Source organism: Vitis riparia, chromosome 7 (genome assembly GCF_004353265.1).
Source record: "Vitis riparia cultivar Riparia Gloire de Montpellier isolate 1030 chromosome 7, EGFV_Vit.rip_1.0, whole genome shotgun sequence".
Classification (NCBI taxonomy): Eukaryota; Viridiplantae; Streptophyta; class Magnoliopsida; order Vitales; family Vitaceae; genus Vitis; species Vitis riparia.
Genome location: NC_048437.1, coordinates 18,325,302 through 18,397,390, shown reverse-complemented (window position 1 = coordinate 18,397,390; position 72,089 = coordinate 18,325,302). Strand labels below are relative to the sequence as shown.

Below are 72,089 nucleotides of genomic sequence, written 5' to 3'. Positions count from 1 at the left end.
TGTGTTTTATTTTCCTTACTTTGTCCTTTCAAGCGACAATCCTTGGCCCTATGGCCTTGCTTATTGTAAATGTAACACTTCCCAGCAAACTTCTTGTATTTGTTATTTCCTTAACTTGGACCTTCACCAAAGTGCTTTCTCTTTTTATTAGCCTTTGGTTCCACCAAGTTTGCCTTGGACTCCATGGGATGTTTTCCCACTTTCTTCTCAGAGACGCGATTATCTTCCTCAAGTTTCAGTCTCACAATCAAGTCCTCAAGCCTCATTTCCTTGCGCTTGTGTTTCAGATAATTCTTGAAGTCCTTCCAAGATGGTGGTAGCTTTTCAACAATTGCAGCAACTTGAAAGGACTCACTTAATTCTATCTTCTCAGCATGTAATTCATGCAAAATTATTTAAAGCTCTTGAACTTGGCTTGTCACTATCTTAGAGTCAACCATTTTAAAATCTAGAAATCTATCGACTATGAATTTTTTCATGCCAACATCTTCAGTCTTGTATTTCTTCTCCAAAGACTCCCACAACTCCTTGGTTGTCTTCACTTGACTATACACATTATACATCATGTTGTCAAGTCCATTAAGGATGTAATTTTTGCATAGAAAATCTAAAAGTTTCCATGCTTCAACTGTTGCAACAATTTGCTTGTGAGTCTCTCCCTCCTTTAAGGTAAGTGCATCTTCATGCAACACTTTGGCCAAGTTAAGTGTTGTGAGATAAAACAACATCTTTTATTGCCATCGCTTGAAGTCCAACCCAGTGAATTTCTCTGGTTTCTCACCATGGGTAGTAGTAGGTGTAACAACAGGGGTATCAATAATATTTGTAAAGGCCATGTTATTAATTGTATTAAAAACACAGATATAAGCAAAAGATTAAAAAGAAATTCGTCTTAAGATTGTTATTCTTGAATTATCACAAATGTATGGTCAAATAATTATGTATAATAAATAAACGAGAAGGTAAGTAAATATTGTATCTTACAAACGGTTGATCGAGGCTAGAGTTTGACTCTATGTCCTTAAGACGAATTTTCCCCGCATTGGTGCTTACGATTTGTTGACAATCGTCTCCCAGAATACAACGATCACTTTCTTGTGATAGTAGCACTTCAAATCACAAGAAACAGCGAATCACTTGATGACATGAACTCTCTTGAATACCAAGCACTTGGAAGAAAGGAGAAGAAGTGGAGAGAATTGATAATGGAATGAATAAGAAATGTCATGGGGAGAGGGGAGGGGGGGGGGGGGGTGGGACCCCTATTTTTAGGTTTTCTAGTGACTCTTAGAAGAAATGTGTCTTAAATATTTGACATATCCTTTGACACAAGTTGTGTGCATTAGGAAGAGTTGTGTCTAATTGAAACGGTATATCTTAATTTCCACTCACCTATAAATATCCCAACAATCCCTACATCCATAGAGTGCACCAGCGGTCAACAATCCATTAATCAGAACAAATGAGAAGAGTTACAATGATTAAACTCCCGAAAACACATCTCAATTGCGATCACGCTCTCTAAAAGAACAAAACTCTAGACATAAAAGGGTTAAATATGTAGTAGGGGCAAACTCGTCAATCATCACATAAAAAAATTTCTCGATGAGGCATTGCCTCCTTCAACCCCTATAAATTGATCAGGTAGTTCGACCCTTGACATCAAGAGCAAAATGCAACAAAATTGATTCAAACTTCACAATCCAACTACTTTTAACAAAATGATTCTATCACTCCTATTGAACTATTATACAACCTTCAATTTATACTTATACATATCTAGCTAATAATATGAAAATTCCTAGTAAGGAAATATAAAAATTTAGTATGACCCATTATTCAAATATTCAATACATTCTGAAATCATGGGAGAGCATAACATTACATGTAAATTTGAAACTCACATCTATGACTTAGCATTTGGCTTGTATTTAGCAAACTCAACTCTAGCTTTTCAATAATATCCAACAATCCTTTCTATGAAAAACATTGTCAAAGCAACTATTAACTATTAAGACCATCTTTGTTGGAAAAGAAATAAGGTAAATATTTTCTACATGCTCCTCCTAATTAAATAGAAATTTGATTTGCAGGGAACTAATTTTTATTCTTGGCAAGAATTCCAGTATTTAACAACTAATAGAAATCAATCTATTAAAAGTTAACAGGAATATGAAAATTCTTAAATCAAGTGACCCTAGTCTAGTTTGCTCAAGCAAATCAATAGTATTGACATTCTTAATTTCTGGATGCAGTGTGATTACTACTAGAAGTTTGGTTTTTTAAATAAAAAGAAAAAGAAAAAGAAAAAGCAACTAAAAGAGTATCTAAATTCCATTTGGTTTTCATAATTATATATGTACTTTTTTCATTAATTGGGACAAAAATTAAAAAAAAAATCTGTATGGCATACTCATCTTTGTATATGAGGGTTAATTTGTAGCCTGTAAGAAAGTAAATACTCACTCGTCCAAGTGCTGTACTCCGGACCACTGATCTTCTCCAATTTTGATGCAACACTTTTGGGATTGTGAAACCATTTGAACAATTTCTTTGAATTTTGGCCCAACAAGTTGTCAAGGACCTGTCTTTCAGTGCTTTGAAAAGCAAAAATGCATATAACCTCTGCAAGCGCAGAAATGACCTATTCATTTGATGAGCTTAAGGAGAAAGATGTGGGATCCTGTTGATAGGAAAGGCATAAGAGAACTCACCCTATAAATACCATGAGTCACCTATAGGAATATGATATTACAACAGAGTAGGGCAGGAACATAAAGACATGGAAGCATAGGAGATAGGGAAGCAGTGCAAACCTTTCCATTCTAGGTATAAACAACAGAAATTCAAAGTTCGAAAAACTACTTGTCTAAATGTCATGGCAAGAATGTCTTTTGACGTAGCCCTTGACAAAATATCATCAATGAGAGATCTTCTCAACCTATTGGCTTTCTCTTTAACTTTTCTGGCAGGTCAAAAAACTTTTTAAACAATAAACTTTAGGACTGTTGGATGGTTATCTAACAAAAGACTCTTGAAGTTTACTTGTTATATTGCATAGTTATTGGTTTCTAATGAAACTCTGAGCACATGACCTGACCAAAAACTATTGTAAAATAAAAATTAATCATCACACCACTTTATATGTAGACCAAAAGTCAAGGAAATGCCCAAATCTACCACTAACCATAAGGTTCTATCACTCATTCAATTACTGGCAAATTTAGACCAACCACAAATGCTAAAAGATGGTTGAAAAAACAATGAGGATATGCATTCATGTAATGTACGTGTGCCAAGCAACTCCAAACAGAAAACAAAGATGAATGCGGGATTATCAATTACTCCAACAAGTGTTTATGTATATCATTTCTCTTCACAAATCTGTTGCACAAGTACAATTTTTGTCACGTCTTGTCTAAAATCTAAAATACCCAGGAAAGGACCAAATCTCAAACTCGACCAATGTAGCAATAATAAGCACATTTGTTTCCTCACCAATTATATTCTGCATCCCAAGACATCGTTTAATTAAAATGCCACCAATTATGAAGCAGTTTTTGTTGAAGCCACATCATATATTTATGGCAAATAGATTTTCTTAAGATTATAGTATGAATTCTATATTCATAGTTAAAAGCATTGTTTTAAAAACCGGATCAGAGCGGCTGGTCGGACCAATCGAATTGTTGACTGGTAGACTTTCCGGTCGGTCCATCTAAAATCTAAAATACCTAGGAAAGGACCAAATCTCAAACTCGACCAATTATATGCTGCATCCCAAGACATCGTTTAATTAAAATGCCACCAATATACAATGACATGCAGGTTTAAATCAAATTCTAGCAAACTTACCCTGTATGAAGCAGTTTTTGTTGAAGCTACATCTCCTTCCGTCCAAATGCATTTACATAAACATAGCCAAGCATCCACAAGAGATGGATTCCACTTCACTTGAAGCTACATCTTCTGCTTCTTGAACATTGAACTCTTGATTTTTTTTTTTTTCAATCTTGTACTCATGCTACCATCAACAGTTACCAATGCTAATAAATAAAATTGACTAACCAATTACCATTAAAGCTGTAACTCTCAGTCCACTCTTGCAAATGATATTATAGCAATTTAAAATTAATCTATCACGTAATTGAGTGGTTATACATAGTTTGATCTAATGGGCCAAAGTTTGATCTGCCCCACCAACCTATACATGATGATTTTTCAGTTTTGTACAATGGGCCAAGAGTGGATCAAGCCCAACCATATCATATTTGTCAATTGACCAAAGTTAAATTTTTTTTTTTTTTTTTTTAACTTTTCGTTGATAAATTGGTGAAATAACAATTTTAAACCAATTTTTCAATTTTGTTATTGAAATTTCAGTGATATGTAAGCCCAATTTTTTTAGTTTTGTCTAATGGGCCAAAGTTTGATCAGCCCAACCAACCTATACGTGATGATTTTTCAGTTTTGTACAATGACCCAAGAGTGGATCAAGCCCAACCATATCATATTTGTTACTTTTTAAATTTTGTTTGGGATCAAGCCCAACCAGCCCATTTATGGTAGCTATGATTGTACAAGGCACCATCTTAAATAGAGATTATAGTGCTTTGTTTTCTTTTAAGTTTTCGATGTGGCATTGTGTTTTTATTTACATATAAAAAAAATAAAAATAAAAGTATGCCAAACTTGGATATGTAATTAATAGATATAGCTTATGCCATTGAACAAAACTTTATTTTGTGTTAAATATGAACTTTAGAATTATATATATAATATCTTTTATAAATTAATTAAAATAAAATGATTATAAATAAATTAATTTTAATTATATTATTATCTATTTTGTATACTAATTAAATATAAGACAAATATAAATTCATAAATAAAATTATCAATATTTTTAAATAAAAATATTTTATATCAAAATATTCACCGATATAACTCAATATATCCATAAAATTAGGTTATTGATATATTCACAAAAACTTATATTTTCATAATTGGATATCAAGACTCAACCTTAGCCAATTCCATGATTAAGATGAAGTAGAAGTAGTGGTCACAACTATCGATCCATTCTCTAATGATTGGCCTTGTCGTCTTTCAACAAATACAATTCACAACAGTTATAGTTAAAAGCCATGGCATCTTTGGTTTTCAAGGATGGGTTGGTTGAAATATCGAAGCTTAGGGTTTCTGAGTTGCTCAACATTTATGATTTGATACTCAATTATGAAGTCGCTTCCCAATCTTAGGATTCCATGTGTCTTCTCCAAAATAACATTTTAAAATATTTTATTTAAATTCAATTTTAATTTTCAAATTAAAAATTTTCAATAAAGTGATAAATTTGATCATGAAAATTAAATTTTTTTCAATAAAGTAGTAAATTAGATGATTTAAAATTACTTACAAATAAATTTTTATTAAGAGAAATTTTTTAATATTATTTCACTTAATATATTATTTATAGCTCTATTTGTATTAGGAATTTTATTGAATTTCTTTAAATGCATTATAAGTTTTCACGCATGTCTATTATATTTTATAGGCTAAATATTTTTTTATAATAAAATAAAAAAACCCATTTCAAATATACTAAAAATGATTGATTTTCAATAAATAAAAGCTAAATGGAACATTTGTCCATAAACAAAAATTTGTGCCAAAAATTTACAATAAAATTCACCATAAATAAATATTATGATTAAATATGACTTTTAACCAATGTTTTCAGAACTGGATTGATCATTGAATTGGAAAAATTACTGGTTCACGGTTCACTGGTTGAACCGCAGTCGAACCAATGATGCAATAAATATATAATTTATATATTATATAAAATTAAAAATAATTATAAAAAATTAAAAATATATAAAATTACAAATTTTAATAATGTTTGATTTGTATTTTATTGTTTTAAAATTATTATATTAATTAATTTATATTATTTTTTATAATTATTATTATATTATTATTATTATAAAAATAAACAGGAATTTAAATATTTACATTTTTTTAAAGATTTTATGTGATAAAAATTTGAAATAAAAACATTAATCTTAGATTCTTACTATATATATATATATATATATATATATTTAACATCATTTAATAAATATGGTGTAATATTCAATGGTTTAATGACTTCAAACTTTAATTTTTAATAGATTCGTGCATCCAGTCCTCCAAGAAGCAATGTTTTACCTCTAATAAGTCCCAGTCCCAGTCCCACATTGGGAGCACATAGAATACATGAATTCTATGTGCTCTAAGTGCTCTACAAATACCTTGCAACATCCCTTATAAGCCAACCTTGCCAGCGAATTGGGCTTAGAGGTATGGCTCAAATATTGGCTCATAAGAAATATGTTTTATAAGAATTTCTTGTCAATGGATTGGGCCTAGTGGCTTGGACCAAATATGGGCTTATAATTAGTTTTAGTTTTAAAAGTATTGGGTGTGGATTGAGCTTGATGGATAATGGGCCTCTTAATAGTAAACAAATATTTGTAGCAATTAAGGTCTGGCCGGTTTGGAAAAAACTGGACGGTTTGCTTGGTTTGAACGGTTCAATATCGGTTTGACCACGAAGCGGTTCATTGAGATGGACTTAACCGGAAAGTCTACCAGTCAACAATTTGATTGGTCCGACCAGCCGCTCTAATCCAGTTTTTAAAACAATGCTTTTAACTTTGAATATAGAATTCATACTATAATCTTAAGAAAATCAATTTGCCATAAATATATGATGTGGTTAACTATGATTTTTTACTATGAATTTAAATAGTCTTTTTGTCATGGTCTTGGTGAGTTTGGAGATAGCATGAGCCACCTCAACTAATAGTTCCTCTATGGATGTAGTGCTCGTTGTCGTTACTGGCATAATCACCATGAAGGAAGAAGTAAAAAGAGTTGAAATGGTTGGAGGAGTCGTCATTCTTTAACATTCTAGTTGGTGATCTAGAGTGTGAGTTAGAATTAGTAACAAAGTAAGAGGACTTATTCCTAGAGTCCTTGAGTGTTTGTGTTTTTCCTTACCATGAGAACTTTGTCCTTTTGCCCCCAAAAAGGCCAAAGTGATGATTGGTTAGTAACTATTGTGTGTCCCTATTGTTTTTAAAAAAGGAGTGTTCTCACTTGCTAACTTTGTTGATAGTGCAGTAGTTGATTTTGCTTTACTATGAGTCATAGCATCCATAGAGGTGTTGTATGTCAATTGGGTAATGACAATCTTATCATCACCCTTGTCGACATGTGTAGCTTGAGCCTTCTTAAATGTCATTGTCTTGGTAGTGATCACTTTCTTGGTGAAAGAGATGAGAGGCAAAAAGGTCCCACCGAGCCTGTAAAAAATTTGTATGCACAAATTTCTTAAAAGTCCTACAATGTAAGTAAAACATGAGGAAAATATGCAAAACAATTTTACTTTTTTTTACTTAAAATTGATAAATAAATCGTGGGGTCCAATCTTTGTGGTAATATTATTTTTAAAAATAATATATCCCTCTGATTCTTTCACCTTGATCACAATTTGGAAGACGAAAAAACGTTTTCTTAATTTCACAAATCAATCGAGAGCCATAAAGGGCTTGTTCCCGAATGAACTCATTGAGTAACAAAGATCACCTGTATAGACTATGACAATGTTTTCTTTGTTTTCAAAGTCGATTGAGGGCCTAGAGTGGCTTATTTCTAAATAACTTTATTGAAAGACAAAGAACATGTGTAGTTCTTCCATGGTTTATTAGACTTGTAAGGAGATTTTGAAAAGCTTTTTCTTCTTTGTGAAGCCTCATTTCCCATGTGGAGTTGTTTTGGTAGAACCCTAAGAAGTCTTCTCATTGAAGAAAGTCAACCCTATTTATAGATAAAATTAGGGAATTAAAATTTTAGAATTCCCCAATATTTATTTAATGCTTGATTTTAGCAACTTATCTTCTTCCTTAAGGAAATTTGTCAACATGAAAATATTTATTTATTTTTTATTCTCTTTCCACTTCAATTGAAATGTTTGTTTCGCTTAGAAATTTCTTAACAAGAGAATATTTTATTTTATTTTAATTCTCTTTTGACAACAATTTTGTAATCTTCCAAATTTCGTCATGTGTCACCTTTTTAACACAGGTCATATGTCACATGTATGTAGACCTATCACTTGTTGATCCCAAATTTTGTTGAATTGGGGAGCCACATATCTTTTGAAGACCAATTTAAGTGATAATTTATTTCACTAAAAATTTTGATGTCTACACTTGGTTTTTTCTTTAATATAATTGTTAGGTTTTTAAATATATATTTTTTTAAAATATATTTTATCAATAAGGCTTTACTTCAACTATTCTTCCTATTTGTATAATTATTATTTAAAATAATTCTTTGAAAATAAATAAAATGCATTTTTAGAAAATGCTTTTTTTTCTTATGTTAAGTTTAAGAACAAAAAAATATTGTTTTATGTTAAAAGGTTATCAAACATGCTTGTTTTTCTAGTTTTTTTTTTCTTAAGAACATAAAACTATTTTTAGAAAAAGCTTCAAACATACCCATAGGCTCAATTTGAGAATATTTTAAAAAATAATTATGAGAAAAAAGTTTTTGTGAACAACTCTTGAAAACTATTTTATACTACTTTTGAAAATAAAATTGAGTTAAAAATAGGAAAATTAATAAGACAACTAAAACAAATCCCTTTTCCTAGAACACTAAAAAGCCAAATGGATATTGCTTAAAATTTCAAGATTTCCCAATAATGTAAAAGAAAAAAAAAAGTTCTAATAGAACCTGAGTAAGCTATAAAGATCGAGAATAAAATCAAAGTACACCTAGATGGAAAATAGCCATCTGGGTGGCTGATTATGGGCAAAAACAAAGGGAAAAAGAAAAAAAAAATTAAAGAAAGAAATCAAGGAAGAATAGCTTTTTCCATTGGGCTTGAGATTCAATGCGTACACTAGAAGACTTTGCTCTCACTTTCTTTGAGATCAAATGACCAAAAAGCAAACAAATAGGCAAAGCCAATAAATATCATCAACCAAACACAACAAAGAACACGTTTTCCTACATTCTCTCTAGAACCAAACAAAGGCAAACAAAACAACTATCAATTCAACTCACAAAACATAAAAATAAAAATAAACCAAAACGCTATCATTAGAGATGAAATAAGCTATATCTACAAGTATTTATCAAATATGGGAAGCCTCATGATTAGAAATCAAGTGCCCTAGATACTCCACTTTTGGTTAACCAAAGTTAGACTTAGATTTTTTGATAAATAGCTTATGTTGTTTTAATCTCTAAGGTGTTGGACAAATGATCCAAGGGCTCTTCTCATCTATGACTATAAATCAAGATGTCATTGAAAAATAAATTAGTAAAGATAAGGTCAAAATACCTCATCCGATAGATTTTGGAAGGTAGCTAGATTGTTTGTCAATTTGGAAAGTATGACAAGGAAATCATAATGGTCTTCATGAGTGAAAATGTTTTGTGAATTCCTTATGGATGGACTTGTATTTGGTGATAGCTAAAGTGTAAATCTAACTTAGAAATTTTTTTGCTCCATGTAGATTCATAGAGAAGTTCATCAATCACTAATGTAGGAAATTTATCCTTAATGGTTTCCTAGTTCAACGGTCTATAATCAACGCACATGCACCAAGTGTTATCTTTCTTTCTTTTCAAATTACAATATAGAAGATGAAAAGGGTCTCATAGTTGGTCAAATTGTACCAGCTAGCAGCATCCCACACAATATTCTCAATTTCATTTTTTAGGCATAGGGATAATGATGAGTTTGAACATTTATAGGTGGGTTTCCGATTTTATTGGAATCGTATGGTCATGGGATCATTGCAGGGGTAAGCCATGAGGTTCTATAAAAACAATTTCAAACTTGGATAGTATTTAGGAGATTTAGATTATGGTTTTTAAGGTTAGGAATTGATGTAAACTCTATTTGAATATAAAATAGTTTCACAATCATAACTTACCCTGATTTCAAGATTTTTTTTTCCATTTAGGCAAGTCTAATAAATTTGATTGATCTACCAATAGCACCATGTAGAATATGTTGTTGATGATTGAATCAAAATTCCAATTTTTGTTCATGAAAATCACACACAATAATACCAAGAGTAGTGAGCCATGGAACCCCTAAATGCCTTGCCACAACCATTAAGAGATGCATAATGAGTGAAATCATTAGTAAAAGTGGCGCCTTCATGCTCAATCTAATTGTTGACACGTCTTTACTTGAAATCTTAGAACCATTTGTAACAACCATTGAAAAATAATCAGTTTGAAGAATAGGACAAGTTGTTCATTTGATGACATTAGGGTCCAAAAAATTATGAGTTCTACGAGAGTCAATCAAGATAGTAATAAGCATTTTCTTGATAAACCCTTTAATTAAGATAGTTTGGCAAGATAAAAAATTTGAAAGTGCATGAATAAAGATTATCAATCTTTTAAATCTTCACTAATGTCAAATTGTTTGTACTTAATTTCATTCATCTTCTCTTATTTTTTTTGCTCTCCTTTCAACAAATAACTATAAAACTTTTTACATTGATGGCTTAATATGTACTTTTCATCACAATAGTAGCATAACTCCTACAAGATTCTCTTGATAGGAGGTAGGGAATCTAGTGTCATTGACTTGAACAGGTTGACAGTTAAGGCAGTTGGGTTTCACTACATTTGATTACACACCTTTTGGATCATTGAGTCCATAGTTTCTTTTTGTAGCTAGGCCAAACTCACTGATTGCACAAGATTTGTTGGTTTGAACATTGAGACTTTGTTATAGATTTCTAGTTGAAATCTATTAAGTAAATAGTTAACAAAAAACTCCTTGATAAGACCTTTTGTTATACTCATGAATGTCTCATATTCTAGTTGATATTGCTACACTATTAGTTTGTTATAGCTTGGTCAGTTACTCGAAGGCATCCTCATAGATGCTAGGTCTAAAATGTTATATAACATTCTTCCAAAAAAATTGCTAAGAAACATTGGCATTAGTTATCTTATAACTTTGAAATCAACCAAGGGTCATACTTCCAAGTAAATAGAGGGCACATATACTTTGTCATCTTCTGCAACTCCATGATAGTGGAAAAACCTTTCATATATTAATACCCAACCATGAGGGCTACTCCCATTAAATTTTGGAAAATTAATCTTATCATACCAAGCTTGGAAGTGCTATTATGGTTGGGGTTTGTCCTCTTGTAGTTGTTGTGCGAGTTCTCAATATGATTTGCCTGATAAGAAACACAATTACTACTTATTTGATCATACTTTAAACTCATTGTAGTTCCTTAAAGTTTGAGTTTGCTACTAGATGCTTCATCATGGGAATTTGAATTTTTTATGCATGCAACTATTTCAATGCTTTTTGTATTCATTTCATTTCTTGCCCTCTAGTTTCCTCTACTATTTAGAACTAAGCAAGATCATCTCGATTACCAAATGATATGAACTAGGAAGAAGGAGAAATTAGAACACATTTTTGAAAGTTGAGAAAATTACAATAGTCTGATTAGACCCATTACACTTACAATAACTATTAAATACCAAATAAAATAAAGCATTAATGAAACCATAATCTCAACTTTTTTTTTCTCTACAAATGAATGATCATTTCCTATAATTAAGATGTTCAAACTATAGCTATTAATTCTTATATCTTCTCTCACAATTTTCTACTCTTAATTTCTTCATTCTAGGAAGGTACATAACATTCTTCATTTTCCTCCTCTTCTTGTCTTTCTCAATTGAAATTGAATCACAAAATACCAATGATCGCAAATGGGTTTCAACAAGATGATGAATTTATTCAAACTCTCCAAATGAGTTTGAATGATTTATAATTTCTAAAAATCTTATTGTAGACCCCTTTTGTGGGGGGCCCCGGGAGAGAGAGTTAGAGGCTCTTCTTTGCATTTCCTTTTGGGAAAGTTGTGTTTTCATGGACCAATTTGTTAATTATATGGTTTTTGGAACCCAGATTTACGAAATAGCAAAAATATTTTTCAATGTGGAAACTTATATGGGTTTCATGCACTCTGAGCCGGGTGTCTTTTTTCTACCAGGATTGCCCCTCTTAGTATCTAGGTCAGCAACAACTGAAGGGCACGTCAGCAGGGGCTGAAACTGAACGGTTCAAAACTCCAAAATCAAATGTTGAGCTTCCCACAAAAACACCCTAGCCGACGGTTCTTTCTTCCCTCTTTCTCATTGTTGTCTTCACTCCGTCACCAAGGCGATTTGAGCTTCCCAGAAAAACGGTGTAGCCGACGCTTCAAGACCCTTGCCGACGGTTCTTTCTTCCTTCTCTCTCATTCCATATTAGAATATAGGCCACGCAGCCGCTGAGACTTATCTCGTCACTCGCCTCAGCTTTAAGCTTCTTCGATATCTTGGGTATTATTTCTTTATCATTAGGCTCTGTTTTGTTTCACAGAAATTAGTTTCAGTACGAGTTTGATTTCACCAGGAGTAATGTGCTTTTATTTCGAGGGTTGATGCGCGACTCATATAATTTATGATCAAATGATTAGGGGGAATTTGTCTGAGCTTTTCTCTCAGTTTTTCATTTTTCAAGGAGATATCGATTTCTCTCTATTCATTTTTCTGTCAACTTAGTTTGTGGTGTTCATAGTTTATATCTTTCTGGCCTTTGGGGCTTGCTATGTCGATTTTGTTACTTTTCTGCTGTGTGGGATTCAACTAAGAATTTCACAACCTGATTGTTGGAGTTATATATTTTCCCTTGAAATATGTCTCTGACTTGAATTCGGTTTCTGCTTTATTAGAATTTCTTTTCTTTATAGTTTCTTGGAGCCTACTTTTTGAAGTGTTGTTAGAGAACATAAAACACAAATTTCATATTTTCTGTTGGGGTTATATGGAACCCTTATCTCGTAATTGGAAGTAGGCATAGTTTACCTTGTATGGTTTGTATCGCTTGTGTGGTTTGTGACTGATTTATCTGTTGTGATTGCATACACATGCACAACAGACTCCATCAGAGATTCTACTGGTACTAAAAAAATGATATTAGAGTTTGCGCCAGTGCACAACAGATATTCATCAAAGTTAAGATCGGCGAAGATTCAGTGCTATGGTTTGAGAAGATCCAATGAAAAGGTTTGTAGAATGATGGAGAATTTGAAGGCAAGGCAACACAAAAAGAAAAAAAATAAGGAAAAAAAGGAAGAAAAAAAATGGAGATTTGAGCGTTGAAAAGTTAGAATCTTCCAACTTTGAGCTAGGGGGAGATTTAAATTATGGGACTGGAAGGTAAAGGTCAGAACATATGCCCTTGAGGGCTGATCAAGTGACAAGAGTTAGGGTGGAGGGGTGGGAGGTTCCAAGTTCAAGCCCCAACAAGGACCAAAAATAGATATCTTACCTGTTGAAAAAGGATCTAGAATGCATGATACAATTGCAAAAGAGGTTTGTTTGGTTGAAAGACCATAAAATAGAATATTATCCATCCCTACTATTGGTCTTTGTTATGACTTTCACTTATCAATCCCAATTTAAATGCAAACATTTTTGGAAGCCTGATACTTAAGCATAATTCTTTTTGCTAATGGTATAAGGTTGGTCTCTGCTTAGGGAATGGCTGGATCATTAATGGTCTTTCTAAAGAATAAAATAGCAAATTGAGATTGTTATGCTGTGGGTTATTCCTTCCTTGGACAAAAACTTATGGATAAACAAGCTTTAAATAGTTTGGATAGATAGGATAAGGTGGTGCCTTTTGAGTTCCATTTCATTTTTTCTAGGTTGTTTTGGAGGTTGACTTCTGTTGAAGGTGGCCTTTGTTGCATAATAAATGGCCAGTTTGAAGAAGAGTGAGCTCTTTCCTATGAGTAAGCGCTATATGTGGCTTTGTTGCTTGGTTTTAAGGTGGTCGAGTTACTTTATTTTTGGGCCTTCCCTTGGACGACCATTTCAAGTCTACTTTGGTGTGAGATCGAGTGGAGGAAAGGTTTCATAAAAGGTTGGTCTCTTAGGAAAAAAACCTTGTCTAACTGGTGAAATCAATACTTATATAAGAGTACTTCTTCTAATTTGCCCATTTATTGTATGCCTCTATTTGCGATTCTTATAATGGTCCACCTAATGCCTAAGAGGATTCAAAGCCACTTTAGTTCTTAAGACCGTGGCTAGAGAGGAAATTACATTTTGCCAAAGTGGTTGGTTGTCTACTAAGAGAAAGTTTATGGGTGATTTAGGTATTAGAACCTATCAATGCTGAACAAAGTACTTCTTACTAAAAGGTTATAGAAATTCCAATGGAGCAAGGTTTTTTTTTCAATGCTAGGGAGAGGAGGAAGGTTTTTGGAGTAGGTTTTTGGAAAATGACTAGAAGGGGGTTCAAATACTCTTCATTGTAGAATAACTTTATTGATAGAAGATGGTCATATGTCAAAATTCTGGCTTTATGTTTGGTGTGAGGAGTTTTCATGGAGAATTCTCTTCTTTCTCTTTCTCTCTCGTGCGTGCTTTCTCTTTCTTGTTCTTTACATTGAACATTACTATGTATAAAGATGCTTAAATTGTGGATATTTGGGTTAGGAGGGGTTGGTAGGGTCTTCTAAGCCCTTTCTTCTAGATGAGCTTCCATGCTTGGGAGTTGGAGAAGGTGTGAGTTTCTTGGTGTTTATTCGGAGCGGTTGTTAGGATAGTTTGGTTTGGCAGTGTGACAAGAGTGGGAAGTTTTTTTTTGGTCAATTCTATCTGTGTGACCTATAGGTGGCTTCTAGTGGTTTGTTCCACAAAAAGAAGTGTGAAAGTTGTCTCAAAAGTGGGCTTCTATGTAAGAAGATTTTGGCTAATCAACTAACTTACAAGAAAGGGCTGACTTTGGTTAACGAGTGTTGCCTCTGCATGCATTGCGAGGGATGATTGACCACATCTTGATCCATTTTGGGAAAGCTTGCTTCTTGTGGCAACTTTTTTTCCCTCCCTTATTGGTATTTCTTGGGTGCTTCCTTAGTCAATAAAGTAGTTGTTGATCTGTTGGCATGAGAGTTTGTGGGAAAGAGGAGTACGAAAGTGTGTAAAATAACACCTTTGTGCTTCTTTTAATGGTTTTGGGATGGATGGACCCACCAAAACTTCAAAGACTTAGAGAGTTGGGATCGTGTTTTAAAAAAGACTCTTCACAAACCGCCTTTGAGTGATCTAGGAATTCCATGGTGGTTTCTAATTCATTTTTCGGGTTCCATTGGTTGAATGGAGGAAGATTAATCTGGTATAGGACCTTTTTTGTTTTTCTTTTTATTTGTTTGGGCACTTTGTATATTTCATGTTTACTGTTTGGTAACCTGCTACCAGTTTTCCTGATTGTTTCTACTTTTGTGGAATAGATTTAGAAAATGAAAACTAGTTAACACATGATTGGATGAGTATATTGAATTCCAATGCATTAATTAGGATGCTTATGGTGATCACAATGATTATACCCTCGTCAGCATGGTGCAAGTATATTGGTGATGATAGTGGCAGCTGTAGTAGTGGTGATATTTTTGTTGCTTAGGTGACAATGATGGTGGCAACAACTGGTAGTTGGTGCAATGGTAGTGTGGCTATCCGATTGAGCATCGTGTTTGTTTTTTTCCCTAGACTTAAAAATCATGTTAAAAAATTTGGCACATTGTGGAGAAAAATTGTATTTCTTTTCATATCCTGAAAGTATACAACCAATGAAATATATATATAAATAACAACGGAAAGGAAAGAAAAAGGAAGAAAGGAAAGAATAAAGGAGAATCTCTACAAATTAGGGATTATCATAGTTTTAAAAGGCTCAAGGCGCAAAGTCCTTCTACAGCTTGAGACGCAAGACACACCTAAGGCATGGGCTTTAGTGAAGTGAGGCGCATCCTATTTCACATATATATTTTTATATAAGTTAATCAAGTGGCCGAAAATTTTCCTCTAATTTTCCCCTTCTTCGTCTTCTTCTCTTATTCACACTGTTTAGGAGGCGAAATAAGTGCTAACGTTTTCATGGGATGATGTATTTCTTCTAAGAGCGAAATAAGTGCTAACGTTTTCATTGTTTTTTTTTTTTTTGTATTTGTTTTATATGTATAGTTTAAATTCACGGCCCATTTCTTCAAATATTTTTGGTTAGTATATGTTACTCTTCCTGTTGATTAGTAATTGATATTGATTTAGAGATCTCTTTTAGAAGATGGAAATAGGAAATGCTATACAGGAACTATTTGAACTCATACATGTCTCATTTTTACTCCTTTGTACAGCTTTCATATCCATAGGCTTCAATGTTCATAAGGCCATTGATTACTTTGTAGGTTTCGAAACTGACCGATTCAGTATCGCCATCCAAACATACTGATTATACACATGGCAACAGAAAAGAGAAAAAGGAAGGAGCATGTGCCACCAACATACACACAGGTCGGCAAAACAGATTACATTGAACAATGGCTCCATTCTTCAAATTCAGCTTAATTGGAAATTTGCATATATTGGATTTTTTTGTCACTAACCCATATTTCATTTTAACTGTAGGTTAAGCTTCCTAAGTCCCGATGTTCTGGGAAGAAATTCATAAATGTCATTGCACGCCTAGCCCCTGAAAAATAGCAAGCCATTACAGAGATGGGCTTTGGGGGCCTACTGAATTTTGCTTGTCGCGAACTAAGATATGAGCTATGCGCGTGGCTCATCTCTCAATATGACTTTACCTACCATAGACTTAATATGGAAACCGGCAATGCTATCACTGTCAATGAAGAACATGTCAATAGAGTGATGGGCATCCCTAACTCCGGGCAAGACGTGGTTATCCTTAAGAGAACAGCCCCGTCCAATCGCACATACACTCTCAGGGTACTGGAGCAAAACCTTGAGAATTTGCCCGTGTGTGATGATTTTTTAAAATCATTTTTAATTTTTTCATGTGCCACTCTACTGGCACCTAACTCTAAGCTTGAAGGAAGCCATGACCTTTGGGACACCATATGGGATGGTGATGTTGGTGTCCAAAGGAATTGGGCAAAGTTTCTGCTGAAACACTTAGAAGATGGAATCAAGGAATATCGACAAAAGCAGCCTACTTACATCCGAGGCTGCCTCATGTTCCTCCAGGTACAGTTTAGCCTCCAACCCCTTTTGCAATTAGTATGAACTTAGTTTACATTTTAATTTGAATGTCATGCTTACTGCAATTTGCTCTTTTAATGCTCCTTGTTTCATATACTACCCTTGGACAGCTGTTCTACATGGCATACTTCTACATGCCATCAGTCAATGTTGAAGTGACCAGCCCGCTAGCTGCTGCATGGACTGACGATGTAATGAAACGCCGATTAGCAGCTGAAATATCAACATTCAGTGGTTATGGATATGTGCATGTATGCTCTAACTCAACAAAGCTTTCCCTACTAGTTAAATTACCATTTAGCCTCGCACCAGTAATAACCAATTTGTTGATTCTCTCATTGAAATAATGATGCAAGACACAGGCACAGGAGCGAGCACAAAGCACAGCCAATATGAATGTACCATCAATAGCCTCAACCTCTACAGCGGATGACGATGCTACAGAGGTAGTTCTTCTTCACTAACCACTCATACAAGTTCTTCTATACAATGCATACAATAGTATTCTAAAACTATTATGTTTTCCACTATGTAATAGGTTATTGAAGCCCGTGTCATTGACACATCGGATAGTATGCTACGATTAGCTTCCTCTTTGGCGCGGGATGTTGCTGCACTACGTTCCCGCCGAAGTGGATCAGAGGGGATATCTTCAATCCCTTGCCCAAATGCAGAGCAGCATGCTGAATATCAACCAAGGCGCGAAACACCGGGCAAGCAGACGTCAGCTGATGAAATGGAACCACAAGATAGCCTCGCACCAACCCCCCATTCTCCAATTGGAATGGAACTGTCACCAGAAGCCACTCATTCCGAGCCAATGTCCCCACAGTCTCATGCAGAGCCATCGCTTCCAGCACAAGTGACAATAAAAGAAGCGCGAGAATGTGATAGTGTAGGTGGGAGTGGTAATCAAGCCATTAAACCTTCATCTATCAAGAGATTTAAGCGGACTGGTAAGAGGATTGTGGAGCGTCCTCCCACTTGCAAAAGTCTATTTGTCACCCAATGTGTAAAACAATTCCCTAAAATCCCCCATGCTCATCGGGTAGTAGCGGACTACGCTTTGGCAGAAATTGGTGATCCTAGGTACATTTCATTTTTCTAAAAATAATTCTTGCAATCATTTAATATGTGAATAACTTTACATCATTATGACATAATTCATTTTCAATCATTGTAGTGAGATTTTATGCGAGATGTTTGGGATGTACATTACCCGAGAAGAAATTTCTTGTCTAAATGCAGGCCGATGGGTTAATTCAGTAGTAAGTTACTTATCTTTATGTTGAATTAAATTCAAAATTAATAGGTCATATAATGTATAAAGTGTTGATGGGGTTGTAAAATATGTTCATTTCCACATCTTTGCCAGATTGTGGCGCTTTTCTGTCGCATGATGAATGGACAGCAAGCACCACCAGCGCACACACACTATTTTGATCCTTCGTTCTCGGTGAACCCTCTAATATCCTGAATTGACATAGTCTCAAAATAAAATAGCATTTGTTGATGTTTGTATTGATTAACCCCACCCGTGAACAGGTGATTCTGACCAACTTGAAAACAAATGCAACCAGCCAGGTGATCATGGATAGATGTCGCATGTATCTGGATGCTGGTATATTGGGCCATGATTTGGGGACATGTGACATGGTAAATAACGGTTGTTAAATTTCATTTCCATAGTAATATATGCAATGGCATTGGACATGACTATTATCTTATAACATACAAGGTAATAACTCTTTTATGATAATGCAGATGTTCATCCCAGTTTGTGAGAACAATCACTGGCACGTCCATGTTGTCAACTTTGCAGCTGGAAGAGTTGAAATTCTTTCATCTTTGCCCTTGCGGCGAGGAAACAGTATTAGTGCTGCAACAAGGCGATTATCTATGGCAATCAATAAAGCACTGCATGCATATAAAATGCATATGGACGTGGATGTCTCGACTTTTGTGCATGTCCAACCACACCTTGTGCAACAACTGAATGGGTAAAATATTCATATATTCTAACCAAAACGGACATTTGAGGTGAATTTTTTTTCTTTGCTTTCTATCATCTACATGACAAGCCTAAATGTGATGTGTTATAGGTTCGACTGTGGTATCCTTGCACTAAAGTTCATGGAGTTTTGGAACGGGGCGACCTTAACCACTTCTGTGGCAGAGGTTAGAGCTGGTTTACATCCTAATTGGTTTTGTTTTTTTGTTTTTTAAAAAAAAAAACATGATGAAATAAGATTTTCCCATTTCTGTAGGACAAGCTGAACATGTACAGACTCCAACTAGTTGTGGAACTAGTGCTCAATGAACGCAACACTGTTAGAGATAAAATTATGGCCTCCTGTCATTTGTGACTTCATGGTTGATGATAAGTTTTTCCTATCTGATGCTACTTACCATATAAAGCAATACTTGATTGTAGTTTGTCCACAAATGACTGAATTCATATCCTGTTATGTGATGATGTGATTTTGTTCCCATTCTAAAACTATTATTTATGTTCTATATTTATTGTATCTTATTAAGTATACAACATCCCATTGTAACAGTGACAGTATGGTGATGCTGAATGTTAGAACTTTATGTACAACAATGGGCAACAACAAAGGGAAAGAAAGACTTCATGGTGATGCTGTTCCTATAGCTTACGAGAGGGAGTAATATCAGAATGACTCATATGTTATCCTCTTTCTTCGGATTGTATGAAGCAAACTTGGTTTACCATATGATCAAAATTAGGGTTGTTCATTAATGTGAAATATCGTATAGGAAAGGGAGTAGGAAAGGAGTTGTTCATTATTCTGGGGCATCTTTTGTCAATGTTATAGGTAGGTTGGAGGTTTCTTTGGTTTGTTGACTATATTACAAACATTTTGCTGATGTACAAAATCCAAGGACTATGTTTGTGTTTTGTTTTATACAGGAAATCCTAATAGAGATAAGGCATTTGTTACATATCCTTTCAATTTTTTCCCTGTTCCATCCCAGTGTCCTCTCCAAATATAGTTCATAAATAATGATCCTTTGTTGAAGTAGAATGTTACAAACCATGTTGACAAATTCAGGTGTCATGGGTGATGGTTAAGACATTGGATGGTATTCGTAATGAATCATTCAAGACTATTGGCACTGGTGATTTTTTTAGATTGTCATCTGCTGAGATAATTCTTTGTTACATATCACGAGTTTTAATAATAATTAAAAAACTAATACTAATACTAATACTAATAATAATATTTAGTGATGCTCTGTTATTTCATTATGTTCTTAATATTTGGCTTAATAAATATATGTTACAAAACCAAAAAAAATTTGGTTCACATGATCACATTCCATATCCAACCACAACCCTTCAAAATCTAGATGACTACCAAAATGGGAAAACAACTGTTTACTTAAATAAATAGTCACAACAAAATATTGACAAAAGAACAACATTTCTCGAATGTCCATTTAGGTAGTACATGAGGTACATTAAGGTAGTACCTCAGGGTCTTACGGTAGTACCTCATGTACATTAAGGTAGTACCTTAAATTTCTGATGATTACAGAAGCTATCGAATGAGTAATCAAGAAGAACATAACAATGGCATGCTGTAATGTGTAATGCAATGAACTAATTGTAGCTTAAGTGATAGATGAGCAATAATTCTCCAAGGTGCCTTAAGGTAGTACCTGATGTACATTAAGGTAGTACCTCAGAGTCATTAAGGTAGTACCTCATGTGCATTAAGGTAGTACCTCCAATTTTTAATGACTACATAAGGTACCGAATGAGTGAGCAATAATAATATAATAATGGCATGCTGTAATATGTAATGCAATGAACTAATTCTGACTTAAATCATAGAAGAGCAACATTTCTCCAAGTTGCCTTAAGGTAGTACCTGATGTACATTAAGGTAGTACCTGATGTACATTAAGGTAGTACCTCATGTGCATTAAGGTAGTACCTCATGTGCATTAAGGTAGTACCTCCAATTTTTAATGACTACATAAGGTACCGAATGAGTGAGCAATAATAATATAATAATGGCATGCTGTAATATGTAATGCAATGAACTAATTCTGACTTAAATCATAGAAGAGCAACATTTCTCCAAGTTGCCTTAAGGTAGTACCTGATGTACATTAAGGTAGTACCTGGTGTACATTAAGGTAGTACCTCAGGGTCATTACGGTAGTACCTTAAATTTCTGATGGTTACATAAGCTACCGAATGAGTAAGCAATAAGAACACAACAATGACATGCTATAATATGTAATGAAATGAACTAATTCTGACTTAGGTCATACAAGAACAACATATCTCCAATCTGCCTTAAGGTAGTACCTGATGTGCATTAAGGTAGTACCTCATGACCATTAAGGTAGTACCTCAGGAGCATTAAGGTAGTACCTTAAATTTCTGATGAGGACATACGCTACCGAATGAGTAAGAAATAAGAACACAACAATGTCATGCTATAATATGTAATGAAATGAACTAATTCTGACTTAAGTCATACAAGAACAACATATCTCCAATATGCCTTAAGGTAGTACCTGATGTGCATTAAGGTAGTACCTCATGACCATTAAGGTAGTACCTCAGGTGCATTAAGGTAGTACCTTAAATTTCTGATGAGGACATACGCTACCGAATGAGTAAGAAATAAGAACACAACAATGTCATGCTATAATATGTAATGAACTGAACTAATTCTGACTTAAGTCATACAAGAACAACATATCTCCAATCTGCCTTAAGGTAGTACCTGATGTGCATTAAAGTAGTACCTCATGACCATTAAGGTAGTACCTCAGGTGCATTAAGGTAGTACCTTTCTCAGTCCTTTCCTTGCTAAATGTGGATTTGACAAAATTGAGGAATTGAAAAATACCATTGTGACTGCATGTGTAGTTAATCATCATGGTACTAGTAATGGGATGGGGACATGTGTCTAATGCATTACTTTTCTTACTAAAGATAAGTATCCTGCATTCTCTTTCCCTTTCTTATGTGGGATTAGCTCATACCTAGGTTTGTGCTAGCATTTTCTACAGGTAGCAGAGTTAATTTGTGAATGGAATCAAGCATGAATACTATAATCTGCAAAGCATTGTGGGCTGTGTGAACTTTTTCATGCGGTATGACATGGGATGTGTCCCAGACCACTAATATCGAGTCAATGTTTTCTCATGCGGGATAGATGGAGCCCCCATTCCTGTCAGTCCCCTTTGGTCATCCTGGTTGAGATGGTTGTAGATGAGAGTTTGTGAACTTTTTTTCTCATTTTGATTCTTTTTTGGTGCAGTTGGAAAGGCGAATTCTCTATCACAATGCTTGAAATGCAATGATGAGGGAGCTGTGGTGTGGTTCATATGTGGAGTTATGAGGGAAAAAAACTTGTCCAAAGGTGGGATTGCTGGGACTAGGAGAAATGTAGAAAGTAGATGGATTATGGATGAAAATCAATAAAAAACAAAAAAAAAAGGGGGGTAAAAGTGTGGAAGAAACTTGCTGGATCCATGTATGTGACTGAAGAGGGGATAGTGGAACGGAGAACAGAGCCACAGAACCAAAAATTGGGCATTAAGGCTAGGCCCTGTGGATATTTGAGACAACTTGGATTCAGTAACAAGCTTCAAAATTTTCAAACATTAGGTTTCAAATAAATAGAAGTAAAAAAAAGGGGGGGGAAACGTTTTCCCAATCATGTGGAAGTGGAAGTGAGAATTTGTTACAAACAGGGGAAATGGACTGCTTGTGTTGAGATTAAAGTGTGTCATTAATTTTGAAGGTGATAGACATCCCAGATTATAATTCCCACCCGCCAATCACAAAAACAAAATAAGTGGATAGCATTGCCCACATATCACCGCCCCTGATCCGACACAACAGCAGGGGAACTGGAAGTGAGGGCTATCCGCAACCCAATGAATTATCACTACCAACATAAAAATTCCCCCACATTTATGTCGCAATTGACATTTCGATTTTCTGGTTGAGTTGTTTTTAGTGACCTCTGGAGCAAATGAACTAATTGTGTGATCCTTCCACTTAGGCTACCTGTCTTGTTGCAGCCCCCACAAAATTGTGTGAAATTTTCTTAATGCTACCACAAGACCAACAACCCTGAAGATCAATCTGCCACTTAATCCAACGCCCTGGTAATTGGTCCCTGCTGTTGTGTGAAATTTCCTTGGTTTTTATTTCAAAATAAGTGTGCAGAATGTGGAACAGTGAATGATTTCACCTGCCTCGAAGCGACTTCAATTGAGGGGAATTTCCAGTTTTGTCACCCCTGGTGAGAAGACTAAACAACACAATCAAGCTTGGGTGGGTGGTGGCATCTCCCAAAGTTCCCCTGGGATAGTTTCCTCTTGTGAATCTGGGATAACATATAAACAACCATTCCATTCCGTATTGCTAGATTCAGGCACTCCAACAGACTGACATCAATATATTGAAATAGCATCCTTACTTCAAATGTAATCCTCACCTTCTGAACCTATTAGCAACAGAGAAGGGTTGCTGGAAAAAACAATATTGAATTTCCAATAGTGATGCCTCATTTAGCAATTAGTTGATTATGTCAATTCTGAAATACACAATAAATAAATAAATAAAAATTAAAATCTGTCATTACTAAATTACTGGTAATTGCTTGAACATAGTTAGCAAATCATTGTGGTTAAAAATGAAAGAGCAAATCGTCTCCAGAAAAAACAACCCTGAATTCCCAAAATAGTATAAAGATTTGAGAAAGCTTAGCATATGAAAAAATCAAAATCCCATTCCATCAATCAAAGACACTGAAGCCCATGTCCTGGAATGAATGAAACAAAAGGAAAGATATATCAGTGCATGATGAATTAAATTTATGCATGTGTTTAATACAGTTAAGGTCGGCTATATAGGCATAATCAGTGTGCTTTCTATGTGAAAGTCCAATGCAGTGACAGGACAGTGGAGAGGCTACATGCGCAGTAAGATGGTTCCTGCAAGTTCCACATTACATAACCACACTTGGGCAGCTAAAAGTACTCAAATTTAATTGCATATAATCAAACTAAAAAAGGGATTTCTGTAATCTGTATCCATGAAAGACTAAAGTCTCATGCTCCAAATAACAACAATTCCTTTTATGTGGAAATTAGATTTTTTCTTTTCACAATCAGAGATAGAGATAGCAAAGAGCATCAAATCTGAAAAATGCTTCAAAATCTAAGGTTTGTAGCCAAAAAATGTTCTAGACCAGTGGCAAAGGCATCTTGGTTGGGTTAGGTGAGTCTAGCATTCAAATAATATAAAGGTCAAAATAACCACACAGCATAAAGTAAGCAAAGATAGAGATCCAGAAGCTCATCAAAGTTATAAGCTTCTAGCATCATGGTTCTACTTAATTTGAGAGAACATAGGTAGGATCTAGTTGTGCTTTCTCATTGGGAAAACATAATCATGCAACCCAATCCTAAGATAAGTGAGACCAAAATTGTGGTAATCTAGCACATATCTGGCTCCACACATATGAATGCCACTTTATATGCAGGAATTAAAGGAGAGCTCATTGTTGAGGCATGATGAAGGAGTAGAGATTTACTCTGAAAATGCATAAAGTGAATCCCAAGAGTAGCCAAAAAGACCAGTAGGGACAGCTGATATGTGACTGAATAAGACTAAGGTGCTGGTTTTAGTGCCAACCCAATCATTGAACGCTTACCTCATCTGATTCCTCTTTCTCTTCCACCTTTTCCTCCTTCTTTGGTTATGTGGCAGCAGGTGCTGCACCACCACCACCACCACCACTAGCCGCAACAGCTGCAACAACAACACTACCAGCAGAAGGCACTGAGGCCAATTTCTCTCTTCCAGATGCAATAAGCTCTGTTATATCCTTACCCTTAACTTCGGACAACAGCAGCTCAATCCCATCATCATCAGCTTCAGCTCCAACTGTGAATTAAAAGAACAAGTTTCAGCTCAATCCCACATTTAAGCTACTATGGTCATTTAACTAATACGAAAAGCTATGTTCATTTATAGCATGCATTGTTGAATGAAAGCCGTGTTGGCGACATGTGCACATGTTGCAGGGACATGTTCCTTCCTTTTCCTCCTTTCTGTTGCCATGCCTAGAATAAGATGACCGTCTCGTTCAGATGGATATAATGGAAGCGCAATTAATTAAACCTGCAAAGTAAGAACTGTTACCGTACAATTGTGGCTAGTATTGCACAAGCCATTTTAACCATGAAGAAGTGTGGTGAAAAATAAATTTTGTTAGAGTGCATGGGAACACAAATGATGCCACTCATTCAAAGTATTTATTTTCGGATAATTAAATGATGTCACCAAATGATACATGGGAACACAAACTGCAGTATGGTTAAAATGGCTTAACCAATGTAATCTTAGCAAATACATGGGATTTGAGTAAATACCATTAAAACAAGATGTGGTGCATGTCAAAGGACAACTTTGCTATCCACACTTCCTTCCTTAATTTAGCCCACCCTTCTTTCCTTTCAGTTTGTGAAAAGAACATGAAACCAGACATAGCCCTCTTTGGCGCATTTGGATCTTTTTTCTTCTTCTGTTTTCTCTTCTTTGAACCATCTTCATCTCCATCTTTGGGTTTCTTCATAGACGAAGATGCCTTAGAAGCAAAAGGCTCTTTCTTGGATTCCTTTTTCGAAGGCTTTTCTTTCTCGCCTCCACTTTCACTAGCATCAGATTCCTCTTCCCCAGAATCATCAGTAGGAGAGCCTCCATCGTCCTTGTCAAGAACAAAATCTTCATCCTCTTCATCACTCTCATCTCCACCAGCTTCATTCTTAATCCGCTCAAGATGTGGGTCAACAGCATCATCATCATCATTCTGAAGAACAGCAGCAACACCATCTGTGGTTTGGACATCTCTAAGATTCATAATTTCCAAGCCTTTCCCACTGATAAAGTCAAAAAGATTATGGTATTCATTCCTCTGAATATTCCGGAAGAGATGTTCTTGCTCAGTCTTTAGTCTTATAAGAAGATCAAAGTAATGCATATTTGAGCCTCCAGCAGCATGCCTCTCAAACTCGACATAGTCAATCTCCTCATGAAGAATAAGGGTAGGAGGCTTGGGTAAAAAGAAGAAGCTCTTTTCTAGTGGATACAAAACACCATCTTCAGCTTTCAATGATGACTTCACTGCATAACAATCCTGACAGCTCCGGAATTTCCCTGGTTTTGTGACCTTGGCACCAGACAAGCCACGCAATATCAAGGTGAAGACTTCATGAATGAGTCCCTTATATGAAGGCTCCAACTTGTCCTTGTACTTGGTATTCAAAAGTTCTTCACTTAATGACAATTCACTTTGAACCACATAGTCTGTTTCAAACTGCATCACAATATGTGGATACAAAGTCTGCCCTTTACGGATTGGTGGATCCAGTGTCACAACAACAAAGGTATGTGGTTGGTTAGACATAGGTAGTAAGAAAAGGCGAACGACGCTGCTGTATTGAATTTTAAAATCGTTAGCCTGTCCCTGCAGGCGTAGGAATGACAAATGCAGTTCCACACTGTACCGTCCCCTTGGTGTAAGAATTGCAATCCCCTCAAATGTAACAACTGCTTCTTCACCTCCAGCACCAACATCGGCCATTGACATAATTTTATCACGGAATACTTGAGCTGGGGGACGAATTTCATCACCAACAAATTGGGTATTGGAATTTGGTATGTGAAAGCTTATCTCCATCAATGAATCTTTCTCATTAGCCCCAGTTGTATCATCCACATGGAACTCCAAAATGACATCATTTTTCCCTTGCATCTGTGTCTGTGAAACATCTGCTAAAGATGCTTCAAATGCTTGCTTCGAACCAACCAGAAAAGTCAGTATATTGCCATTTAAATCAACTTCTCCCCAGTTGCGGCCACTCACAGAAAGCTGCTTCTCTTCTGGGTTTATTCCGCAAGAATGTTGGAAAAAAGTGGTCAAATTAGTGACATCCTGGTCACGGAAACCAGTGAATTTGTAGTATAACCCAGCTTTAACTCGAACACCAAGCTGATTAGTTCTTGGGACTTTCATCCAAGTCACCCCAACAATATCAGATTTGGCAACCTCAACAGCCTTTCCACCTCCTTGCTTTTTCCATAATATCCCTCCTGGATGAACCCTCAACTGCCCTGGATTCGTTCCGCCACGACCGCCGAGAGAGATATTGTTAAAGAGATGACCCTCCGACATGGTTCAGAGAGAGCGATAAGGAAGGAACTGTGGATAGCAAAGTTGTCCTTTGACCATGCAAACATAGTTCGGACTTTGTGAAAGAACTGAATCAGCAGAGAAATATAATGTAACTCAATGAACATTGCAGGTGAATGGAAAAGCACAAAACATTCAAATAGTAATGATGTTTGGGTGACAACCAGTTAGTTGAAATAGAGTAATACAATATCAGCATAATGCAATAAGTAGACAGATATGCATTTAGGGCAAAGGATTTTTGCAGGTTTTTCTGTTGTGGCCGGACATATGACAACGAGAGCAATAAACAGTCCGTTTATCTTGATATTGAAACTCAATGCGCTTCTTCCTTGGCCTTCCGAGAGCGCGCTTTGTATGTGGAGGCTTTAGAGAGAAGAACACCTCCCCGGTGATAGATCGAACCAAACCATCATCGTCCACAGTAGGCATGTCATGGGTCTCTATGCCGGAGAAAGAGCCCCCATATATCAACTCTTGCATTGGGTATTTGTAGCAATCATCGACGAAATCAGTAACATTTTGACCAATGGAAATAATGACGGCTGTGGCATGCTCACAAGGGATTCCCAACATTTGCCAACCTCTACAAGTGCATGTACGGTTCAGAATGTCTACATTCAACAAGGCTCTCCCGATACATACCCTAAATACTCCATTCTTGAACGGCGTGACTGGATACACCGTACCCTTTGCAATATTTTCCTGCACCTTAGCTTCAATTTTTGGCCCTATACACCCTTTCCAATTCTTGGACTCTTCTTCATGCTTCACAAGCATAGAAGCTAACTTGGACATGTGCTCCAATAAAAAGTTACAAATAGAGTGATGTCTTTCAATCCGTAACCAAGCATTAAATGACTCGGCAAGGTTCGTAGTCATTTTATCCCATCTTTGTTTTGGGAATTTTGACATGGCCCAATGGTGCGGCGCATTTTCTTCAACCCATGTGGCTAAAGCCTCGTTGTAATTTTTAAGTTCAAACATGGAAACGTTATAATCATGTTCTAACCTTCCATACGCAATGCTATCTAGGAATTGCAATGCATTTTCTTTACCCTTGTTCCCTCGTGTGTTATGCTTGGACAAGAAACTACTAAAATTCTCCTTCAGGTGACGGTAGCAATAAGCATGATTTTCAATGCCAAACACCTCAGGGACACTACGAAGCAAAGCAGGATGTCTATCTGAGATAATAATAACTTCCTTATTTCCCACAACTATCTTCAGTTTTTCCAAGAACCATAACCAATCTGCATAATTTTCCAAGCTCATCACTCCAAAGGCTAAGGGGAACATGGAGTCATTAGCATCGTAGGCGGTGGCTGAAAATAGAGCACCGCCATAAGGCCCACTCATATGGGCCAAATCAATTGCAATGATTGGTCAACACCCCCTTACAAACCCTTCGATAGATATTGAATGAGCAACAAAAAGCTTCTCAAAATGGTCGTCATCGGAATAACTCAACTCAACACTCGATCCCAGATTTGTTGCAAGCATTCTTTCACACATCCATGGCAACAATTTGTAATAATTCTTGGGTTGTCCATAAATGCGCTCCTTAGCCTTCTCCTTCATTTGCCATGCTTGTAGGTAAGTTAACTGGATGCCATGTTGCCTTACAAAGTCCTTACAAATTTGGCGTGGTTGGTATTCAGGAGTAGATCGAATAACATCATCAATGACCAACGATGCACGCGTGGATCTCACTAAAGGCTGAGACAAGACAACATCTTCCAAGCAATGGTTATGCACATTTCGGAATGTGTGTACTTGAACAATGTTTGAATCCCCTATTGCACGCGCAGTGATTTTCCAAGGACAATCTTCAATTGTGCATACTACGGTCATGTGTTTTGGACTATTCCTTTTGTAAGAGTATTGAAATTTTCCAACCAAAGACATCAAATATATTGCATCTCGAAACTCCGACGCATTTGGGAAGGTATGTCCACTACCTACAATTGAATGTTCGAACCGGCTTGGTTGAAGTTGAACGGTATTTGTCATAGCACATCTTTGGGAAAACCCAAATGACTGAATTGTGGGCGACTCATTAGAGATGTGTAATGGGGGCTCGCCAATAGAGGAAACATGAGCTGAGTTTGAAGCAACAATGGGGGTTGGGCCACTGCAAAAAACATAAGGAAAGAATTTGATCCTCCATCAATCTAAGTGTGAAAAGCGATTATACAAAAGAGAACATTATTGTGGAAGGACATTAGGTACCTAGTAGGGCAAATGAGGTCATCACCACATTCAGTACACTGGGAGATGTAGACATGACAAAACATGTCGTTGAATTTGAACATATTGACTATGTCGCCATCATTATGCAGTGGCAATAGACATGATGGGTCAAACTTGACTGTGAATTCCAATTTAATAGAATTGGAATCCAAGTTCAGTTCACCACATACTTTTGAAACGAATTCAGATTGTGAGATATTCTTGCTAACAACACTGCAATTGGTCCGACCTCCCTTATATTCAACGGACCCAACAGCAGTCTTAACAAGCTCACCACCTTCATGAATGTAACAAAACATCTCCTCTTCCATTTCCTTATTGACATAAAGATTTGTTAAAAACAATACAACAACGAAAGATTGAAGAATTATGCATGTTGATTCCATAGACTTTAAGGTTCAAACATGCTAATTGGTTGATGCACACAATTAAGGTTCAAACATGCTAATTGGCTGATGCACTGCACTGCATAGCTCTCAAAAACATTACACAATTAAGAGTAATTTGGAACAACTTTCCCATCTAAAAATCACCATTTCTTAAGAACTTATTTCGCTCTCAAAATGAATACATCATCCCGAAAAAATGTTCCCTTTTGGTCATCCACTGCATAGCTCAATCCAAAAACACAATCCAATAAATGGGTTTCACTAAAAATGCATTGTTTCCCAATACCCAAAAACAGTTTGGGAAAAAAAAATTCCTTTTTTGGCAAACAAATTCAAAATATGTTTTTCCCAATTCTCAACCACAACAAAAACAAATGGGTTTTTTAGCAAAACAATTCCCAACCCATATTCTTGCCTTCATTTTATATCAAAACAACACATTTTCGAGAATTTGCCAATCCAAATAAAACAGTAAAAACTCAGAAAACGCATGGAATTGAAAAAAAATGATGATGATTTATTACGAATAGATTTAAAAATTTAGTACCAACTCCTAAATGCCAACATTTGAGCCACACCTAGTTCATAAAAAACCCACACAAACAACATATTTATGTGAATGTAAATGCGAATGCAAAACAAGGAAGGAATGGGTTACCTCGAGATAGAAAATCTGATATGAAACAAATGGGATTAAGCCCTTCTCAACTGAAATGACAGAACTTTTTTAACACTCTACACGGTTCTCTGCTTCGCCTCAGTGACAGAGTGAAAACAGATGCGAGGAACAGGTAAGGAATGAAAGATAGGGAAGAAAGAACGGTCGACTACACCGTTTTTCTGGGAAACTCAAATCGCCTCGGTGACGAAGTGAAGACAGATCAAATCGCCTCGATGACGAAGTGAAGACCGATGAGAGGAATGGGTATGGAATGAGAGAAAAGGAAGAAAGAACCGTCGGCAAGGGTCTTGAAGCGTCGGCTACACCGTTTTTCTGGGAAGCTCAAATCGCCTTGGTGACGGAGTGAAGACAACAATGAGAAAGAGGGAAGAAAGAACCGTCGGCTAGGGTATTTTTGTGGGAAGCTCAACATTTGATTTTGGAGTTTTGAACCGTTCAGTTTCAGCCCCTGCTGACGTGCCCTTCAGTTGTTGCTGACCTGGATACTAAGAGGGGCAATCTTGGTAGAAAAAAGACACCCGGCTCAGAGTGCATGAAACCCATATAAGTTTCCACATTGAAAAATATTTTTGCTATTTCGTAAATCTGGGTTCCAAAAACCATATAATTAACAAATTGGTCCATGAAAACACAACTTTCCCTTTCCTTTTTTTTAAAATAGAGGGGGGGGGGGGTTTCTCCTGGAAAGACGGCTGCATTGAGATGGCAGAGGCCATGCTGGTGAGTGGATAGCCATACCTACTGATGCATGAACAGGAAGGTGGGTGAGGGTTGGCTGAGAGAAAAATAGAGAAGGAAGATGGAAGGAGGGGTGGCTTGCTGGTTCCGGGGGGATCCAGAGAGGAACAAGGAGAGAAAAGGGGGCTTGTGGATTTTTCTCGGTGGACCCAGCTGGAGGGGATCATCTTCAGGTACAATTATCATGGTTTTTCCTATGTATTTTCGCTCTTCATACTCGTTATATCTCATACTTGGTGATTCCTACTCTGTTGGTTGGATTGTATTATTTTGATGTTTATTGGTTCATGAGACGGGGTGATATAGAACATGGCTCGTGCTTGTGAATTACGGGATGAGATGAAGGAGAGAAAACGGGCACTGTCAGTGTTGACTTACAGTGTGCTCATCCATGGCCTCTCAAGGAATGAGCTTCTCCGTTACTTTGGGCGCTTCATGCCAACCCAATGGCATTGAACCCGAACCTTTCTACCAGTCCGCACACCGATAATAGAGAAAACCATATCCACCATAGCTAAGCCATCTAAGACCCTTGATGCCATACCTTTCTCTCTCACCCCTCGGCATCTATTCACTCACATGCTGACCATGTCCACTTTAAGGCTTGGAGACAAGGTCGTACTGGTTACCCATTAGCAAATGCAGGAATGTGAGAGCTTTGGGCAACTGGGTGGATTCATAATAGAATAAAAGTGATCATAACTTTCCACCCTCAACCCCATCACCATGCTCGTCCATCATGGATGTCCCCATCTACCATATCGATCACTTTCAACTTCATCCCATTATCTCCATGCACGTATCCATGTTGATACCCATTTTTCCATGACCACCACATGTCAACATCTCTATCTCACATACCTATCATCTTGAATCCCTTCAACCGGTCCACCTCTCTCCGCATCCTGTTGTTGGCGCACCTCGTTAGTCATCTCTTACTCCACCCCACCCATCATTCGTCTATCCAACTCATCTCTCCCTCTCCGCGGTCGACGACTTCGACTCCGTCTCCATCTCCGGTGCTTTGTCGCCTCCCAACTCCGGCGTCGGCAACAGTTGCAGCAGCGGCGGCTCCTCAAGCTCCCATGCCACGAGTTACTCTACTCGGAGACCGAGTTTCGTCCAGGGAAGTGTAAGCAGCCACTCGCTTCAGCACAGCGGCCGCCATCTTTCACACCCATCTCCTCTGAAGCCGCCGTAAGTGCTCCAAGCCTCTCTTCTTCTCGTCGTCTTCACTCTTCACATCGCAGAATGGAGTCTTGGGTTGAAGCGTGCTGTGGTGGTGAAAGTCACGGGTCGTCTTTGGCTCCACTTCAATGTTTGGATAGGTATCCTATGAGTTTTCCAGTTTCAAGCCTATAGTTTTGGTTTTTTTTTCAAATTAAAATGCCCTTGGAAGATGAGTTTTTGAGCCCGCCCATGCTAGCATTGGGCTTGGGCTTGGGTTGGGGGCACTAGGCCCAAATTTATGATGGATGATTACTTTGGGCTTGCCCATGAAAACATTGGACTTGGGCTTGGGTTGGAGCCCAGGCCCAGTTCGTGTGGATGATAGGCTCTATGCCAATCCTTCAAAAATCCTAAGTTTTAATTTAATTCTCCAAGTACTTGTTTAAATCATATTTTCATAAATCAAATCATTATCCCGTATTTATTATTTATTCAAAGTTCTAATCCATAAAAAAAATCATAAGTTTTAATTTAATTCTTCAAATACTCTTTTAAATCTCATGTTTATCAACTAAAATTATTATCCCATATATTCTCCTATCTATCTATGTCAATCCTTCAAAAATCCTAAGTTTTAATTTAATTTTTGTTTAAATCATATCTCCATAAATCAAATCATTATCCCGTATTTATTATTTATTCAAAGTTCTAATCCATAAAAAATCATAAGTTTTAATTTAATTCTTCAAATACTCTTTTAAATCTCATGTTTATCAACTAAAATTATTATCCCATATATTCTCCTATCTATCTATGTCAATCCTTCAAAAATCCTAAGTTTTAATTTAATTCTTGTTTAAATCATATTTTCATAAATCAAATCATTATCCCGTATTTATTATTTATTCAAAGTTCTAATCCATAAAAAATCATAAGTTTTAATTTAATTCTTCAAATACTTGTTTAAATCACATTTTCATAAATCGAATTATTATCCCATGTTTATTTAGTTATTTAAAATCTACTCCTTCAAAAATCCTCTGTCTTAATTTAGTTTCTTAGTAATTCGTTTAAATTTTATTTTCATCAATTAGGGTTATTATCTCATATTCGTTTATTTATTTAAAACCTAGATCTTCAAAAATCTCTTGTCTTAACTCAATTTTTCAAATCCTAAAAATTCTACGGTTCGCCTAAATTTTACCCTCATCAATTAGAATCATTATTCTATGTCTATTCAAAGTCCAATCTTCCGAAAACCCCATACCTTAGTTAAAACTTCAATCCCAAAAATTCTATCATCCATATTTATTCGCCTAAATATTATTCTCGTTAATTAGTATTATAATCCCATACCTACCTATATATTCAAAGTCATATCCTTTAAAAATGCAACGCCCTAATTCAAATTCTCAATTAAAAAAATTCCACTATTCTCTTTTTTATTCGTCTAAACATTATTTTTGTTAATTAGTATCATTATTCCGTGTTTATTTATTTATTTATTTCAATCATTAAAATTCAATTCTTCAAAACCGGATTTCCAAATTTAACCTTGAGACTCGAAAATTCCCCCATTTACTTTCATTCATTCAAATATCATCTTAGTTATCATTGTTATAAATTCCACGTTTGCTTATTTCTTTCTTCTAAAAATTTCAATAATTAGAGTCCAATTATTCAAGGATCCGACTTCCAAACTTAATTTTCAAAATCTCACTATTCACTATTCATCCGACCAAATACCGTTTTGATTAATTAATAACATTATTCCATATTTACCCATTTATTTCTCTTAAAAATCTCAATCATTAAAGTCTAATTCTTCAAAATTCCGATTTCTAAATTTAGCTACCTAAAATCCCAAGTGTCTTATCTCCAAACCTAATTTTCAGTTCTTAATGTTCCGATTACCGTATTTACTCAGTTACTCAATTGTTACCATCATTATTTTTATTACCATTTCATTTGTTCATTTCTAAAAAGTCCGCCTTCAAATGATTTTCGAGATTTCCAATTTTCATAAATCAACTTTCATAATTTCTACTTCTCGAATAACTTACGATTCTGATATCTTTCAAAATTCAACTCTCATAATCCCAATTTTCGTAACTTAATCCTTTTTTTAAGATCCCGAACCCTCAAATCGTTTCCAAAATTCCAACTTTCTTTCAAATTCGATTTCTAAAATTCACATTCTCACATTCAACCTCTAAGAGTCTGATCTTCAAATAAACTCTAAAACTCTAATTTTCTAGTGATCTTTGAGATTCTTTTTTTTTTTTCAATTAAATTTCAAAAGTCTAATTTTCTCTCAAGTAGTTTTAATTCCGCTCTGGTTTTCAAACGATCTTCCATTCCTCTTGATTTTAATAAGCGTGAACGAATTTTTTTTTTATATAATTCCAGAATAATGGAATCTGTGACATTAAGTCATGCTAAATAAACGGGCTTTGGTGGGGGCCCAACATGGGTGACTTCATGATTGATTGATTGATCGCTTGCTTTGATTATCATACGTGATTGATTTACCCTACTCTCTGACATACATGCGATTATTCCTAAATTGTGCACTAACCCTCTCTATTGATAGCGCATGACAACTCGTTGCCCAGGTATGTACCCCTTTTCCCTCTAATCGTTGTCTATGCATGTCTCGACTCTTATGTGTGCATGATCATTCAGGATATTCATTGATTTACTCGTAAATTGCCACGTCAGCTTCATTTTATTAGTAGAGACCCGACTTTAGGGACTTAGAGGGGTGCTATGGTCTTTTACCGTACCTTCCCGATAAGTAACCTGACCCCCGAGCCCGATCTAGTTTTTCGTAGATCACCTTTTCCAAAATAAGGAGTCGCACTTAGGGTTTTCTTTCTTATTTTGTTTACCCTTTTAAAAATAAAACAAAAATAAGTGACGACTCCAAGTCATTTTCTTAATCAATAAAAATCATTTTTCAAATTAAAATCGAGCTCGCCATCGAGTGGAAAACGCATGAGCCGAAATGCGAGGTCCACACTTATATTTTTTTGTCAAAATTTCTAAATCATAGGAAAGCCATATGGTTCTACAATTTTAGGATTCTATTGAATTTGAAAGGCAGTTTCGTAAGAAAAAAAAAAGAAAGAAGTTTTGGGAGAAGAAAGAAATGAATAAGATTAATGAGTTTTTGGGGGAAAATAAAGGAGAAAAAAATAAAAAATAAAAAAATAAAAGAAGATTAATTTAAAATGATGAGGTGTGAAATACAATGTTGTATTTAAATGTTTGTGATGACTTTGATTTGTAGTTCTTTTTATATGCATTAAACATTCTTTTTTCCAAAATCATGGTTTTTGAGAAATAGGTTTTCTAAGAGAAATAAAGTGAAAGAAAGGAGGGAAGAAGAAGAAAGAAGAGAATAAGAGTGAGGAGAGAAAAATCCCTTATTTTTTCTACTTTACAAGATTAGAGTTTATTAAAATTTTGATTTTTAGATGTGAAGAAAAAAAAAGGGACAAGAAGAAAGAAGAAAAAAAAATCAAAATGATGTTGTTTATGTATAAGGGTAATATTGAGTGAGAATATATTTACAAAAGCTATGAAGTTAAAAGTACTGCTGTATTTATTATAGAGTCCAAAAATAATTTTTTTCATTTTGCTGGAAAGTTTTAAAATGGGATAAAATATCATGCCGAATAGTAAACAATAGTTGTGTGAACACGATTCGCAGAAAGTTTTGAAAATGGACAAATAAATTATAAGGTATTCAAAGTAGTTGAATTATTGAGTAAAAGTTGAAATTTTTTGGCTTGGATCCAAAGAATTTCATGTCCCACCCTCGCACTTTCATGGATTTTGTAATCTTTGACTTTAGACTATGGGAACTCGGCTCATGAATGGCTGTGTTCCTAGGGGTGACCTTCAACAAGCCAATGAAATGACATTGTAGACCTCATTGGTTTCACATTTCCTGTAAACTTTCCCTTCTGGGTTTGAAGTTTTCACAGCGAAAGCGAGAAAGAAGGGAGAAATGGCAGAGATTGCCGTCACCTCAGTCATCGACAAGTTGGTGTCTTTGGTAGATGAAGAAGCCAGATTGTTGGGAGGTGTCCACAGTCAATTTGAAGACATCAAAACTGAGCTGCTGTATATTGAAGCTTTCCTTAAGGATGCAGATGCAAAGGCCGATAAGGGAGACATCAGCCATGGCCTTAAAACTTGGATCCAAGACTTGAGGAAGACTGCTTACTCCATGGAAGATCTCATTGATGAATACTTGCTTCACTTTGCAAATCCAAATCACCGGCATGGATTCTTTGGTTTCCTCTGCAAAGTTGCTCGCTCCATACAAAAACTGAAACCACGCCATGAGATCGCCTCCAAGATCCGGGATATCAAGAAAAAGGTTGGTAAACTGAAGGAAACAAGTTCGAGTTACGTCTTCATTAGTTCTATTGAGCCAAGATCAAGCAGCAGTTCTGCAAGTGCTCCATGGCATGACCAGCGGGTGACTTCTCTTTTCCTGGACGAAACTGAAATTGTTGGTATTGAACCTCTGAGAAATGAACTGATAAGCCGGCTGGTAGAGGGAAATCCCAAACGAACTGTAATTTCCGTGGTCGGCATGGGTGGACTTGGCAAGACGACTTTCGCCAAAAAAGTTTACGACAACCAGAGAGTGGTGGGACACTTCGATTGCCATGCTTGGGTCACTGTGTCTCAATCATTCAAGATGGAGGAGCTACTACGGAACATGACAAAGAAATTCTATCAGGGAAGAAAGGAAGCAGGTCCTGAGGGTATCGATACAATAGACGAGATGTCACTGATTGCCTTGATCAGGCAGTATTTACAAGATAAAAGGTATGTGGTTGTTTTTGATGATGTATGGAAACTAGATTTCTGGGGATTTATTAAATATGTTTTACCAGAAAATGGGAAGGGCAGTAGGATAATAATCACTACACGTAATGATGAGGTAGCCTCTTCTTGCAAAGAGTCGTCATTTGATTACATCCACAAGCTGCAACCCCTGTCCCCAAAGAGTTCCTGGGAACTCTTTTGCAAGAAGACATTCCAGGGTGGATGTCCCCCAGAATTGGAGAAACTGTCTCTTGATATTGTCAAAAGATGTGGAGGATTGCCACTAGCGATTGTGGCAATAGGTGGTCTTTTGTCAAGAAAACAGAATGAGTCCGAGTGGAAAAATTTTAGTGACAACCTTGGGTCCGAGTTAGAAAGCAATTCCCGTCTTCAACCTATAAATACAATCCTCTCCCTCAGTTATCATGATCTACCTTACTACCTTAAGTCCTGTTTCTTATACTTGACCATTTTTCCAGAGGACTACACAATTAAATGTACCAAACTGACTCGGCTGTGGATAGCTGAGGGGTTTGTAAAAGCTAAGAAGGGTGTGACAATGGAAGAGCTTGCAGAGGAATTCTTGACTGAGCTGATCAATAGGAGCTTAGTTCAAGTGTCAGACGTAGATTTGGAAGGAAAAATTAGAAGCTGCCATATCCATGACTTGATGCGTGAGATGATTCTCAAAATGGCTGAGGAAATGAGTTTTTGTCGTGTTTTGGCTGGAGAAGGCTCAAGTTTTGACGGAAAATCTCGTCGAATATCAGTCCCTAACAGCACAAATAATATTCTAGACACCATTGATAAAAACTCATATGTTCGCTCCATTTTTCTCTTCAATTCTGAGATGATTTTCACTAGTACATTGGCTTCAAAATGTAAGCTTGTGAAGGTATTGGATTTTAAAGATGCCCCTCTTGAGAGTGTTCCTGAAGATTTGGGTAATCTATTTCATCTGAAGTTCTTAAGCCTGAGAAAGACCAAAGTCAAGATGCTTCCAAAGTCTATAGGTAAGCTACAAAACCTAGACTTTGGATCTGAAACATTCCCTCGTAGAGGAGCTTCCTGTTGAGATCAATAGGCTCCAAAAGCTGCGCCACATTCTAGCCTACAACTATAACTTTGATGTTGAATTCAGCTCGGTTTCTGTTAAAGGAGTGCATGTAAAGGAAGGGATTGGCTGCTTGGAAGACTTGCAGAAGCTGTGTTTTGTGGAGGGCAATCAAGGGACAGATGTAATTAAAGAGCTTGGAAAGCTAAGGCAATTGAGAAAGCTGGGGATTACAAAACTTACTAGAGAAAATGGGCAGCCTTTATGTGCCTCCATTATGAAAATGAACCACCTTAAATCTTTGTCAATCTCTTCATCAACCGAAGATGAGATTCTTGATTTGCAGCACGTATCGGATCCTCCACCATGCCTTTCACGTCTTGAGTTGTATGGACGTTTAGACAAGCTACCTGACTGGATTTCTAAACTTAAAAGTCTAGTGAAGTTAGGTTTATGGAAGTCAAGACTAAGCCACGATCCAATGGGAGTCCTCGGAGCCCAGCTGCCTAATCTGCTGGAGCTCGAGCTCCTCCAAACGCATGCGGTCGAGCAATTGTGTTTTGAAGCAATAGGATTTCAGAAACTTAAGGTCCTCCGTATCTGTGATTTGATAGAGCTGAAGAAAGTGAAAATAGAGAATGGGGCATTGCCTCAGGTTGAAGAGCTTGAAATTGGGCCTAGTCCACAGCTGGAAGAGGTGCCCCATGGCATCTACTACCTCAGGAAACTTAAAACTCTTGCATTTCGTGATATGCAGGAAGAATTTGAACTAAGTATGCTACCCTACAGAGGAAGAAATTATGATATAGTTGAGCATATCCCAAATGTCTTTTTCTATCAGAGGCTTTCAGGACAACATTACGCGGTTCAGAGTCTACGACAACTAGCTGAAACCATCCCCAGAGTCAATTGCTAGCAGTTGAATTTTTTCAAGCCAAAGGTGAGTAGACTTTATATGTATCAACTAATCAATTTTAGATCAAGGCCAAACCAAAATCTGGCAAGCTTGACTGAAAAAGAAAATCCTTGCTTCCTTGTATTTCATATTGATCACCTGTTCTATCTCCACCATGTCATTACTGTCCCTTTTTCTCAGTGTTTATTGATATCAACTGGGATGATGGCATTGTTAGTTGGTGTTGTTGTTTGTTTATTTGTACTAGGTTTTAGCTTAAAGTCTATAGCTTATATTTTAGACAATTTCTTCTCCATCTCTCATTATTGAGAATGAAAAGTGCAATGGCGTCTGCATGTTGGAATCAGCTAAGATTTTGGTTATAGTTCATTTAAATTGTGATTCACAATAATGCTCGACATATGCTTATGCAGGGGGAGGTACTGTTTGATATGCAAATACCTGATAAGCTCCACAACAATACTAATAGTATTACCCTGATAAATGTTTTGCATTTGCAACTTATTTCCTAATTAATTTGAATTACAAGTTGCAAGTAGTTACTGGTCTTTATATCCTTAAAGCCAAGGGTCATTTTGTAGTGATTCTTAAAGCCAAAGGGGTTGAAAGTGTCTCTTAATGGTACTTGAAAAGTGCTTTATATTTTTTATACTTGAGACTAGTTAATAAATTTTTTAAAATAACTTCTAAAAATGGGTAAAGTGAATTCTAAGCAATCATTTGATAAGTGAATAAAATAAAGTACGTGATTATTCCACAAATCACTTTTTCCTTTTATAATACATCGTTAGAAATACTATTAAAACACTTTTTGGGTAATAGAAATTTTTTGATGCTCTGATGTTTTTATATCATTTTTACTATTATTTTTTTAATTGGAATTTTTAAGAGTTATCGTATATCATACGAAAGTTACTACTATTTTTAAATTTAAAAATAAAAACTAAGAATGATATTCAAACTGATATTAAATAATTCTCTTTAAAAGCACTTTTAATGAAAGTGTTACTAATAAAAATTTATGGATGAGAGAGCTTAAATTTCAATGATGCTTATGACAGCATGCTTAAATTAATATAATATGTCAAAATTTCATAATATCAAACAGAAAAACTTATTTAAATCCAAACTAATTATTCAAAAAATTAGGTATACATGCACATATAATTGATATTATTATATCTCTCGTCGGATTTTGAAAGTTCAAATATTTTCAAACCCAAATGTCTTTCAAATGATAACAACCCACCCAAGCCCAAGTAGAAGCTTCCACCATACCTTAATAGCTACCCATCCAGCCCAACAAGCATTCAAAGCCCAGTAAGTTACCCTAGCTCCTTCAAATGACAACTCATCCAAACAGTAAAAGAAACACATACGGCGTAGCTCTGACTTTCTCCAGAACAGAGATGGAACTACCGGCAGGAGGCTCCCCTATGCTTGTGTCCCACCTTATTTTATTGCCCAATAGCATGCACCATCCAAATCATGGCGACAAATCCGAAAAACGAGTCGATTTCTCGAGTCACCTCAATCTTTCTTACTACGAAAAAACTGCCAAAAAATGGTTCAACTCTCCATATTCTGTGTAGATTACTACGATTACAAGTGCGTTTCGCTCAATCATCTCAATTAATTCTCCCACATCAAATTAACATTTTGTGATTAATTTTTAACCTATTCCCCCAATTATTTGGTTTTCCAAAATCATGATGCAATGGTTATGATCTGCCTTCATTACTGCACATCATACATATAGTTCTTCTAGCTAGCTTTTCACATTCTCTTTACAAACTATTTACTGGGTACACAACCCGAATTTGGATTTCTATTCATTGGTTGACATGGAGTTGAAATTTTAAAGCTCTCTCTATATTTGTTTGATTCATTTGTCAATTCGTTTGTAGATTAGTATGAAATGAAGTTGAAATTATGCGCAATTATCAAGAAAAAATGATACCCATTTTAGAATATTCGAATTGCATAGTGGGTTGTTTTTAGTTTTGATCTTTTCTTTTTCTTTTTTTTAATTTATGTTTGTATTCTAAGGTTATGCATGACTCTGTTATTCAAGGTTTCACTATTTGGTTGGTTGGGATTTGTTTGATTTATGTGGATAGTTGTCTCATCTACACAGTTGTGAATAAAAACTAACTTCCTTTTAGACAATTTATTAATTATTAATTTTGATTTATACACAACGAATTTGATGTCATTGTGGTTGTTGATGGAACTTATGTTAGTTGTAGTTATGGTGTTGGGTTATGTATAGGTTGCTGCAATAATACAAGTGTTGGTGATGGGGTGTCCAAAGATATGATATTTGGGCGTCATTTTAGTGGAGTAGTGGCAGTAAAGTGGTGGGATCTAGAGATTTTCCTTTTTCAAAGAAAAATGCTAATTTCGTTTCTTTCAAATCAAGGAAAATAATCAACAATGAAAACAAGACGACAATGAGAATATGATCTTCACTACAGTTTTTATGCTATATGAGCCAACAAAGATAAGACTTAAGTGGTGAATGTTTTTTTACTTAATTCTAAATAAAACCTTAATACTTAATAGTATTAAATATTAAGTTGTTTGTTTTTATAATATTTTATTTATATTAACTATTAAAACTTTTTTAAAAAAAATAATATGTTATTTTTTCTATTTAGAAAAAACTATATATTTTAGTTTTTCTATTTAGTAAAAAGTTTATAATAAGTCATGAAAAAGTAAAAAAAAACAAATAACTTAAATTCTAAAAATAAATCGTTTTAAATAAAAAACAAAAAAAACAAATACTACTTTAGTTTTTCAATTTTCTGTTAAACATAAATAGAAGCTTGACTGTGGTGGTGGCTACAGGAAGTTGCTCAATGGTGAGGTTTTGATCAAAAGAAATTTCGCGGTGATACCCCCATATATGTACGTGTTATTTTTCCTTACTGTTTGTTTGGACCCCCTTTGTCTTTGACTCCAAACTTCTTATCCTTTTCAAAGTTGCCGATTTGGTATAAAACATGATTGCAACATCATGTTTGGACCAGATATCTGTGGCTATAGCACCAAAAAGGTCCATGCCATTCTTCACACGATGAAACTGATCACTTAATTAAAAAGGATGTCCCTTATGAGACTGAGCAACTATCTCATGTTTACACTTTCATCCTCAAGTCAGACGCCACCGACAACATCCTTTTTGACAACATGGAGAAACAATCCAGTTGTTTGTACTTTAATTGAGGTATTCTCCCTCCAAAGAAGATCAAGGATGCTTAGGCTAAGAAAGTAATTCCTTCTGCATGAACTCGGTCCAATTTCTTTTTTACTTAATTAATTTTGGATGGGCAATAATACAATTTTACAATGATGCCAACCTGAAGATTGGGATGGGAAGGAGTAAAGTTAAGAAGCCAGAGGTGACAATTCCTCATTCTTGAGCCTTCTGCTTGCATTGTGCCAAATTGGTAGTTGATATCTAAAAATATTTTGTACAATTAACTAACTAACGTATATTTACAGGGATATCATACGATGATGTCTCCAGCTTGTGTGTGGACGCCTCCCAATAGTCTGGCTTCTTCATCTAGTAATGGGAGCAACTTCTTGATGACAATGTTGATGGCAGTCTCTGCCATTTCTCCTTCTTTTCCCCCTTTGAGAAGGTCAGTGAACAACTATTGTGTTAGCTTTCAGATCTAATCTTCCATCTACTCTCCTATAATTTCCAAACATTGTGGCCCTCGAACCATTGAACCCAACACCACTACTACCAAAAATTTCCAAACATTTGGGTAGCATCATCTTACGCTACTAATTTGTTTTTTATTTGCTAATGATTTCTCTTTATTATGACTTTGTATTACAATCCAATTACATATAGTTTTTCTTGAGCAAGTAAATAGATAAAATTAAAATAAATTTACAAGGAAAGTATGTAAGTAAAAAAATATGTTTGAATAAGTAATCTAATTTATATATTTTTTAATATTTATCTATTTCTCATAAAATAAATAAAATTTAGTACATATCATCACTGAGGAGTAAGTCAACATTTATTTTGCTTAACTTAGAAATTTTGATTTTAAAAAGAATTTTACTATCTAAAATTTTGGTATGGAAAAATGTAACTTTATTTATATTCCCTCCCAATCATTTTTTTTTTCTATTTGTATTTCAACCCAATTATTTTTTTTTCTATGTTATTTTATGTCTAAATCAATTATTTGACTTTGAATCCTTTTTAAGTTTCTTACATAGATTTTAAGAAAATAAATTCACATATTCAATTTTTTATTAGATTTTTTTCATATTACCTCACATGAAAATGAAAGAGATGAGAATGAATTTGATTAATGATGGTGGTTTAGATCATGCTTACTTTGATCTTGATTTCGTAAATTTCTAGTGAAAATTTGACCTTCAAGCAAATGATGAAAATATTCTTATTGATTGAAATCGTAGCTTAGTGGTAACCTAGCGCCCTTCTTTATAGAGTAGGCTGAAGTTGGAGTCCCCTCTCCCTACCTCTCAAATCTCCATTTAAAAAATGGTTCAATTACTATTTGGCATAAGCATTATAATAACAATAAACAAATAAATAAATTCCAAAAATTAATAAGAATTAGAAGGAGATGAAAATAAGTTTCATTAATAGTGATGAATTACATATGACTTACTTTGATATTGATTTTTTTTTTTAATGCCCTAATGAAAAATTGATCTTCTAGCAATTGATAAAAATATTCTTTGAATAAATGCTTCTAATTAGGTATAAGAAGTGAACTTGAATTAGTAAGTCATAGTAATTCTTTCATGATTCCCATAAAGCATTTCTTGGACATTAACTATGGCATTGCATCAACAATGTGAGGAAGGAGAAACAATGAAATTGTTCACACGGGAAACCACGACAAGCAGATAAGAGTTCAAATTAAAACTTATTACAAATAAACAGACAGCACAACCCACAACCCAAGCCTTTAACCCAGTGGAGATTCCAACAATTGGATTTTCTAGTCTTATATAATATACATCAATTCCTATGGATAAAAATATAATAATTAAAATACATCTAGAGTGAATTAAAGAGGAAAAAAGACTTACTGGGTTTTATTGCCACTGAGGGGAACTTGAGACTCCAATTCCCATACCTATGGCATATCACAATGAAGCCTCGGTTAGAAGAGGAATAAGGTTTAACAAAACTCAATGCAACTCAACCTGATAGCCTTCTATTAAATATTTATAAAAACAAGTTTCGCATTCACTTATACCCAAATTGCATGCTCTTTCGATTAAACAAACTTGAAATGTATATATTTACAAAAAATAAATCATTGACACAAAATAGAATTAAATTGTGACATTTTAATAAAATTTAGTTAGTTATTTCAATTAATTAAAATAATTTGGGCTTATACAAGGCTCACCTTTGTTTGGGAATTAAGATTTGTAGTCAGATAGCTCTCGTAGGCTTTCAGTTCCATTCCCAGAAAAAAGGACGTTTGGAATGTGCTCAACTATCTTATAATTTCTGCCCCGGGAGGGTATCATACTTAGTTTCAGTTCTTCCTGCAAATTAACAAATTCAAGAGTTGTAAGTCTGGTAAGGTGGCGGATACCCGGGGGGAGCTCCTCCAGTTGTGGGAAGGGCCCAACGGAAAGCACCTCGAGTAGGGGCAGTGCTCCGTTCTCTATTTTCGCCCTCTTCACTCCCATCAAGTAAAGGAGATCTAAGCGCTTAAGTTTCTGAAACCCGGTTGCCTCAAAACACAATTCCTCAACAGCAGAGGCACGCCATAGTTCAAGCATCTGCAGGCTAGGCAGGGCTTGAAGGACTTGCACTGGATCATTCATCAAGTTAGAATAACACAAGCTTACAACAGATAAATTTCGAAGTTCAAAAACCCAGTCAGGTAACTTCTCCAAAGGCCCGACCAGCTGGAGAGATGAAAGACAGGAGGGTGGATACGACATATACTGTAAATCCAGAATCTCGTTTTCACTCAATGACGAAATCAACAAAGATTCAAGGCGATTCATGTTTGTAATAGAGGCACATAAATGCTTCCCATTTTCTCTAGTAAGTTTTGTAATACTCAGCTTCCTCAACTGCCTCAGCTTTCCCAGCTCTTTAATTACCCCCACCCCATGGTTTGCCTCCACACAGGACAGCTTCTGCAACTCTTCCAAACACCCAATACCCTCCTTTACATGCACTCCTTTAACAGAAAACAAGCCCAATTCACGATCAATATCAAGATTCTGGGCTAGAATATTGCGCAGCTTTTTAAGCCTATTGATCTCAACAGGAAGATCCTCCACAAGGGAATATTTCAGATCCAAAGTCTGTAGGTTTTGTAGTTTACCTATGGACCTTGGAAGCATCCTGACTTTTGTATTCCTCAGACTTAAGTACCTCAAATGCAACAGATTTCCCAAATTTTCAGGAAAACTATCCAAACCAGAATCATTAAGATCCAATACTTTCAGAAGATTAAATCTTGAAGCCAATTTCTCCAGAAAAAACATCTGAGAGTTGTAAAGAAAAATGGAGCGGATGTGCGACTTTTTACCAATAATGTTTACAACATTATCTGAGCTATTATGAACTGATAGGCGCCTAAATCTTCCATCAAAACTTGAGGCTTCTCCGGTCATCACACAACAAAAACTCAACTCCTCGGCCTTTTTGAGAATAATCTCACGTATCAAGTCATGAATGTGACAACTTTCAATTTTTCCATCAGCACATAGCTCTGACACTTGAACTAAGTTTCTGTGTATGAGCTCAGTCAAGAATTCTTCTGCAACATCTTCTAGCATTACATCTTTCTTGGCTTTCACAAAACCCTCAGCAATCCACAGCCGAGTAAGTGGTCTACATCTAATTGTGTAGTCCTCCGGGAAAATGGCCAAGTACAAGAAACAGGACTTGAGGTAGTAAGGCAGATCATGGTAGCTGAGAGAGAGAATTGTATTGATACTTTCAAGATGTGAATTACTTTGTAACTCAGAGCCTAGGTTGTCACTAAATTTTTTCCATTCGGGGATAAGCTTCTCTTTTCTTGACAAAAGACCACCGACTGCTACAATCGCTAGTGGCAATCCACCACATCTTCTGACAATATCATGAGACAATTTCTCTAATTCCGGGGGACATCCACCCTGAAACGCTTTCTTGCAAAAGAGTTCCCAGGAGCTCTTTGGAGGTAGAGGTTGCAGCTTGTGGATGTAATCAAATGAAGATTCTTTACAAGAAGAAGCTACCTCATCATTACGTGTTGTGATTATTATCCTGCTCCCTTTTTTATTTTCTGGTAAAACATATTTAATGAATCCCCAGAAATCTAGTTTCCATACATCATCAAAAACAACCACATACCTTTTATCTTGTAAATATTGCCTGGTTAAGGTCATTAGTGAGGACTCGTCCATGGTATTGATACCCTCAGGAACTGGCTCCTTCCTTGCTTGATAGAATTTCATTGTCATGTTCGGCAGTAGCTCTTCTATCTTGAATGACTGAGACACAGTGATCCAAGCAGAGCAATCAAAGTATCCCACTAATTCCTTGTTGTCATATACCTTCTTGGCAAGAGTGGTCTTGCCAAGTCCGCCCATGCCAACCACTGAAATTACAGTCCGTTTTGGCGTTCCCTCCACCAGCCGGCTTGTGAGTTCAATTTTTTGAGATTCAATACCAACAATTTCAGCTTCATCTATGAAAAGGGAAGTCACCCGAGGGTCATGCCATGGCTTACTTGTACTACTGCCTCCAGATCCTGGCTGAACTGAACTAATGAAGCCGTAAGTTGAACTTGTTTCCTTGAGTTTGACAACCTTTTTCTGGATATCACGGATCTTGGAGGCTACCTCGTGGCGTCGTTTCAATTTTTTTATCAAGCGACCAACTTTGCAGAGGAAACCAATGAATCTATGCCGTTGACTTGGATTTCCCAAGTGAAGCAAGTATTCATCAATCAGATCTTCTATGGAATAAGCAGTCTCCCTTAAGTCTTGAATCCAAGTTTTAAGGCCTTGGCTGACATCTGCTTTCTCCCCCTTTGCATCTGCATCCATTAGGAAAGCTTGAATATATAGTAGCTCTGTTTTAATGTCTTCAACTTGTCTGTGGACGCCTCCCAATAGTCTGGCTTCTTGATCTAGTAATGGGAGCAACTTGTCGATGACGATGTTGACGGCAATCTCCGCCATTTCTCCTTCTTTTCCCCCTTTGAGAAGGCCAGTGAACAACAAATGCGTTAGCTCATTTCAGATCTAATCTTCCATCTATCCAAACTTTGTGGCCTTAGAACCAATGAACCCAACACCACTACTGCCAAAAATTGCAGTGTCTTTTTCTAATACCGGAAATTTGGGTACATTAAATTTTTATCAAAGTAATCACAAAATTTAGTCAAGAAGACAGGTGTTGAAAACTAACTGGACATTAGAAAAGTTGAAATTAGGCTGAAGTGTAACATTTGATTTCTTACGTGTCTGCTTTTGACAGAATTGAAATAAAATTTTTATAATTTAATTTATGGTATTTTATATAAATACATTTTTTAAAAAGCACTTACAAATATTGCCAATTAATGTTTAATATCGAAGATGATTGATCATGAAAAGCAAAATATTTGACCTTATAATATTTTGTAGAAGTAAATTCAAATAAGATGTGTGTGGTTGAAGGTTAAATTCAAACCCCGGAATATAAAGGATATAATTAAATACTTGAGATCTCTTCTATTATTATTCATAATTCCCATAGCTTTTTAATATAATATTATCTCAAATAAATTCTCTATGAACATTCATAATTGAAATGTTTGTTAATTGCATTAATTATGATGTTTGAATCTCCTTCAGTAGATAATTTTATTATTATAAAAATTTTATCAATAAGTTTTAGTTAATCTGAATAAAGTTTTGACCATTTAAACTTGGAAGCTAAGAAGAAAATGAGCTCCGGTATGTCTTGTCATCCAGGGACAGAAGCCATTATTGAGCTGTGTTCACAAGTCAATGTCCGAATGACAACAATATTGTCCATGAATGGGTGAATTGGGCAAAAGTGGAAGAGGGTTCTTTGTTGATTGAAGACACAGAGGGAAGGCAATGTTGAAATATAGGTACCATTGCATACTCTTTGCTTATTGCAACCCAAGGATTTATGCATACTCTAGTTTCTTAGTCATATACCCTTTTTTTCCCCTTTTCCATAGTATGGTGTATATAAAATACATAACTTGTTGGGTCACCACAGCACTCATGCCCCTTTTTAATTTATTGGTGTTCAAATAGTGGGGTGTTTTTGAAGATGTCTTTATTGATGTTTAAATTTCAGTTTCCCCTTTTTTTAAGATGTGGAAATGAAACTCACAATAAAATGGCCATGGAGGGTTTGGATCAAAGCTGAAATGTTTCAACTTGAACCCAATAATTGAACTACCATTTGATATTCATTTTCAGAACTTTGGACCGAAAAGCAAGTAGGGAGTTGCAACCACTCGAAAATTCTTTGCCTTTGATGGTAACATTAGATTCTTCCATTCTCTAAACTTTTCATAAAACCGAAAAGTTGCAGTTTGTATAACAATTATTTAGGTTTATTATTAAAAAAATGTCATATTTAACTTTGTTTATTGAATTGTAATATCTAAGGTTAAAATTATACTCATCTTCACTAATATTTTAGGAAGTATAGTCATTCTAGATTTTTGCTATTGCTATATTACTTCTTAGGGATAATTTTGTTGGGTTGTAAACCCTAAATAAGTCTTGTAACGTTACAATGAGAAATTTAGGGGTCAAACTTTCCAATCAAATTTAGGGAGAGCATTCTCTTAAGATAATTTTCTTTTATTTATTAAATGAAGAGTTTGTTTCTGTTGTATTTTATCCTCTTATAACTTAGAAAAATTGTGTGCCATCACAATTGAGATGAGAAGGAAAACCTTCACCAATATAGCCCTTTTATCTTCATTTGGTTAATGGATTCTTAAATATTGGTACCCTCCATGGATGTAAGGATCAAATTGGTAGTTGAATCATGTTACAGTCTTTATCTTTTATCTTTACTTCTACTCATGTACGTGACTATGTTAATAAATCTGATAACTCTTTGGGAAAACTTTCAAAAATTTTAAAATATAAAATTCAAGAAATGGTCCTTAGACAAATAGTCATTCGAATGGCAAATATGATGTTATGTTACATTTGGTTGGTAGGATAGAATATGTGTATCTCAGAATATCATAATCTCATTGGGTATGATATTTTAAAGTAGCATATCCAATGAGATATGTTATATTATGTTTATATTTAGTTTGTAAAATAAAATAAAATAAAAATATATATTACTTTTCAATATTTATATTATATTGCATTCTAATATTTTCTATTTAAAAAAATGAAATTCTCTTACATCTAACTATATTCATGATTAAAATATTTAAACTTTATAAAATAATTTTTTCATATTATGCAATTCAATACATAAAAATAAATTTTATATATATATATTAAATAATACACATATTAATATTATTTAACAATATATTTTATAAATATTTTAAATTCTTTTTAAAAATAAATTTAATTTTATAATAAAAAAAATTATTTTGCAAGATAAGTAATATAGAAAAAAAATTAATAAAAAGAATAAGAATGTGTTTGCCAATGATTTTAGGAAACGTTTATCACTACCAAACGGACTATAAATATATAATACATGAAATACGTATATTCTACATATTGGTTTAGGATTAACATATCATATATAGAAGAGATATAAAAATGATGGTAAATAATATATCCCGACATTTATCCTATTCCATATTTGGTTGAAGATGAGATAGGATAAGTAGTGAAATAACTTAACTTATTTCATCACCAACAACATATGGGATGTGATTTGTTATATACCCTCTCTTTTGTCTTATCTATGTTGAGTTTTTCCTCATGTGGAAGGCCCAAAATTGAGAGCCCAAAATTTAAGGCCTCTTAGGCCTTTATATAAAAGGGTTAGAAGAAGAATCCTTTCTTCTTCTTCTTCTTCCAATTTTTTGCAGCCACAGGAGGTAGAAGAAAAAGATAGAGAAGGAGAAAAGAGAGAGAAGGGGAGAACCACCATTTTTGAAGAGAAAAACACAATTTTTTCTTCACTGCCTAGATTTCATCAAAGGAACAATCCCGCTTTGTCTGTGGGGAGATCAACCTAAAATTTGGAGCAGAGTTTTATGACTCATTGATCTTCAATTTGAACGGTGGAGATCGTATTTGGAGATCCAAACAGTCGTCTTTCAGTTCGAGAACAGAGCCTCTGTTTTGATGCATTTTTCTATCTGGACAGGTTTGATCATAAACTCCGATCAAGGTTAATCCGTGGTTCGATTGAGCCGATTTTTGGAAAGCACGTTCGTGACTTATTGATATTTATTCTAATGGTGGAGATTGGATTTGGAGTTTGGAACAATTATATTTTAGTCCTAGAACAATGGTGTGTTTGGTAAGATCTCTCCATTATTTTTATCCAAAGTTGTTGAAATTGCCAAGATTAATTGAGATATGGTTGATGTATGCCTCTAGTTTTATCTAGAGAGAATTGTGTAACCCATTAATTATATTAGTAGAGTTTCTAAGTGGCCTAAGGGTCCGTGGTTTTTACTTCTCATATTGGAGAAGATTTTCCATGCTAAAATTATTGGTATTCATATACTTGTTGATTGAGAAATTTAGGGGTCAAACTTTCCAATCAACTTTTGGGATTGAAGGGAGAGCATTCTCTTAAGATAATTTTCTTTTATTTATTAAATGAAGAGTTTGTTTCTAATGTATTTTATCCTCTTATAACTTAGAAAAATTGTGTGCCATCACAATTGAGATGAGAAGGAAAACCTTCACCAATATAACCCTTTTATCTTCGTTTGGTTAATGGATTCTTAAATATTGGTACCCTCCATGGATGTAAGGATCAAATTGGTAGTTGAATCATGTTACAATCTTTATCTTTTATCTTTACTTCTGCCCATGTATGTGACTATGTTAATAAATCCATTATCTCTTTGGGAAAACTTTCAAAAATTTTAAAATATAAAATTCAAGAAATGGTCCTTAGACAAATAGTCATTCGAGTGGCAAAGATGATGTTATGTTACATTTGGTTGGCAGGATAGAATATGTGTATCTTAGAATATCATAATCTCATTGGGTATGATATTTTAAAGTAGCATATCCAATGAGATATGTTATATTATGTTTATATTTAGTTTGTAAAATAAATAAAATAAAATAAAAATATATATTGCTTTTCAATATTTATATTATATTGCATTATAATATTTTCTATTTAAAAAAATGAAATTCTCTTACATTTAACCATATTCATGATTAAAATATTTAAACTTTATAAAATAATTTTTTTTATATTATGCAATTCAATATATAAAAATAAATTATATATATATATATATTAAATAATACACATATTAATATTATTTAACAATATATTTTATAAATATTTTAAATTCTTTTTAAAAATAAATTTAATTTTATAATTAAAAAAATTATTTTGCAAGATAAGTAATATAGAAAAATAAAAAATTAATAAAAAGAATAAGAATGTGTTTGATAATGATTTTAGGAAATGTTTATAGCCTTCTTAATATTTGAACGATAAAAAATTTTAAGTGTTAGAAAGATTAGAAACGCTTCCTAAAATCACTACCAAACGGATTATAAATATATAATACATGAAATACGTATATTCTACATATTGGTTTAGGATTAACATATCATATATAGAAAAGATATAAAAATGATGGTAAATAATATATCCCAACATTTATCCTATTCCATATTTGGTTGAAGATGAGATAGGATAAGTAGTGAAATAACTTAACTTATTTCATCACCAACAACATATGGGATGTGATTTGTTATATACCCTCTCTTTTGTCCTATTTCTGTTGGGTTTTTCCTCATGTGGAAGGCCCAAAATTTAAGGTCTCTTAGGCCTTTATATAAAAGGGTTAGAAGAAGAATCCTTTCTTCTTATTTTTCCAATTTTTTGCAGCCATTGGAGGTAGAAGAAAAAGATAGAGAAGGAGAAAAGAGAGAGAAGGGGAGAACCACCATTTTTGAAGAGAAAAACACAGTTTTTTCTTCACTGCTCAGATTTCATCAAAGAAACGATGCCGCTTTGTCTGTGGGCCGATCAACCTAAAATTTGGAGGAGAAGTTTGTAACTCATTGATCTTCAATTTGAACGGTGGAGATCGTATTTGGAGATCCAGACGATAGTCTTTCAGTCCGAGAACAGAGCCTCTGTTTTGATGCATTTTTCTATCCGGACAGTTTTGATCATAAGCTCCGATCAAGGTTAATCCGTGGTTCAATTGAGCCGATTTTTGGAAAGCACATTCGTGACTTATTGATATTCATTCTGAACGGTGGATATTGGATTTGGAGTTCAGAACAATTATATTTCAGTCCAAGAACAGTGGTGTATTTGGTGAGATCTCTCCATTATTTTTATCCAAAGTTGTTGAAATTGCCAAGATTAATTGATCTTGAGATATGATTGATGTATGCCTCTAGTTTTATCTAGAGAGAATTGTGTAGCCCATTAATTATATTAGTAGAGTTTTTAAGTGGCCTAAGGGTCCGTGGTTTTTACTTCTCATATTGGAGAAGGTTTTCCATGCTAAAATTATTGGTGTTCATATACTTGTTGATTGGGTGAATTCTTGTTGCTCTATTTGATTGATTCCTATTAAGTTCTCACAAGAGGGGATAAAACCTGGTTGTGCATTCTTTGTGTTTATCCCATCAATCTCATGTTATATCCAGTCAACTGAACATATGTTTAGAGTTTTTAATTTGTATATATTGATTGTCGAAGCAATTGACCCACAATTCTCTATAAATAAAAAATAAAATAAAAAAAAAGTAAAGAAAAGGGCTTCAAAGTATAAAAAATCATAATAAATAATTGAGAAAAAGTAGAAAACTTTTTACCTATCTTCTGTCCATCAAAATCTCAAAGAAGAAAGATTGTGATTTGCCTTTTCTGGAGACATGTAAGGTATTGCCAGCTTTTGAACTGAGTCCAAAGTTGCATTACCAAGTTCCTTAGGAGGAGTGTGCATCTTAAATTTTAAACTCTTTGCTTCTTTGGATATGAGTTAGGCTCAATAAAAATCGTTATATTTATTGTCATTGAAGACTGAAGTTCTATTATTTTTAAAGGATCATCTATTCATCCCTTGCCTCTGAGTAGGTTTATGTAGAAACAATATGTTTAAAGTGGTAAAAGAGCCATTTAATTTAATCATATTTCTTTTGTTCTTAACTAATATGTATTTTGAAAAGAGAAGCTGGTGAATTAGTATCTCAACCAAAGAAAAAATAGTTGATCTAATAAATTATCCAAATGAAAGCTTTATTAAGAGGAGATGATTTCAATTTTTTCTTAAAAGAGTTTAGGATATTCAAATAGACAAAATTAAAATACTAAGAAGTTTATAAAAATATATTTAAAAAAAATCACAATTTACATAAAAATTGATGTAAAATATTTTTAGAACCTAATTGGCTATTAAACAAATGTTGTTAGATCATGATTCACTTATTAGACCAATGGTTAAACCATAGTCAAATTGTAATATTATTTTGACATTATAAATATATAATTTATATATTATCAAAATTAAAATAATTAAAAAACATAAAATATTTCATCTTTTTGTTTTTAACTTTAATATATTAAATCATGAAAAATGTAAATCTTTTAGTATTTTTAATTTTATCAAATGGTAAAATTATAATATTTAATTGTTAAAGAGACAAAAATATATTAACGAGTGAAATAGAATTTTATTATTTATTTTAATTTACATTTCATTAGCTTTATATTTTTATCATTATACTATCTTAATATGCTTTTGGTACAAATGCATTTGTTTATTCTAGATAGTCCATGTATGCAGAATATAGTATCATTATGAAAGAAAAGTATAGCTCAGTGTTTTTTTTTTTTTTTTTTTTTTTGAGAAGACCCTTCTAATTCCCTGTACAATATTCATTTGAAAAATGGTTCAATGAAAGCATAGCTTAGTGGTAGCCTAGCCCCCTTTTTAGACTAGGCTCAAGTTCGAGTTCCCTCTTCCTACCTCTTAAATCTCCATTGCAAAAAATGGTTCAACTACTATTTGGTATAAGCCATCAATATGACAAAATAAATAAATAAGAAATAACTTCCAAGTACCAATAAATATAAACAGAGTTGAAACTAAATTTCACTAATAGTGATGAATTAGATTCAACTTACTTTGATATATAGATTTTTCTAAATGTCTTAATGAAAAAATTGATATTCTAGAAAATGATGAAAATATTGTTATTGAATGATATTATATCATATATTGTTATTGAATGATATTATATCATATATTGTTATTGCACTTCTCTTAAATATTATTCATATATGATATTACATATGCTTTTCAAGTTGTAATTAGAATGAAAGAATAATTTTGGAAAAGTAATACCCAAATGCATATAAGGAGAATATTTCTTAACAATGAATAATAGTGAAAGGTGATTAGAACACCATTTCTTAATTTGTTTTAAATTAGTGTGTTAGCCCAATGGTTTTCCTTAGTACGTTTTGATGATTACAAATTATGGTTAGTTTGCTAATCATTGGAAATTGAGATGAGTTTCATGTATAAGTCAAGAAAATCAAAAGAGAAGTCAAGTGAATCATAAAAGGATCTAAGGAAAGCAAGATCAAAGGTGCATGAAGACCATTCGAACTTAGGAACTCAATATAAGATGAATACCTAGGTGCACCTAGGATTTTTACTTACTCATGCATCTATCCCATACTTGGTTTTTCATTAAAATTAAGATTTAAAGTTCATTATTATCCAAACTTGAGTATGTTTTAAAAAACCATAGGCCAAAACTACTTTAAATTGACATACTAAGGCGCCTAAAGGTGTTGTTTAGGTGTTAGAAAGTTTTTTATTAGAAACATATAGGTTTTATGTTGGATTTTGTTCATGTTGGGAACCTTGGATTTCTCCGTTCCCAAACTCTGAATTGTATAGGTACATGCAAATCTACCCTAGGCTTTCTAGAAAACTGTTCAAGTAGAAATAATGACAGTAAAAACCATTTACAATAATAAACTAGAAAAGATAGTAGTCATACATGAATCTAGATGTTCTTATATTGATTCTACACAATGAAGATGAAGTCTAAAGAGTTTGGAGGTCTCGTTCACCAAGATCTTTCACCCAATAACTTGCAACACGATCTTAGCACTCCAAAGTGTGGGTTTTGAAAGGGTGAATACCTTGGATCTTTCTCTCCATCTCTCTGGAGGTGGAAGATGATTGTCAAAAGCCTTAGAAACCCTAATCTCTAAGGAGGTATTTAGAGGGTTCCCTTATTGAGCTTAAGTGACTTAAGTCTGCTAAGGTCTGGATCACTTAATTTAGCATAAAATGTATCTTAATTGATTAATTAACCATACAAGGTCATCTGATTAATCAATGAACCCAATCCAAAGACCTTGTTCACTATCCCCTATGCCACCTTGCATAATTACCAAATGTCCTTATTCATAAGAGTGAACCTAGAGCCAATCTAATTCTCATAAATCATGTCATCATGATATATGAGCTCAAAGTAAGGACCATTAGGACTTGTAAGACTATTAGCTCTCTCAAGATTCAATATTTCACTAAAGAGAATTAACTACACTCGAATACCTTATGTAAATAACAACAAGATAGAGCTCGGGTTCGTGACTTACTATTCATTGCATGCAAACTCCTTATGAACTGGTGTCCATAATCTAACAAGACAGTACTATCACCTATCAAGATTACCTCTTCAATCCTTAAGTCATAGATCCCACTTATTATGTGATCAATTGACATACTCTAGCTTTAGGGAACATATGTCAAATTTCCACTAAAGGTAATGTGATGACCATAGTCTTCTACATAACATGTCCTTTGGATCACCCAATGAGACACATTTTGTCTCAATCCCATGACATATCATGGTGTCTCTATTGAGAATACCTGTTGCCACCAACCTCTATCAACAATTACCCACTCTATAGAGATATATGACCACTTTAAGGTCTCACTCATAGATCAAAGCCTCCTATTGACTTTGACACAAACTCAATATTCTCTAAAGGTTGAGATGCACACATACACTAGTGCACTCATCATGGGAAACCCATCCCAATGGCTAAGACATTAAGGCATCCCTTCAATTAGGAGGTAGTGCACTACAACAATTATAACAATTAAATCAAAAGGACATATAATCCAAAAGACTATGGCCATAACATTACAATTATAACAATTTTTAAAAATAATTAGAACCAATTAATAAAGTGAATATTCAAGATTAAAAAATAATAGACCATAACTAATTCAATATCGAGTCATGACTCTACTATATATATGTCTCTTTTGCACATAACTATACTTTTCTGATTTTTGTAAATCAAATATTGAAACTAAATTAAGAAAAACTTAATGTTTTAAATTCTTTAATAAATCTACTAATTTTTAAGAATATTTAGATTTAAAAAACTAATCAAATTAACGATACATTAAATCAAAACTAATTCAAAATACTTCGTCCCTAATTGAGTATTAAATATGTACATGTAATGAAAAATTGACTTATTTATATATTAAAAAATTAAACTTTATTTTTTACAAATTTATTTTTAATCTTTATTATTTTAAACTATTATTATTCATTTTTAATGAAAAATTAATTATAGCTTTACAAATATGTTAGTATCCATATTTTATAGTAAATATACTAAAAATATTATCTTTTTCAATTAAAAAATGTATAATCTATAGCTTTATTATGATACTAGGATTCATATTTTACTAAAACCTATTTATTTTAATTAAAAACTAATTTTATTTATAATAAATCTTAATTAAATGTAATTAATATTATACACATTGAATTCACATTTTTTTATCAAATAAAAATAGAAAATTATTTTTCAAAACAACTAAAATTTATTTGTTCAAATAATTTTTTTGTTGTTTAAAAGTAATTTTAAAAATAATTTAGCAAATATCCATGTTTTTTGGTTATCGGTTTTTTAAAGTATTTTTTAACTTCTCCAACACTTTTGATTTTTGCAAAACACACAAAAAATAAAAAATAAAAAGTTCTTTCATTAAAACAAGCTTGGAAAAAATTATCAAACGAGCTCTGAGGTTCTTAAAATTTAGCCACAACTGCTCCCTGTTTTAGGTTGAGCTTGGATGAATTGTGTTTGATGAACTAACTTAGAGTTTTAGGTTGTATATGAAGATAATGAATTGCATAGGCTGGGTCTAATTACACCTTCATTATAAACACTTTCAAGGATAATGAAGATTAACAATTTATCTCTTAGTAGGCTCAGCTAACTAGAGTAAACATGTGTTTTATGAACTAATAATCAATGCATATGCAATATTTGTATTAGTATTAAATGTCCATCCCAAAATTTCAAAGTTTGATTATATTAAAAATTAAAATGTACATTTCAATTTCCAAAATTAATAACGTACTTGTGGATCCATTTTAATATAAATGGGTGTCTTTAGTTATATATAAATAAACAAACATATGCTACTATTGACATCAAAAGTTTTGTGGGATCAATTACCACATCAAAGATTACATGGATTCTAACAAGACACATGTGTTGACATTCTAAAGTCATGAGTAAAGTTGAGAATAGCAATATATAAATAAATAAATAAAATAAAAATCAAATAAATTAAGGTTATAAACAAAGTTATTTCTTGCTTTTTTGTAAAATAAAAGAAAAAGAAAAAAAAAAAAAAAACCATTAAATTTTAGACACTATTTGATAGTAGCTTTCTCCAATAGTTTTTAAAAATGAAATAGAATATGAACTCTTTCTTGTTTCGTTCCCTCTCCACCAACTAATTTTAGAAATCTTCAAATGTAATCTTTCTTAATTACATGTGTTTTTTTTAGAAATTCCTTTAACTTACATAAATATTTTTCATCAGACCAATAGGTTTAAAAGAAAAATGACAATTGACACAAAAGATCTCCTAAACTTTAAAAACAATGTCAAACTCAGAACTGATCCATTAAACATTAAAAACTCATGAAACTCAATACTGATTCATTAATATTAAAAAGTCACATACTAAAACTCATTGTGAATTACTTTATAGTTTCTACTTTACAAACAATTATATTTGTTTGATTTTTTTTACTAGAAAAATAAACTTCAAATTAAACAAGGCTTAATGTTTTGGATTTATGAATGACTCTAACATCTTTTAAAAAATGATTTGAAGCTCAAATATTAACCCAATTAATACAAAAAATTTAAGGACAAAAATTTGCTTAAAATGACTCAATTGTTTCTCTTTTACATGGAGGTATAATTTTCAAAAATTTACTCAATAAACTTCAAATCAAGCAATACTTAATACTTTGGATTCTTTAAAAAGTCTATTAATTTTTCAAAATAGTTTAGAACTCAAAAAATAAGCCAATAATTCATGGACTAAAGCTGGTCTTCAATAAATTTATTATTTCTCTTTTATATATAACTATAATTTTAAGAATGTTCTCACTAGAGGAATAGATTTCAAATCAGTGAGACTTAATGCACTAGATTTATCAACAAGTTTATCAAATTTAGCACCTCAAGTTTTCTTCTTTGGAAATCTCAAATTTTACTTTTGATTCAAAACCTTGGTATTTTCCACCACATTAACAATCTTGAAAAACCATTAGAAGAAATTCTTGTTCATTTGATATAAAGGTGGTTAGTTAAAAATATTCCATGTGGTGTGATAATAGTCAGACTCCTTTCTTTATTCCTTTAGCTTCTAGGTAATATGATAAGGAAATACTAAGCATGATCTATGGTGGGGATACAACATATCAAGTTTAGCAATCACTTGAAGACTATCTATTGCCCAACACCAAGAAGAATGAAGTTCAATAGGAGAATAAACTATATGTGTTGTCAAAGTGATCACAATCTCTCAAAGAGTATATCCAAATAAGAACATCTATGACAAATTAGCAGTCATGGGCAAGTCTTTGTCAAATGTTGATAAGTTTTCCAAGTTTCAAGAGTTCGAAATACAAAGACTAAAGTATTGTTGTGCTATCAAAATCTCCACACCTAAGTTTTAAACAATTTAATTTTTATTTATAGAACTAGGAATAGGTTTATATTGTGGAGGAAAAACAAAAACTTGACCATAATCAAGCATTTTTAGTCAAAGAGGTAGACAAAGAGGACAATAAGGAGGATAAAGATCTAGAAGAAGAGGCAGTCTTATTCAAAATTGACCAAATAATCAAATTCCACCTCAAAACTTCTCATCCTCATTGAAATAAAAGTCCAACTTCAATAAGAAGAATTGACATAAGCAATAAGGGCAATTCAACAAAGAAAATCCTAAGGTTACTTATCAAATTTATGGTAAGACTAATCATATAGTCATTAAATGCTATTACAAGCATAATTATGTCAATTTAGAGGAAAATACTCAACAAGTCCTTTCATTCATGAACTTAAATAACAAAGGAGTTACACACCTTTATGTTAATTTTAGTCCAACAACTCGCATGATAAATCAAAAAGGTGAATTACAATTTTCATAACAATTTATTTCATTAAAATTACCAAAATAAATAAATAAATTCAACTTTTAGTAATACCTTTAATGATAAATTATCTATATTATTTCTAAAATTATTTATTATTCCAATTGAGGATTAATGTAATAAGAAAATTTCTAAAATCTAGAAAGTAATTTATCAAAAGAGGAAAAGTTTTACTGCACAATGATTCTCATAAAATTATTTTAAAGGAAAGTATTTTAAAATTCTTGAGAATAATTTTACAAAAAGAAACTTTACTTTCTTAATTTAATTTTCACAATATTTATTTTCTTCATATGCACCAATCCAAATTTTAATAAATAATATCTTTTAGAATCCAATTTTCAATAAAATTTATTTTCATTAAGAATTACTAAAAATTGTACCATTATGCAAGGCATACCATATACAATATATATATATATATATATATATATATATATATATATATATATATATAGAAAGAAAGAGAGAGAAAGAAAGAGAAAGCATAAAAATGGAAAGAGAAATTAAATTAATTTCCTATGATAGGGATCTTGTTATAAATTTGTTAATCAAATATTTGGAATCCAAAATTTTCAAATTATAAAAACTCCCCTACGACCACAAATAGGATTAGAATAATATTAAAAACTTAAAACAAATCTAGATCTAAAAAAAGAAACTATTTTTTAACAAAAACATTGATCCAATTGCTCAGAAAATAATGCAACTAATTTGGATATTCCCAAATCAACTCCAATTGATGAAGAGGTTAGTATGTATTTTGAAAACCTTGCTATCTTCCACCCAATATCTCTTTCTTGTACATTGGCATGTGAGGATGGTGAAATCTTCTTTATGGGGATGGAACCTATGGTTCCTCTCTTTGGAGACTGAATGACAAAAACTACAAGCCTTAAACTCTTATGGGGGTTTATATAGGCTAACCCATGAGCTTAAGTGACTTGAGCCTATCCTAGGCTTGGGTCATTTAATCCAGCCCACTGAGTCCTAATTAATTAAAAAACCCTATTAGACTCCAATTAATTAATTAGTCTAATTCAAAAAACCATTCTTATGCTCTTATGCAATTAGATTGACCAAAATACCCTTATGTCACATATGAATGAAAACCCAAATATCTATAAAATAATGTACCACCAAGGAATATGAGCTTAAGCAAAGACCATTGGGACCCATAGGAAAATACTAGTTTCCTTAGAGTCCAGTTTTGAAGCTCACTCAATTTCACTATAGGAAATCTCATATAAATTTTTTCCCAATCTCAAGACTAGGTTAGGTGCATGATTTTCTCCCTAGGCCTCTAGATCCTAGCCATGTAAGCAAAAAAACATATTTTTAATCAAAAGATCTAGATTAAAGTTCATTAGAAAATGTTACATCATATTTAGATGTTTTCAAATCTATCACTTTCGATGTAGAACCAAATAAAATCCTTCAAAAGTCTTGTATGTTAGAATAGAGTCCTTAAAAGCATAACATGATGTAATCAACTTTTGGAGATTTTATTTTTTATTAATAAAGTTTCAGCTTACTTTTATCTATCATATTTCCATGCATTTTACCTTGTAAGCATTTTGACATGCATCTTTTACATTATACGTGACTTGGGTACATTAGGAGTTGCACGGAAGATCTAAGACATGGGTTCTTTGCAATAGATATTCTTAATAAAGACACCATGACATCTCATGGGATTGAGACAGAGTATCCCTTTAGGTGATCCTAAGGAGTGTGTTCATGTAAATTATGGTCATAGTAGTTCCTTAAGTGGAACTTGACACATATGCTCTTAGAGAGCTAAGATATGTCATTTGAACACACATATAGGAGGATTTGTAACTCAGGGATAGTAGAGGTAGTCTTGAAAGGCTGATAGCTTTCACTTTGTTAGACTAACACCAGTTCATGGGGAGACTAAACACGATGAATAGCAGGTCACGGACACGAGCATATGGTATCTTGTTGTTATTTACATAGGGTATTAGAGTTTAATTGATTTTCTATAGTGGGATTGAATTAACTTCATAATTGGATTCGAAGGGAGCTAGTACTATCCTATGGATCCCAATGCATGGTTCCTGCTTTGAGCTCATATACCATGATGAAATGGGTTATGTGGATTGGATTCGCTTTAGGTTCACTTTTGTATATAAGGGTATTTTGGTAACTATGCATTTTGTAGAAAAGTAAGTGAACAAGGTCTCTAAATTGGGCTAATTGATTAATCAGTAGGCCCTATTGGGTTAATTAATCAATTATAACCCATTTTGGGTTAGATTAAGTGACTTAAGCCTTTAGTGGACTCAAGTCACTTAAGCGCAGTAAGGAACCTTATAAATACCCCTTTAAGTATTAGGTTTTTCATAACTTTTCCATAGAGTTGTCTTCTACCTCTAGAGAGAAAGAGAGCCATAACATCCGCCCTCTCTTCTTCTTCATCTGCCAGAAGTGCGTCAAAGTCGTGGTTCGAGTCATTAAGTGGAAGACTTTGGGTCTACGAGGCTTTTTGTGACAATGATCTTCATCTTCACCCTGTGGAATAGATTTGGGAACAAGAAAATCTCAGGTATTATTTTTGTTAGCATTTTTTGAATCTTGTTATTATTTTAAAATGCCCTTTTTTTCACTGTGCATAGGATTTAAAAAGCCCTAGGAAGTTTTTGCATGTTCCTAACTTGATTCAGGCTTGGGAAACGAAGTGATCCAGGTTTTTCCATATAACCGGTATCAGAGCCATAGGTTAGTAGGCATGTTAGAACTTTTCTAGGATGTGCTAACTTTGGTTTTGTAAGGTATTTTATTTATCCTATGACCATGGGGATAAAGTTATGTGCATTCTATATTATGATTTATTTATAATATGATGTTCATAGTTGTGATTTTTGTTGTTGGGATTGTTGTTGTTACTCTCTAGATTGGTATTTTTTTCATTAAATGTAAAACTCTTTTTTTTTTTTTCCTTACAATGATTTGTAAACTCCAATTTAATGGAGTATAGGATTTTGGTGTAAAAATCTGTTTCTTATCATTCAGTGTAACCAATAGAGAGTTTGGAAGCAATCCAAACCATCACAAGCAGTTCATGCACAACATCCCTATCAAAAAAAAGATTTCTTTCAAAGAAAATGATCACCAGAAAACTCAAGAACTAGCTCTTGGGTTTTAGAAATTTGCTAGAGTGCTTGAGTAATAGAATTAGCACTAGATTACCTCAACTGATCAACCGATGCATCTGGCTTTTCTACTGATTTAGTGGTTCATCAAACAGTAATAAGTTGAATCTAAAAGTCCTAGCATTTCCAGTGTGCTTGAAGTTGTATCAAGCAATCCTATTGGCGTTTTTAAGATTTTAGGGTATTTTGGTCATTTACAAATGCCACTAACTCTAATTTTTGTTGTAGGTAAAATTTGGTATTTTTTGGATTTTTTTTGGTCTACATTTTTTTTTATCCTAAAGTTCACTAACTCTCTCTACCTTTTGTGATGGAAATTAGGCTAGTTGTCAGTCAATACACATTACAGTACCATTGGCTACTGCATTTTACTTAGGGAAAAGTAGGTTTTGACTCATTAATTTGAAAAAATATAGAAAAAGGAACCCCAACTTTTATAAATTAGTTTTATATTTATCCATTGAAAAATATTTTAAAATACATGCACTTTTGTTATTATTTCTTGAAATACACTTTTACTTGATAATATTAAATAAAATTACCAAAAAATTAATTTATCATTTTAATTTGATAAAAGTATCTTACAAATACATATATTATAAATTTTTTATTTATATAATATGAGATACAAATCATTTTGAAAAAAAAATTCTCTAGGATCCTTAAGTGATAAAACCAAAAAAAATAAAAATTAAATACAATTAAAACAAAAAAAACTGAAAAATTTTAAAAATAAAGTATTAACTTCCATTGTATGTCCAACTCTTTCTCGAATCTATATTTTTTACTAATGTGATTTAGCGAAGTGATAGTTAATATTTTATTTTTATATTTTTTATTTTTAAAGTTTTTTTTTTGTTTTAATCGTAAGTTTAATTTTTTAAATTTCTTATTTTATTAATCTCAAATAAGTTCTCATGATAAAAAAATAAAAAATAAAAAAATTTGTCAATTCATGTTATTAACCTTACAAGTAAAAGGTCATTTTAGGAAATAATTATCCGACTTGTGAAAAAAAGCATGTATTTTTAAATAGTTTTAAATGGGTGAAGATAAAACTGATTTATAAAAGTTTAAGTTTCTTTTTCTATATTTTTTCAAATTAGTGAGTCAAAACCTACTTTTCCCTTTTACTTAGCTCTAAAGTAATCAGTCATCTCCCAATGGAATGTAAAAGCCAAATATCACTTATCATTATCCACTACTATAGTGGAAGTTATTTGGTCACATATAATACCTTCTCAACAATCTTGACATTTCATTATCTCACTTGCCTTCCCTACTTTGTGACAACAAAAGTGCTATCCATACATCTCACAATCCCATTTTCATGCTTGAACTAATCACATTAAGCTTGATTACCACTTTGTTAGAGAAAAGATTGTTGTTGGCACTTTTACCACCAGTTATGTACCATCACCTTGCCAAATTGCAAATATTTTTACCAAAGCACTACAAGGAGATTTCTTCGATACTCTTTGTCTTAACTTAGGATTTCATTCCCTTTTAGATTAAGGTGGCCACATAAAGATCATAATCCATTACTCCCAAATTAAGGAAAGACTCACTCCAACTCCTTCAATCATTGGAGACCATTGGACATCAAGAAAACAACCAACTCTCTTTTATAAAATATAGCATGTTAGGACAATGAGTCCTCATTGTAAGTTGGTAATTTTGTTCCAATTTATTTTCAAGGTTCAAGGTTCAAGGAAACTTTTTAGATAGTGACTTACTCTCCATTGAAGATTCAAGGTTGTTGTTTGTTCAATTGGAAAGTCATGGGTATGTCTAAATAGGTTCAGTTTGTGGCAAGTTAGGTGTTTAAAGGGTTAAGTGGGTTGATATATTTTTATTGAATTAAGAAGATTTAATTAACATTTTGGAAAAGCCAGGGATGCTCGAGCAGTGGAAACAATGCTCGAGCGGTGGAAACAACACTCAAGCGTTGGAACCACTCAAATGTTTATCCAATGCTTAAGCACCCGAGGCACTTGAGTAGTGGATAAGTGCGCTCTAGCACCCGTGCAGAATCTACCAAAATATGGCAGATTATTTTTTGAAAATTCACAATTTTTTCTTTTTGGAAACTCTAGATGTTGATCTCCTAGGGTTAAGAGGCTTATATAAACCTTATTATAACCCTTTTAAGGTTGGACACTCATTAAGGGAATTAGCCTAACTTGTCATACCATTCCCAATCTCTCAAATAAGGATTCAATCATTGGATTTAGGGTTATTTGAAGACCTGCATCCCTTCAGTGAAGTTGAGGAGTATTCGCTGGAGCAATTGGAGATTGTTGTGTCACAGACATGAATCAAGTTGTAGGTTCTGAAGAGTAAGTCTTTTGGTAAAGCAACTAAGTAATTCTATGAAACTTGATCTCATATAGAAGATTTAGATTAGAGGTCTTATATCCTGTGGTTTTTTTTTTTTTTTTTTTTTTTTATCTCCATTGAAAGTGTGGGGTTTCCACATAAAAATTCCTATGTCCCTTACATACTTGTTTGATTATCTTGAGTATTTTGATTATAGTGATTATTTTTTATATCTCACGGGTTTAATTTGGATTATTATTTGATCTCTTAATTAATATTTTTTTAAATATGCCCATTCACCCCTCTAAATGTTATCCTATTGGACAATGGTTTTTCATGGCATACTGCTAGAAATCAATTTTTTTTCTCTAGAAATACTCTCTTTTGGTATTTTAATAGATGTTGGTCCTCGTATAATCGTTGAGCTATCTGTTGTACATAAAACCTATTTCTTTCTTTTGTTATATGTAAATGTGAAATACACTTAAACACTTACATTTGTTTCTATTATATTTTTAAAATTTCAATACGCTAAAATAGGAATTTAAGGTGCTTTTCAATAGGTTTTTTTTTTTTTTTTTTTTTTTTTAGGGAAAAATGCATACAATTTTTAATTCTTTATTTTCTTTAAGAATGAATAAATAGAACAAATATAAGACAAAAATTTATTAATTAGTTGAAATTTTTTTGTTTACTTTTATTATTTTTCCTTACTTTTTGGCTTACTCTTTCCGCTAGCAGAGCAAACAACTTTGGCTAGAGTGACAAGTAGAGAAATGATAGAGTGTAATGAACGACATTGATAAATTTTAATATTTTTAAAGTGAAATGACAAAAAGGGAAAAATATATATATAATGTATCAAATAAAATAAAAAAAATACCAATAATAATAAATCTTTTAAATTTTACTAAAAACTTATTAAATATTTAAAAGATTTTGTCAAAAGAATTAAAATATTAAAACAAATCTCACTTAAAATTTGTCTAGAATTTTAATAATATGTTTGCAAAAAATTCTTAAATATTATTATAATTAATTTCCATAATTTGAAGTATTAGACAATATAAAATTCATTAAAAATTAAATAACATGAATATAATATAATTATATTGTTTCTTGTACAGTAGCCATTATATGGCTGAACCTAAAAACATTTTAGAAATCTCAAAATCAAACGAGGAAATAAAAAATAGAAAAACCAACCATTAAAAAAATTAATAAAATATCAACTATGAAATTACAAAAAGAAAATCAATTTCTAAACAAAAATAAATGATTTTTTTTTTTTTTTGTAAAATCTTTTTATCAGGAATTTATTTATTTATTTTTATCAACTAAATCCTGAATATTTCAGCAACGGGATTTCCTTAGTTGCACATGCATCTTGCAAACAAAAATTAAGTATTGGTTTTCTATAGATCCGTGGCTGTGTCCAACATCGACATGTTATTCTCATAAGAGATTTTATTGTAAAGGCATTCAACTTCCTAAGGAAGGAGAAACAAAAAAACCACACGATACCACCACCAGTTGTTAGCAATGGGATTTCCAAGTGTTTCCTGCACATAATATTTTAGCAATTAAAATACAAATAGTTTAAATGAAAAAGGGTAAAAAGAAAGAGAATGAAAAGGGGTAAAAAGAAAGAGAAAAAGTAGTTTTGTTTGCACTGAGAGATTTTGAGTGAAATTATGTAAGTTATTGCTTTTTCTAAATAATTTATAAACTTTTTTATTCACTAATACCTAAATTACATGTTAAAAATGAATAATAATAATTTAAAATAACAATTTTTAAAAATATTTTATTCAAAATGAATAATGAATAAAGCTTAACTTTTTAACATATTAATAAGTTAAGTTTTTTATTTCATGTACACATTTAGTACTGAATTATGAATATAATAATTTAAAATATTTTGATTTAGTTTTCATTTAATTAGATCGGTTTTTTGAATTTAAAATTATTCTTAAAAATTATAAAAATTGTTGAAGAATTTAAATTATTAATCATGTCTTAATTTATAATTTATTATCTAAATTTAAAATATATATTTATGTGCAATTGAGAAACAATAAAATTATGACTCATAAAATATAAATTTTGATCTATTATTATTATTATTATTATTATTATTATTAATGATTAGATATATCTTTTGAGTTCCAATTTTTTTTTTTAAATTAAACTCAGTAATAAATTCAATAAAAAGTGTCACTTGATTTGAATTTCACTTTTATAGTGAAAAAAATTAATAAAAATATAATTATGTGCAAAAAATAATAATAATAGAGTCATTATGAACCAATTTTTATCCAAAAAATTATAGTATTAATAAGTTTATTATTTGAGCTTTAAATTATTTTTAAAAATTACCAAACTAGTTTATGAATCCAACATATTAAGTCTTGTTTAATTTGGAGCTTACTTGTCTAGTTATAAAAAAAATGATAAAATGATGATTCTATGTAGAAGAGAAACAATAGTTATTTTTTGACCAATTTTTGTCCATAAATTTCTAGTATTGATTACATCATTATTTTAGCTTTAAGTTACTTTTAGAAAATTAATAGACTTGTTAATGAATCCAACGTATTAAGTCTTATTTAAATTGGAGTTCATTTGTCTAGTGAAAAAAATAAAAATAAAATAATGATTCTATATAAAAGAGAAACAATAAAGTTGTTATAAACCAATTTTTGCCATAAATTTTTTGTTGACAATCAGGAGTAATTATCTCCAAGTTGGTTCTCCAACATTCAAGCCCCTAATTTTTCTCTACTGCTAGCTGTATATATAGACTAAAATTACTAGAATTCCTGTAAATATGTGATTGTATCTTGATAGCTATAGTTTCCTTATTGTTAGTCAATCAGTCCTAAACTATAGGATCTAAAGCTTTGTACGGTGGCTATTTATGCCTAGCCAGAATAGAGAAAACTATTGGAGTCTTCTCCTCACAAACTATGTACTTTTTACTTGGTATCGAAGCAGGTATTATTATCCATTCTATATCATCACAACCTGAATTCTTATATACCCCTTGCACCATGACTAATGACAAACCCAAATCATCCTCGGTACCAATTATCCATTTTCAATCAAAAAAACCCCAGTTTCACAACTAATGTCATCCTTATCGAAACCAATTATGACGTATGGTCTCAATTCATGGAAATGCATATTACAGAACATGAGAAGCTTGAATATTTTGAGTAAAACATCTCTGAAGGTTATCCATACTTCTTATGCGAGGTGGTATGCTGAGAATCAAAAGGTCAAAGGATGGTTGTTATTCTCCTCTTCGTCCACTCCTATATAGCACTTTCTTATAAAAGCATAAATGAGAGTCTCATTAAGTATACTTATTGTACCCACTAAAAGAAATTAAATCATATTAATTAACTTTAAAATTTTTATAAATAATTATTTAGAGTAAACTAATCAATTAAATGCTTGCTTGGAATATTTTTCTAAGGTATTGAAGTCTTTGAATTTGATTCTGTAGACCTCTCTGGTGGACCAATATATATATATATATATTTTCTTTTCTTTTCTTTCTCAAACCCGGGAGAGCTGGCAGCATCTGGGAGGAGTAGGGGGCCGGTTTCCGGAGGAGCCGAGCATGCATGGACGCGGTGGTTGAGACGTCACTTGCTGTGGTGGTAGCAGGGGAGCAAATGGATGATGGCTGGAACAGTGTTTTTGAGAGAGAAAAAAGAAAAAGAAAGGAGAGGAGATTTGCAGTTTGGGGGGGGGGGGGGGGGGGGGGGGGTAAGAGTTTTCCGGATATGGAGTGGGGTTCTGAGAATTTTTTGAGAGCTTGAGGGCGGGAGATATTCTGGAAGAGCGAGATATCAGAGAAACGGAGAGAAAATAGGAAGAAGAGTATTAGCAAGGGAGCGTGAGCTGTGACTTTGGAGGGCAAGCGAGACGAGAGGGAGGAGGAGAGTTTTTTTGGTTACTGGTTTAAAAAGACATTTTTTCTGGGGAGTCTAGGAAGAGGCTGTAACTCCTGAAGCTTTAGCGGAATGTTTTGTAGAGCGCTTTAGGCCAAAGCGACCATCTCCTGCAGTGGCATCATCAGCGGTGCAGGAGCTGTCCAAGCCGCCGCCGGCAAAACGCCTCCGCAATCACCGGAACGGTGATTTCCCATCGCCAAACAACGCCGCCACCACCAGAATGACGCTGTAACGGCATCGCTGGGAAGCAGCCCCACCTGTGGCGCCAAAACGCCTGAGGAACGGCGTCTGCACGCCGTTTGGATCGCCTGAAATGGCGCTTCTGGAGCGCCTGAAATATGGCGCCTGGAATGCGCCTGACATGGCGCCTGAACGGCGCCTGAAATGGCGCCCGAAGCGCGCCTGAAACGGCGCCCCTCTCCGACGCCACCGGCCTCCTTTCCGACCGCATTCCCTTTCCAAATTTGGATTCATCAACCGATGATGAGAGCTTTATTCTTGGTCTTTTTTATTCTGAGCTTGATCAAATGCTGGGTTCTGAACGGTTACCGGTTCTTCCAGAAGGTGTTCGAGCTCGCCAAGATGCTGTCAACTGGATGCTGAAGGTGCATTCTCACTACAATTTCAGACCCGAAACGGCTTATCTATCAGAGACTTATCTGGATCGCTTCCTCTGCACTTATGATCTTCCTGGGAAGGAACGGTCCTCACAGCTGATATCAGTGGCACGCATAGTCGTAGCTGCAAAAATGGAGGAAAGGAGTGTTCCACTTCTATTAGACTTACAGGCAGAAATAGAATAATACATAGTCAATGCTCCAGACGCCCTAAGCTTGGGATCCCACTTCTATATGGTTTGCATGGCCTCATTGAGGCCGCATGTCATCTTCATTTTTCTTCCTTTTTGATTTTAAAAATAGTTTTTCCCAAATCCCATTTTTCAAATAGTTTTCCTAAGCCCTATTTTGTAAATAATTCCTCCAATTTCTTTTTTTAAAATAATTTCAAATTATCAGATCTTTCATCCTTAGCATTTTTTTTAGGTTCCAAAAACCTATTTTTGTTAATAAAATGTTGATGCCATTTTTCTTTTTGGCATGTAATTTTCACAACTCCCATGGTTTTTTTTTTAAATGTTTTAAAATAAGTGTAAATTTATTTTCGTAATTCCAAGTGATGGAATTTGCGAAATTGATTCACTCAAAATAAAACGGGCTTTGGTGGGGACCCAACATTATTGTATGTTTCTTTTGAAAATCGATTTGATTGATATACATGATTAATTTACTCTATTCCGCTCTATGACATGCATGAGATTATTTCTTAATTGTGCACTAACCCCCTCCCCCTTGATAGCGTATAATGGCTCGTTGCCCAGGTACGCCCTGCTCTCACTTTGGTTATTCTTCATTGAGTGTTTTGACTCTCATACGTGTATAATCATTCTAGGTATTCATTGATTTATGCATCAATTGTCATATTAGCTTCATTTTATTAGTAGAGACTTTATTAGTAGAGACCCGACTTTAGGGACTTAGAGGGGTGCTACAGTATATACCGTACCTTCCCAATAAGTAACCTGACCCCCGAACCCGATCCGATTTTTCACAGACCACCTTTTCCAAAATAAGGAGTCACACTTAGGGTTTTCTTTCTTATTTTGTTTACCCTTTTAAAAAATAAAACAAAAATAAGTGACGACTCCAAGCCATTTTCTAATAAATAAAATCATTTTTCAAAATCAAAATTGAGCTCGCCATTGAGTGGAAGTGCATGAACACAAAATGCGGAGTCCACAGATTCATATCTTGATCATATGTTGTTGGAACAATCATTTCCTTTGAAAATTTAAGCATCGCATATACATAAGATCTCTTGGAAATAAAAATGCAGAGTCTAAGTTGAATGGTGAAATTAATCTTCCTCTAACAACATCATCGTGCATCTTATCACTTAAAGTTACAAGAAACATTGCCATATATCTTTTCTTCTACGGAAATGTAACAACTCTTTTTCAACCATCCTTTATTTATAAAGTGGCTACACATATATATATTTAAATTTTAAATAATTATATAATGAACAATGACTGAACTAAATATTCATTAGAAGGAAAGATAAGTACATTCTAATTTGATAGATCTATTAAAGAAGATTAAACCATTCAAAAGTAATGAGAAAAATAAACTAATTCATCTAGTCTTTTGGCACTCATTTCTAACCTAGAAATTCTAACTTCTTCAAGCTTTTGGTTGATATGCTAGGCTCATCAGATTCTTCAAAGTTAAATGAATATCAAGATTATAATAAAAAAAGACTCAACAAAACAAATCTCTATTTTATAAATAAAAAAGTAAAAGGATAAGAATGTAGTAAAAAAAGTTATAAAACATTATGTTTCATGTTGTTATAAATGATTAACTAGGTCACTATTACTAAATTGAA

At 33.6% G+C, this 72,089-nt stretch overlaps 7 protein-coding genes and 1 pseudogene across 7 annotated transcripts; 3 read left to right on the top strand and 5 right to left on the bottom strand.

Moving 5' to 3' along the window:
- The first annotated feature begins 16,659 nt into the window (after positions 1-16,659).
- On the top strand, positions 16,660-17,627 carry LOC117918117. The gene is made up of 3 exons (XM_034834641.1): positions 16,660-17,148; positions 17,274-17,414; positions 17,526-17,627. Exons 1-3 carry the CDS (start codon positions 16,660-16,662, stop codon positions 17,625-17,627), a joined length of 732 nt encoding a protein of 243 aa, XP_034690532.1.
- Positions 17,628-18,606: 979 nt separating this feature from the next.
- Positions 18,607-20,037, top strand: LOC117919092 (putative ubiquitin-like-specific protease 1B). The gene is made up of 5 exons (XM_034836146.1): positions 18,607-18,619; positions 18,709-18,819; positions 18,928-19,163; positions 19,266-19,341; positions 19,431-20,037. The coding sequence occupies exons 2-5, from the start codon at positions 18,754-18,756 to the stop codon at positions 19,527-19,529; spliced, it is 477 nt and encodes a 158-aa protein (XP_034692037.1). The 5' UTR covers positions 18,607-18,619; positions 18,709-18,753; the 3' UTR covers positions 19,530-20,037.
- A 3,923-nt stretch (positions 20,038-23,960) lies between these two features.
- LOC117919266 lies at positions 23,961-25,118 on the bottom strand (annotated as a pseudogene).
- Positions 25,119-25,604: 486 nt separating this feature from the next.
- LOC117918116 (FACT complex subunit SSRP1-like) lies at positions 25,605-27,412 on the bottom strand. The gene has a single exon (XM_034834640.1). It carries the CDS (start codon positions 27,402-27,404, stop codon positions 25,605-25,607), a length of 1,800 nt encoding a protein of 599 aa, XP_034690531.1. The 5' UTR covers positions 27,405-27,412.
- Positions 27,413-27,647: 235 nt separating this feature from the next.
- On the bottom strand, positions 27,648-28,781 carry LOC117918115. Its single transcript, XM_034834639.1, has one exon. The coding sequence runs from the start codon at positions 28,779-28,781 to the stop codon at positions 27,648-27,650; it is 1,134 nt and encodes a 377-aa protein (XP_034690530.1).
- Positions 28,782-28,808: 27 nt separating this feature from the next.
- Positions 28,809-29,986, bottom strand: LOC117918114. Its single transcript, XM_034834638.1, has 2 exons — positions 29,655-29,986; positions 28,809-29,556 (listed from the first exon to the last, which is right to left on the bottom strand). Exons 1-2 carry the CDS (start codon positions 29,984-29,986, stop codon positions 28,809-28,811), a joined length of 1,080 nt encoding a protein of 359 aa, XP_034690529.1.
- A 6,683-nt stretch (positions 29,987-36,669) lies between these two features.
- On the top strand, positions 36,670-39,472 carry LOC117918113 (disease resistance protein RPM1-like). Its single transcript, XM_034834637.1, has 2 exons — positions 36,670-38,515; positions 38,661-39,472. Exons 1-2 carry the CDS (start codon positions 36,670-36,672, stop codon positions 39,470-39,472), a joined length of 2,658 nt encoding a protein of 885 aa, XP_034690528.1.
- Positions 39,473-44,351: 4,879 nt separating this feature from the next.
- LOC117917682 (disease resistance protein RPM1-like) lies at positions 44,352-47,759 on the bottom strand. The gene is made up of 2 exons (XM_034834038.1): positions 44,893-47,759; positions 44,352-44,613 (listed from the first exon to the last, which is right to left on the bottom strand). Exon 1 carries the CDS (start codon positions 47,678-47,680, stop codon positions 44,906-44,908), a length of 2,775 nt encoding a protein of 924 aa, XP_034689929.1. The 5' UTR covers positions 47,681-47,759; the 3' UTR covers positions 44,352-44,613; positions 44,893-44,905.
- Between the last annotated feature and the right edge of the window lie 24,330 nt (positions 47,760-72,089).

What these genes read in the sequence shown, in the direction of transcription:
- LOC117918113 (XM_034834637.1), top strand. Translation starts at nt 36,670, where the DNA reads ATGGCAGAGATTGCCGTCACCTCAGTCATCGACAAGTTGGTGTCTTTG. An exon ending in GATGCTTCCAAAGTCTATAG is followed by an intron (nt 38,516 to 38,660) that starts GTAAGCTACAAA and finishes TTTCTGTTAAAG; the next exon opens with GAGTGCATGTAAAGGAAGGG.
- LOC117918114 (XM_034834638.1), bottom strand. Translation starts at nt 29,986, where the DNA reads ATGGAAGAGGAGATGTTTTGTTACATTCATGAAGGTGGTGAGCTTGTT. An exon ending in GACCTCATTTGCCCTACTAG is followed by an intron (nt 29,557 to 29,654) that starts GTACCTAATGTC and finishes TGTTTTTTGCAG; the next exon opens with TGGCCCAACCCCCATTGTTG.
- LOC117918116 (XM_034834640.1), bottom strand. Translation starts at nt 27,404, where the DNA reads ATGTCGGAGGGTCATCTCTTTAACAATATCTCTCTCGGCGGTCGTGGC.
- LOC117918117 (XM_034834641.1), top strand. Translation starts at nt 16,660, where the DNA reads ATGGGCTTTGGGGGCCTACTGAATTTTGCTTGTCGCGAACTAAGATAT. An exon ending in GCTGCCTCATGTTCCTCCAG is followed by an intron (nt 17,149 to 17,273) that starts GTACAGTTTAGC and finishes ACCCTTGGACAG; the next exon opens with CTGTTCTACATGGCATACTT. An exon ending in GTGGTTATGGATATGTGCAT is followed by an intron (nt 17,415 to 17,525) that starts GTATGCTCTAAC and finishes TGCAAGACACAG; the next exon opens with GCACAGGAGCGAGCACAAAG.
- LOC117917682 (XM_034834038.1), bottom strand. Translation starts at nt 47,680, where the DNA reads ATGGCGGAGATTGCCGTCAACATCGTCATCGACAAGTTGCTCCCATTA.
- LOC117918115 (XM_034834639.1), bottom strand. Translation starts at nt 28,781, where the DNA reads ATGAGTGGGCCTTATGGCGGTGCTCTATTTTCAGCCACCGCCTACGAT.
- LOC117919092 (XM_034836146.1), top strand. Translation starts at nt 18,754, where the DNA reads ATGGATAGATGTCGCATGTATCTGGATGCTGGTATATTGGGCCATGAT. An exon ending in ATTTGGGGACATGTGACATG is followed by an intron (nt 18,820 to 18,927) that starts GTAAATAACGGT and finishes ATGATAATGCAG; the next exon opens with ATGTTCATCCCAGTTTGTGA. An exon ending in CTTGTGCAACAACTGAATGG is followed by an intron (nt 19,164 to 19,265) that starts GTAAAATATTCA and finishes GATGTGTTATAG; the next exon opens with GTTCGACTGTGGTATCCTTG.